This window comes from Ranitomeya imitator, chromosome 1, assembly GCF_032444005.1.
Source record: "Ranitomeya imitator isolate aRanImi1 chromosome 1, aRanImi1.pri, whole genome shotgun sequence".
Classification (NCBI taxonomy): Eukaryota; Metazoa; Chordata; class Amphibia; order Anura; family Dendrobatidae; genus Ranitomeya; species Ranitomeya imitator.
Window position 1 is genome coordinate 351,214,839 of NC_091282.1, and position 72,089 is coordinate 351,286,927.

Genomic DNA, 72,089 nt, shown 5'->3' on the forward strand with positions numbered 1-72,089 from the left:
GCATGCCCTTACAAACTTCTACCGCAACCATACAGCAGCAGCATGATAAAAACAGAGACAGTTTGGCCACTATGACCAGGCCGCAAGAAATAAGCCCGTCAAGGCTCCCCAGACTGCTGTGCGGATCCCAAAAAGGGAGTAAAAAATTGACTTTTTATTCCTCCCCCCTCACCTCCCAATGTGTCTGTTATGTCAGGTTTGTCTCACCCTTCCAGTGTGTCTCAGCCCTCTCATGCGTCAAGCCCCATCCCCAATCTGCCAGACCCCAGTAATTTAATTGCCCCTTCTCCTTCCACCCCTGCGTCGTCCACAGTGAGTCAAGCTTCACAGCTACATTCCCCCCGTTTCTAGCACTCTACCCCAAGCAGGCGCAGTTAATTTTTTTTTTATTTGTTAAAAAAATAATAATGTTTTTTGCCCCAAAAAAGGTTTGGTTAATTGTGTATTTCGCCGCCGGCAACACACACCGTGCGCCAAATAAAACACTGCACCGCACACTTTATTTTTTGCCCACATATAGCACCAGTAGATAGCAAGTGCAACACTGCAGTTTTGTGTATCTTTAGTATAGAGATATGAGGTGGGCCAAAAAAATGTATACTTGTATTTTCTCCATAATCTCTTCCTTCAGCTTAGTCTGTGACTAGTGTTGCAGACTGAAGAGAAAATGGTGGCCATACAATGCAGAACTATACTCAACAGGTCAGGTGTCCAAAAACTCATTAGTTAGGACACCTGACCTGGTGAGTAGAGAACTGCCTTGTATAACCTCCATTTTCTCTTCTGTGTACGTAATCTATTTCACACAAAGTGAAAGGACGATGGCGGTCATACAAGGCATATCTATACTCACCTGGACATGTGTCAGAAATAGAGAATTCATGAATTCATGTGCATCATGAATTCATTATTTCTGACACCTGACTTGATGAGTATAGATCTGTTTTGTATTAAATAGCCATCGTCTCTTCAGTCTGCGTCCAATAGATACTGTAGAACAGAATCAGGAGGCAATGATGTCAACAACCTTACCATTAACAACCTAAGGCTGCCATCACACTAGCAATATTTGGTCAGTATTTTACATCAGTATTTGTAAGCCAAAACCAGGAGTGGAACAATTAGAGGAAAAGTATAATAGAAAAATATGCACCAAATTTATCACCCACTCCTGGTTGTGGCTTACAAATACTGACCAAATACTGCTAGTGTGACGGCAGCCTTGGTTTGTAGAGGAAATACATAGAAGACACGGTAAAGATACCCAAAAAAGTTTATTAACAACAAATATTAACATTTAAACAAATAACTGGTACAGACCAAATCCCAACAGGACATTTACACAGTATTGTCCTGCCATGACACACGTCCAATATCAGATTAAAAAAAGGCAGCAAATTGGTCCCACATGTGGCCAACTTCAGCAGTTGACCGCAGCGGGTGATGCTGGTCATCTAGCAATGGGTTTCCAACTGGTTCATCCAGTTCAATGTTGGGTCGCTCCTTAGCCATTATGTAATTGTGGAGAACCACACAAGCTTTGACCACCTCATTGACTGTCTCCATTTTTAGATTAATGGCTGTTGCAAGGATGCGCCATTTTGAGACTAGAATCCCAAAGGTACACTCTACTGTTCTTTGGGCCCTGGTCAGTCTGTAATTAAAGATCCTTTTAGTGTGGTTCAAGTCCCGACTGGCATATGGCTTCCAAAGACATACTGATAGGGAATTTAGATTGTGAGCCCCAACGGGGACAGCGATGATAATGTGTGCAAACTGTAAAGCGCTGCAGAGTATGTTAGCACTATATAAAAATAAAGATTATTAGATTATTATTATTATGGCTTCAGTAGGTTTTCACACATCTGAAAGGTCTCATCACCATCCATAACAAATGGCATCGGTGGACCTTGAGTGTTGGGGAGAGGTCGTGGCTGTGGAAAATTAAAATTATTGCCATACACACGGCGGCCCATATCCGAGTTCTTGAAAGTCTAGGAATCGTTGCCACGGCCAAAAGCTCCAATGTCCACGGCGATGAAGCGACAGTTCGCATCAGCTATTGCCATGAGCACTACAGAAAAATATTTTTTATAATTGCACTCTGATCCTGTTCTGGCTGGTTTGATAATGCGGATGTGCTTTCCATCCATCGCTCCCAAACAGTTGGGGAAATCACACACACTCCAGAATTTTTCAGCAATTTCAATCCGCAGAGGGTAGGGGTATAAACTCATCCCGGAGTACATTCCACAAAGCCCGGCAGGTGTCCGCAACTATTCCGGACAGGGTAGAAATTCCAAGCCGGTATTGGAAGTGGAGGGATGATAAACACTCTCCGGTTGCCAGAAATCTGGAAGAAAATAAATTTTAAAAAATTAATCAGTTCTATTTATGGTGTTGTTCTGCTAAAGACATTAAGGAAAATACAAAGAATACATGTCAGAACAACCAAAATTAGGACTGGCATTTGTTTAGAATTGTTACGTACCTTAAGCCCTTTCTGACCTCGGACAGAATAGTACGTCCGAGGTCAGAAGCCCCGCTTTGATGCGGGCTCCGGCGGTGAGCCCGCATCAAAGCCGGGACATGTCAACTGTTTTGAACAGCTGACATGTGCCCGCAATAGTGGCGGGTAAAATCGCGATTCAACCACCGCTATTAACTAGTTAAATGCCGCTGTCAAACGCAGACAGCGGCATTTAACTACTGCTTCTGGCCGCGCGGCCGGAAATGCGTGCATCGCCGAGCCCGTCACATGATCGGGGGTCAGCGATGCTTCTGCATTGTAAGCATAGAGGTCCTCGAGACCTCTATGGTTACTGATCCCCGCTAGCTGTGAGCACCACCCTGTGGTCAGCGCTCATAGCACACCTGCATTTCTGCTGCATAGCGTCGATCTGATGACCGCTGCTATGTAGCAGAGCCGATCGAGTTGTGCCAGCTTGTGAAGCATGACAAAAGTTTTTAAAAAATGTGAGAAAAATATATAAGTTTAAATCACCCCCCTTTCGCCCCATTCAAAATAAAACAATTAAAAAAAAATCAAACCTACACATATTTGGTATCACCGCGTTCAGAATCGCCCAATCTATCAATAAAAAAAAGCATTAACCTGATTGCTAAACGGCGTAGCGAGAAAAAAATTCAAAATGCCAGAATTACGTTTTTTTGGTCGCCGCGACATTGCATTCAAATGCAATAACGGGCGATCAAAAGAATGTATCTGCACAAAAGTGGTATCAATAAAAATGTCAGCTTGGATCACAAAAAATAAGCCCTCAACCAACCCCAGATCATGAAAAATGGAGAAGCTATGGGTATCGGAAAATGGCGCAATTTTTTTTTTTTTTTTAGCAAAGTTTGGAATTTTTTTCACTACTTAGATAAAATGTAACCTAGTCGTGTTTGGTGTCTACGAACTCGTAATGACCTGGACAATCATAATATCAGGTCAACAAAAAACAAGTGTGGGATTGCACTTTTTTTTTCCAACTTCACCGCACTTGGAATTTTTTTCCCGTTTTCTAGTACACGACATGCTAAAACCAATTATGTCGTTCAAAAGTACAACCCGTCGTGCAAAAAATAAGCCCTCACATGGCCATATTGATGGAAAAATAAAAAAGTTGTGGCACTGGGAAGGAGGGGAGCGAGAAACGAACACGAAAAAATGGAAAATCCCAAGGTCATGAAGGGGTTAGGCTATGTTCACACCTTGCGGCGTCCCTCTGCGGGTTTTCCCGCAGCGGATTTGATAAATCTGCAGGGCAAAACAACTGTGGTTCTCCCTGCAGATTTATCGCGGTTTGTTCCGCGTTTTCCGCTGCGGGTTTCCGCCTATACTATTGATGCTGCATATGCAGCAATATGCAGCATCAATAGTAATGTTAAAAATAATAAAAATTGGTTATACTCACCCTCTGACGTCCCGATCCCTCGGCGCTGCACCGGGCGGTCCGGTTCCAGAGATGCTGTGCGAGAAGGACCCTTCGTGACGTCACGGTCATGTGACCGCGACGTCACCGCAGGTCCTGGTCGCACAGCAACTCTGACCGGACAGCCGCGTGCAGCGCCCAGGAGCTCCGGACATCAGAGGGTGAGTATAACCAGATTTTATTATTTTTTAACCCCAAATATGGTTCCCAGGGCCTGGAGGAGAGTCTCCTCTCCTCCACCCCGGGTACCACCCGCACATTATCCGCTTACTTCCCGCAACGTGGGCACAGCCCCATGCGGGAAGTAAGCGGTTCAATGTATTCCTATGGGTGCAGAATCGCAGCGATTCTGCACAAAGAAGTGACATGCTGCGGGTTGTAAACCGCTGCGTTCCCGCGCGGTTTTTCCCGCAGCATGTGCACAGCGGTTTGCGGTTTCCATAGGGTTTACATGTTACTGTAAACGCTATGGAAACTGCTGCGGACCCGCAGCATCAAAATCGCGGCGGTTCCGCGGTAAAAACCGCTAAGTGTGAATATAGCCTTAATGTAACCAGCAGACGTTCCTCTGGTGGAATCGCTCTATGGAGCTGGGTGTCCTGTCTCTGGAAGGCTCCTTGTCACGACCAAGCAAATCCCGGAAAGAGTCTTGCGACATCCTTGTATATTCCGGGAATTTGTCCGGGTTAGCATTAAGCTCGCCATATAGCGTGTGATAGGCTCCACGGCTCTCACGTAGTGCGATAATGGGGTGTCGCCAAAAACGCCTACGCCGTGTCCTTCTCCATCTTTCGCGATTTCTGTGTTGCTCCCAAGCAAACGCACAGGCAAGAAACAACTTGATGCTTAAATCCAGGTTGAAATAAAAGCTCTCCATGTGAAAATCCATTATGACACAAGATACTGTTAAGATTTCAGCAGTCCTAGGGTCTATATATAGATATCCAATAATACACGCCCTCTGTAGTCCCATTGGCGGTGTCTGGTTATCTAGATTTTTCTCCTGTAAAATTTTCCACCATGCGCACCAAAAACGCAAACGCATGACAAAACGCATGATAAAGCGTGAAAACGCGGCGTTTTATTAACCGCATGCGTTCCCGCATGCATCTAAAAAACGCTGCGTTTGTACGTGTTTCTATGCGTTTTTTCCTGCACTTGTGGATGCGGATTAAACGCTGTGGATTCGAACGCAAATGTGAAACTAGCCTTAAACAACAGAATATAACTCCAAGTAAATCAAACTTCTGTGAAATCAAACTGTCCACTTAGGAAGCAACACTGTTTGACAATCAATTTCACATGTTGTTGTGCAAATGGAATAGACAACAGATGGAAATTATTGGCGATTATCAAGACACACTCAATAAAGGAGTGGTTCTGCAGGTGGGGACCACAGACCACATCTCAGTACCAATGCTTTCTGGCTGAGGTTTTCATCACTTTTGAATGTTGGTTGTTCTTTCACACTCATGGTTGCATGAGACGGACTCTACAACCCACACAAGTGGCTCAGGTAGTGCAGCTCATTCAGGATGGCACATCAATGCAAGCTGTGGCAAGAAGGTTTGCTGTGTCTGTCAGCGTAGTGTCCAGAGGCGCTACCAGGAGACAGGCCAGTACACCAGGAGACGTGGAGGGGGCCATAGGAGAGTAGCAACCCAGCAGCAGGACCGCTACCTCAGCCTTTGTGAAAAGGGGAAAAGGAGGAGCACTGCCAGAGCCCTGCAAAATGACCTCCAGCAGGCCACAAATGTGCATGTATCTGCACAAATGTTTAGAAACCGACTCTGTGAGGATGGTCTGAGTGCCTGACATCCACAAATGGGGGTTGTGCTCACAGTCCAACACCATGCAGGACGCTTGGCATTTGCCACAGAACACCAGGATTGGCAAATTCGCCACAGGCGCCTTGTGCTCTTCACAGATGAAAGCAGGTTCACACTGAGCACATGTAACAGACGTGACAGAGTCTAGAGACACCGTGGAGAGCGATCTGCTGCCTGCAACATCCTTCAGCATGATCGGTTTGGCAGTGGGTCAGTAATGGTGTTGGGTGGCATTTCTTTGGAGGGCTGCACAGTCCTCCATGTGCTCGCCAGCGGTAGCCTGACTGCCATTAGGTACCGACATGAGATCCTCAGACCCTTTGTGAGACCATATGCTGTTGTGGTTGGCCCTGGGTTCCTCCTAATGCAGGACAATGCCAGACCTCATGTGGCTGGAGTGTGTCAGCAGTTCCTGCAAGATGAAGGCATTAAAGCTATGGACTGTCCTGCCCGTTCCCCAGACCTGAATCCAATTGAACACATCTGGGACATCATGTCTCTGTCACGGGGGTATTGGGTAGACTAAAGCTGATTACCCGGGCCCCTGCGATATCCCTCAGACTAGGGAAAACCCTGTCTGTCCCTCTCCCAGAATTTACACTGATGGTGTGCTTGTCTGGGCCGCCAGGCCTGACCCTAACTCCTGTTTCAGCCCTATGCTGAAACCTCCACCCGCCACCCAGTGATAAGACCACACACCAACCTACACAGAAAGTACAGACAGGGAAAACTAAAAACGCACCACGCCGCAGACACACAGGAAAACACTATAATGTGCACAGGGCTAAGCAAACACAAATATAGGAAGGAGAAATATGACAAAGGATAATACACCACCAGATACGATACTTCTACTCCTAGACCACCACTCCAGACCGAGATCACCAGGCTCAAGACACAAGCTATAATCGGCGACACTCAAAGTCCAGAATGACTATTTAAAGGCCACGGGCGTGACCCAGCCTCCAACCAGATTACAAGCCAGATTAACCCTGGATAACCTGGATAAAATCTAGCCGGTGCCACTGAGCATCTAGTGGACAAATGAGGAATTACCGCTGTCTGTCGGACGCCCTAGTGTGAATATGACATGACAGTACCCCGCCTTCTACGAGGGACCTCAGGGCCCTCACGACTTATAGGACCCGGCTTGTCCGGATGGCGGCGGTGAAACATACTGACCAGCCGGTCCGCATGTATATCCGAAGCTGGTACACAAGACCTCTCCTCTGGCCCATAACCACGCCAGTGTACCAGGTACTGTAATGTGCGGCGCGCTATACGAGAATCAACCACTTTGGAGACGTCAAACTCCAAATTGCCATCCACCAAGACAGGAAGTGGCATCGGCGCCGCGTCCACGGAACCCACCACCTTCTTTAACAGAGATCTGTGAAACACGTTGTGTATTTTATATACAGTAGGAAGCTCCAATCGGTAGGCTACCGGGTTAATGATGGCGGCGACCCTAAATGGACCAATAAACCTTGGACCCAATTTCAAGGATGGTACTTTGAGCTTTATGTTTTTTGTGGACAACCGCACCCAATCACCCACACTCAGGTCCGGACCTGGCACACGTCTACTGTCAGCCACTCATTTGTACCTAGCACCCACGCTCAGCAAGCGCTGTTTCACTCTCCTCCAAACAGATGACAGTTGTGCTCCTAGCTGGTCCTCCTCAGGAACGCCAGCAGAGCTACCCTGACGCAGAGTACAAAATTGAGGATGGTACCCGTAAACACAAAAGAATGGGGACTCCCCAGACGATTCCTGGTGGTGATTGTTAATGGCAAACTCAGCCAAAGGAAGGAACGTCGACCATTCCTCCTGGTTGTCAGAAACAAAGCAGCATAAGTACTGCTCCAAATTCTGGTTCATACGCTCGGTCTGACCATTTGACTCAGGATGAAACGCCGAAGAATGCGACAACTTGATCCCCAGCTGTGTGCAAAAAGCTTTCCAAAACTTCGCCACAAACTGAGTACCCCTATCAGACACTATGTCAGATGGGACCCCGTGAAGTCTGACCACCTCCTGCACAAAAACCTGAGCCAGAGTCTTTGCGTTAGGCAATGAAGGCAAGGACACAAAGTGCGACATCTTTGAGAACCGATCAACAACCACCAAGATGACCGTGTTCCCAGCAGAGGAAGGTAGGTCTGTAATAAAATCCATGGAGTTCTCCGTCCATGGCCTACTGGGTACCCCTATAGGATGTAATGAGCCAGCAGGACGGGAGTGAGGCGTCTTAGCCCTAGCACACGTGGTACATGCTGATACGTACGAGACCACATCATGTCGGATTTTGGGCCACCAAAACCGACGCGACACCAACTACAAGGTACCCCTAACCCCTGGATTGCCAGCTAGAACAGCATCATGATGCTCACCAAACACCTTTAGGTGAAGATGGAGCGGTACAAATGATTTGTTAACGGGAAGCTCTGGTGGTACTCCCTCCTGAGCCTCGGCAATCTCCGCCTCAACCTCTGTCGTGAGAGCCGAGACCACTACACCCTTTTGGAGGATGGGTACCGGATCTTCCCAAGGTTCTCCCTCAGAAAACACCTGGATAAAGCATCTGCCTTAGTGTTCTTAGACCCCGGACGGTACATGACAAAAAAGTTGAAACGCGTGAAAAACAATGCCCAGCGAGCCTGCCTGGGGGACAGACGCTTGGCTGACTCTAAATAGAGCAGATTTTTATGGTCGGTGATAACTGTAACCTGGTGGACCGCCCCCTCCAAGAAGTGTCGCCATTCCTCAAAAGCCAACTTGATAGCCAACAACTCCCTGTTGCCAATATCGCAGTTACGTTCGGCGGACGACAGCTTGGAAAAGTAGGCGCATGGCGCAACTCACCTAAGGATGAGCCTTGTGACAGCACCGCCCCTACTCCAAACTCAGACGCATCGACCTCCACGGTAAATGGTTTTGATACATCCGGTTGCACCAGAATGGGGGCCGAAGCAAAACTGTTCTTCAGAAATTCGAATGCGCGCACAGCAGCCTCCGGCCAGGCGGAGAAATTGATACCCTTTTTCGTCATGTCAGTAAGCGGTTTAGCAATGGTAGAAAAATCTTTGATAAATTTTCTACAATAATTAGAAAATCCAAGGAACCCCTGGAGTGCTTTTAGGTTATCAGGCCGTTCCCAATGCAGCACAGCTTGCACCTTAGCGGCGTCCATTTTAAACCCTGAAGCAGACACAATATAACCCAAGAAAGGCAACTCCTGAACCGAAAAAACACATTTCTCAAGTTTTGCATAGAGCTTATTTTCTCTGAGTAGCTGTAACACCTGCCTCACATGCTCTAAATGAGTATCACGGTTGCATGAATAAATGAGAATGTCATCTAGGTACACAATAACGAATTTCCCCAGTACATGTGAGAACACATCATTTATGAAATGTTGGAATACAGCAGGCACGTTTGTCAACCCAAATGGCATCACCAAATTTTCAAAATGACCCTCAGGAATATTAAAATCCGTCTTCCACTCATCACCTTGACGGACTCTTATGAGGTTGTACGCCCCCCTGAGGTCAAGCTTGGAAACCACTTAGCACCAGCCACCTGGTTGAACAACTCAGGTATCAGTGGCATAGGGTATGGATCACGAACCGTAATCTGGTTTAACTCCCTAAAATCCAGACACGGGCGTAGTCCGCCATCTTTCTTCTTAACGAAGAAGAACCCCGCTGCCACCGGCGAGGACGAAGGCCTGATGTGCCCTTTGCTCAGACTCTCAGCAATGTAGTCCTTTAGGGCTTGCCTCTCAGGACCAGAGATGTTAAACATCCTAGCTTTCGACAACTTGGCCCCTGGTTTAAACCTAATAGTACATTCATAGGTTCGATGTGGTGGCAATTCAGAGCAACCCTTCTCAGAGAACACATCTGCGAAATCCAGCAGTGACTCAGGAATGCTGGAAGTCACAGCAGACACACATGTGCCCATGCAATTCTGGAAAAATCCGCTGCCCCACTGAATAATATCCTGAGTTTTCCAGTCAATCACCGGGTTGTGCGTAGACAACCATGGAAAACCCAGAACCATTTGTGCAGGAAGATTACTGAGCACCCTACATGTAACTTGCTCAGAATGTAGGACCCCAATGTGGAGTTTAACCTCAGCCACAAATTCAGTAATCTCCCTGTTAAATATTAATTATTCTTATTTTTATTCTGTACCGAGCACATGGTTTCTTGTTGACACTATCAAAAGCTATTTCTGTGTATATAGCTCAGAGTATAAGTTAACACCATATACAGAGGACATGTGATCTGTGTTGAACCATATAAATAATGTCTCTAAGGAGGGTGGGGGGCTTTTGTCACGTGGGACGGTCACCTCCTGCTTGCACATTCATTCTCCATGGACAACAGATGAAGAAGCAACAGCTGATAACGGAAGCCATGATGACCTTCGAACTTCACACAGACAGATGACTTTTACCATTCAGGACCTTGGGAAAGATGAGTAACAAGACAAGCGCTGATATTTACACATGGACACTCTGTTCGTAACTGTTTAATCTACTTTTATGTTTTTGCTGCAATGGTGGATAATTCAATAAACCACTATACTTTCTTCAGAATATCATGACATTTTTCTTTTAAGAATAACGCACCTGGTTAAGTCTTGATTAGATATTTTTGCGAAATAACCATTTTTAACACTCCCCTTGTGGGAGTGGAGTAGCATTGATGGTGACCACCCGGATAGGATGAGGCAGTTTATCGACCGTGAACCCGGCCGTGCACGCAAACTCCACATCAATGAGATTAGTGGCCGACCCACTATCCACAAAAACTGTGATTGTCGGCTCTCTGCCAGCGACAATAACTCTGGCAGGGAGCATACATTGAGAGACCCCCATGGAGCATATGCATAAGCGCAGATTGGCCTCCACAGCCTCTGAGCTTGGAAGTTTTCCGCCATTGCGCTTTTCTTAGAAAACAGAGGACAAGCATTTACATAATGCCCTTTTTTACCACAGCAAAAACAGGCTCCCTGCTTCCTGAGTGAGGAGGCAAGATGATGTGACACCCCTGCGATTTGCATAGGCTCTGTGGGCTCCCCTGCAGCAACCACACGTGCACCTACACCTTCCCCCATAGACGGCGTCTCTTGCGCCCCTGACGCAAACGGCGATCAATGCAGACAACAATACTCATGGCAGACTCTAGAGAAGCAGGAGTCTCATACATGAGGAGGGCTTGTTTAACCCTTCTCGAAACCCCATGTACAAATTGACTCCGCAGCGCAGGGTCATTCCATTGTGTGTCCACTGTCCAGCGGCGAAATTCAGAACAGTAATCCTCCGCCATTCGCTCCCCCTGGCAGAGAGCGCGTATTTTAGACTCTGCTAGAGCCAGTCTGTCAAGATCATCATAAATGAATGAATACAAAAAATCTCCACTGAGTTAAATGCAGTTGAATCAGATGGTAATGAAAACGCCCATGCTTGGGGGTCTCCGTTCAGTAATGACAATACTAGGCCCACACGCTGAGCCTCATTACCTGAGGAAACCGGGCACATACGAAAATATAATTTGCAAGCTTCACGAAAAACAACAAATTTACTGCGTTCCCCAGCAAACCTCTCAGGTAAAGGGATCTTTGGCTCTGCGACTCTACCTGCAGTTTCAGCTTGCACATTAGACACTACAAGACCTTGTTGCTGAACGGCCCCCTTCAACTCATTGACCTGTAAGGACAGCGCCTCCAACTGGCGGGTTATGGAAGTCATGGGATCTATGGCATCCAAAATTTATTTAGGCCGATTATAATATCACGGGGTATTGGGTAGACTAAAGCTGATTACCCGGGCCCCTGCGATATCCCTCAGACTAGGGAAAACCCTGTCTGTCCCTCTCCCAGAATTTACACTGATGGTGTGCTTGTCTGGGCCGCCAGGCCTGACCCTAACTCCTGTTTCAGCCCTATGCTGAAACCTCCACCCGCCACCCAGTGATAAGACCACATCACACACCAACCTACACAGAAAGTACAGACAGGGAAAACTAAAAACGCACCACACCGCAAACACACAGGAAAACACTATAATGTGCACAGGGCAAAGTAAACTCAAATATAGGAAGGAGAAATATGACAAAGGATAATACACCACCAGATACGATACTTCTACTCCTAGACCACCACTCCAGACCGAGATCACCAGGCTCAAGACACAAGCTATCACTCTCAATTACCTCTGGGACCCCATATCTGCATACTACTTCAGTCATCAGTCTCTTAACAGTCACTCTAGCAGTCATGTTTATTACTGGATAGGCTTCGGGCCATCCTGAGAACATGTCAGTCACTACCAGTACATACTCATACTTCCCTACTTTTGGCATTTGAATGTGATCAATCTGAATCCTCCGAAAGGGATAGAGTGGTTTAGCCAAATGTTTCTGAGTAACTTTCTGGGGCGGTGCTGGATTGCATGTTGCACACACAAGGCAGGAATTGCAGTATTTTTGGGTGACAGTAGAGATCCCAAGTGCCATGTAAGTCTTCCAAATCAGGTCAATCATCTGATTCCGGCCTCTGGGCAATACCGTGTGCCCATTCTGTCTCCGAGGAGTACAGATGACTGGGTAGACAGAGCTTTTTGTTCACCCTCCAGACTCCATCTTCATCCTTTTTTTAGCTCCTCCTTCTTGCCATGGCTTCTTTTCATCATCCAATGTCTTGTCTTGAAGTAGATGGATAATCCTCATAAGAGAGCCTTTAGTCCCTTCTTCAGTGTTTTGTGACACGTACACTGCTGCTTTCTCTTTCCCAAATGGATCCGCAGCATAGGTTTTTGCTGTTTTGTCAGCAAAGAAGTTCCTCCTTGCTTCTGGAGAATCCAATCTTCCGTGAGCTTTGATCTTGATCACTGCAACCTCCGAAAGTAGATCAAGAGCGGCCACAAGTTCTTGTATGGTAACAGCATGTTTTACAGGAGTTCCACTGGACGTTAGGTATCCTCTGGCTGCCCAGATACTGCCGAAGTCATGAGCCACTCCAAAAGCATATCTTGAATCTGTGTAGAGGTTGACCACCTTCTCCGTTGCTTCCTGACAAGCCAGCGTCAAAGCTTTAAGTTCCGCTTCTTGTGCAGACATGTGCGGTGGTAGTGATCCAGCTGAGATGACCTGGTCATGTGTAACCACGGCATATCCCGTATGGAACCTTCCCGTTTCATCTGCAAATCTGGAACCATCAGTGAAGAACGTCAGGTCAGCATGTGGGAATGGGTCTTCAGACACGTTTTTCTTGGAGGCTACTTCTTCCTGCATTTGTTCAAGACAGTCATGATCCTCCTTTGAGTGTGTAGAGGCATCTTCTCCAAGAGCATCAGCATCATCATCCACATCCCCCCTGGAAAGAGGAAGCAGCATGGACAGTTTGAAGATGCTGCAGCGGACAAGAGTGACATTATCCGGAACCAACAGCGAATATTGTAGTCTCATATGACGCTGCACCAACAGATGTTTAGGGTTGCAGGAATAGCAATTATGTCGTGTGGAGCCATTAAGAGAACTGGATGTCCTCAGATGATATCAGAATTTGGGATTCCAAAAGCTGGTGCAGACTGTATGGCCTGTTTAAGAGCGTAGAAAGCTTCCACGGATTTGGTACATAGTGGAAACGCTGACGTCTTGAGGTCTTCGTACAATGGCTGCATCAGCTTTGAGGCATCTGGAATCCTTTGGCGACAATAAGTGATAGGTCAGCCAGCTCATCCGAGGCCCATGTCTTGGGTTCTTGGCAGAACTCAACACCAGAGTCCCATGTCTTGTCACTGGCAAGTGAGTCATCATTGAACACGATATCCATAACAGGCCAATATGCATCGACTGCTTTAAGATTTGCCAGGGAAATTAGATCTTGCCACGTAGCTGGGTAAGTACTTTGGATTTGAAGCATGCTTCTGTAGAAAGGCATCGGCTGTTTTTCTGGATCTGGAGCTTGGTACAACAGAGTAGCAGCTTGCTGGGGTGTAAACTTGACGTAGAGGGTGGGCTCCTCAGACATGAGCATTGGCACTGTTGGTGGTGACACCTGAGGCGGGAGTAGAGATGGCACCGGAATTGTCAAGGTCTCAATTTGCTCACTAATATTCGCATACTCTAAAATGCGAGTTATTGCTGCATGAAGTTGTTGAGCACTAACGTCTGGATGAATAGGGTCAAAAGTAGGGGTCACCGCGTGTATGATCATTCTACACGGAAGATTGCCAGCTTTAGTCACCACTATGTCCCCAACAGCTATCTGACCACGTGACTCAACAATGATTTGACTGTCAGCTTGAATAGTCGCCCCTCCTGCTTCCACTATAGCTCTAGCTACATCTCCATTATGCTCTAACCGAGAATTGGCAGCATTAACAATAGCGTCTGTCTCCATTGTTGTTATGTCACCCTTTCCCACCACTAACTAATGTTGGCAACCTGTTTTCGAAAAAGAACTTCCTGAGGGACCCTTGTCCCTCAGGAAGTTCTTTTTCGAAAACAGGTTGCCAACATTCCCTCCCCTTTGTGCTTCCTGTGCTATTGACATCCCCCTCCCAGATTGAGCCCCCCCTTGATACAGTTGCCACCGTCCCATACAGGTGTGCAATTGGCTGCAAGAGAGCCTGTGAGGTACCGGGTATAGGGTTAGGTAGACTGTGTGAGAGTGCTATTGTAGTGGAAGCGTTGGGAGGAGAGGCCATTGCTTGGAGCATCTTGTGTGGGTGTGCGGCTAAATTGGCAGTGGAAGTGACAGTAGAAAGGGTCGGTGCCGAGGACGATCCAGGCGGGAGGATTGCTAGATAGGGGAAAGGTTCGGTGCCCCATTGGAAACCACTGAGACAGGATACATGGGTAAAGCTTGTTCACTTCCCAAAGGAAAATAGTATTGGCCGTTAGTGGTCATTACTGGGTAACAAGGATTTGGTGATGTGGTGTGTAGCCTTAGTCTAAGATGTTCACCACCAGGAGCAGCACATTTGCCATCCAGAAAATGGCTACCGTCAGAATTACATGTTATCCACAAAATGGCCACCATTAGAATTAACACATTTGCCATCCACAGAATGGCCGCCGCCAGCATGAACACATTTGCCATCCATAAAATGGCTGCTACCAGCATTAACAAATTTACCATTCACAAAATGGCTACTACCAGCATTAACAAATTTACCATCCACAAAATGGATGCTACCAGCATTAACAAATTTGCCATTCACAAGATGGCCGCCGTCAGCACTAACAAATTTGCCATTTACAAGATGGCCACCATCAGCACTAACAAATTTGCCATTCACAAGATGGCCGCCATCAGCACTAACAAATTTGCCATTCACAAGATGGCCGCCGTCAGCACTAACAAATTTGCCATCTGCAAAATGGCCGCCGTCAGCACTAACAAATTTGCCATTCACAAGATGGCCGCCATCAGGGTTAGCACATGGCTCTGGGCCACCATTATAAGGTGGTGGCCGCTCACAGGATATATTTTTGTAATACACATAACTCAAAACTCTGCCCTTTTTATTCCTTTCCTCTTCTACCCAATTTTCTCTATACAGACTTTCAGAGACTCTCTCCCATGCCCTAGCAGTAGACAAAAATCCATTATCTTCTAGGATACCCTTTCTTTCTTTCAAGACAATCTTCCACTCCAGGGGCTGTAACCTTCCCCCTTCTGGCATTCCACACAACTTCATAAGCTTTTTACATTGTTTAACATGACTCTTCCCTTCACGAGTCGCTACTAATGTACACGGGTCTAACTTGCCATCTGAATTTGGCTTAGTGCCAATACGGCAGAACTGCATTAATTTCTCCATCTTTCTATAGATATCTATATCTCTATCAAGATAACAAACACCAAACAAACAATAAGATGGGGGAGATGACTCAACCCTGAGATTCTAAAGAGAACTGAGTCTGCAGTACTCAGTTCCTATTCCTTCTTGTCACGTGGTCCCTGTCTGACTTCCGTGTTCCGTACTTTACAAACCAATTATTCCCTACTTAGTCAAATTGCTCCCTAACTTACCAGTCCCCGTGCAGAGTCAACTCACTCGATGCCACGGGGCAAAAAAAAACTGCTCCCTAACTTACCAGTCCCCGTGCAGAGTCAACTCACTCGATGCCACGGGGCAAAAAAACTATAAATTTATTTATTTGGCTCGAACTGAGTCATCTCACTCCAAGTTTTAATGAGCCGCTACACAATTTATTAGGCGCCGAACTGAGTCATCTCACTCCAAGTTTTACCGGGCCCCCCTAGGCCGAGTCAATCACTCAAGGTCCTAGTCTCTCTTATACAGAACTGAAAATCTTATCACAGGCGACAACCATGTACTGTACCACAGACAAAAATAATTTTTTTTTTTTCTTACACTTGCTTGCTTTTCTTTTCTAAAAACTTGCTTTTCCTGTTCTAACACTTGCTTTTCCTTCTCTAAAAAAACTTGCTTTTCCTGTTCTAACTACCAGTCATCTCCCCTCCTCACAACACATAAGAGGCAGTAGGCAACTAAAACATGTGACGGTTCTTGCAATTAAATGACCAGCAGCGGAGAGACCCTTCTGCCGTCTTACAGATACCACGAAGACCGGACACGGTCAGGCAATCTGCACAGGATACCCCGAAGGACACAGGTAAAGACTACAGATTATAAAAATCAGCAGACTTACCGTGTTCTGATAAGGAGGTGATCAGTCTCCACGTTCGGGGTATTCAGCGCGTTCTGCCGTTCCAGTCGCCGGTCCTCAGGGTTCAGGGCTCTTCCTCTGCTGGCCCCACGTTGGGCGCCAAATTGTTGGGTTGAACATTTAATAATAAAATGTTCACTTCACTTAAGTTGCCTACTCCTGGCCTAATGGATATTGATCAGGTGCGCACCAAAGAAATAAACATATAACAACACACAGTCATATGTAAACTCTTCATGATCAATCTATGGCCCAGCTGCAAGGGAAAAAGAGACTTTATTCAGTCAGAACACATGGTTACATATCCCCTGTAAGGGGGGCTCGGTTAGCTCTAAAATGGGAGTGATCGGATGCATTCCATTGGTTAGTGGGTTGGGCAATGAGCAAGTCTATGGGAGGATCCATGAGGTCATCAGGGTGGGTTGGTCCATGAGGTCATCAAGGTGGGCGTCACTGTGGGTGGATCCATGAGGTCATCAGGGTGGGTTGGTCCATGAGGTCATCAAGGTGGGCGTCACTGTGGGTGGATCATTGAAGTCACCAGGGTGGGCGTCATCTTGGATACCAGCCAGGCAGCCACATGGCTCTCTGATACAGGAAATGGCAGCCATCTTTAGTGTCTTACTTTCATCTAAAAAAACTTATGTAAGATCAAACAATACGCGTTATGGGTCGCTTCTCTCAATCTCTTATGGCTTGGGGTTAATTAAGTATTTGATCTTATGGCTCTCCTCAACAGATCCACTTACTAGGCTAACTTTGGGTATTAACAAGTTCTAGGATGCAGTAAGCATTACAGTCAGAAATTATGCAACCAGAAGTGATCACAGGGTGAAACTGGAAGTACCCAGTAGTATGCATGGAGGTAAAATTAGAGCAAACAGTGGGCTGCTCTGGTGATTATACTGTGGAGGAAAGGGAACAGGCAGCTAACCCGTGAATGCCAAGATCTCTATTTAAAAGGCAGATCTGGTAGTTAGAGTAAGACTTCTCCTCATAGACGTGTCATCTTTCTTCATGGAAAGTCCAGGCGAAGCGAATGGTGAACCTGGTTACATGAGCCAAACCTTTTTCTTATCCATAATGTTTTACTGATTATAACGTTAGGTGAACAAAACCAGGAAAGCCTAAGCTAAGACCAAGTTTAAGGCGTATGCAGTTTGTAAATCAAAACTGAGTGCCTCCTACACCACATCTATGTCAAAGAGATATCATGAAACCGAAGTTGCAGAAGCTTAACAATCTTCCTATCTGATCTATTCTAGATTTCTTCAGATTTTTGGAAGGGTCTTGAGGTTAGAATTGTAAAAGTGCAGATTTCTGCACTTAGCACCACTTTTCAACATAAAATTTGCAGGTTATCTATGGGTAATTAGATTTCTTAGGGCAGTCGCTAGATCCATTCCAGTCCCTAAAACTAATTTTTGAAGGCTGTCAATAAAACCCCTTTCAAGCCGATTGATGTTATTCCTGGTAAAGCCAAGATATTAAAATGATGTTTTTTTATTGCAATTACATGGGCTGGGCACATTGGGGAACTCCAAAAAATTTCCATTAGTTCTGTCACAATGTGACTGTCCTGGTGTGACACGACCCGGCAGGTGCTCGGTCACAGAACGGCGAAACACACAAGGGTACACCGGGGACACTTTAACAACGGTTGGCCCTGTCGGTAGGGAACGGGGAATGGGCACCTCCTGCACTCACCTGAGGCTGTGCCCTGATCTTGCTACCGTCCCTATACGGGTTCTTTCAACCCGTCGCCGACCAGGATACCTAGTCCCTCACTTGCCCTGCTCTAATCTCTATGTAGGGAACTGGCAGGTGAGAGCACTGGTCCCACCGCTGCACTAATACAACACTGGGAAAGTTACAAACAACAAAGGGACAAAGAAACAATAACACCACACTTAGCTTTCTCTGCTGCAATGCACCGCACAGCAGAGTAAGGCACCAGGAATAAGTATTCAGCTGTAGAACCACAGCACTCAGCAAGCTCCTATTCCAGCAAGGTTGGTATCCAAAGGACCTGTATAACCAACAGTCAGCTGATGCACCAGGTGACCTTTTAAAGGAAGGTGGGAGTGGTCACCACCCACATCAGCAGAACAAGCTGCAATGCAATTACACCAGCGGCCATCGGGGAAAAACTGCATTAACCCCCGATGACCTGAAAGGAAAAAAGGTTTTAATCTGAAGGAAACCAGATCTGCCACAGATCCAAACATGGATCGTGACAAGTTCTCCTTAAACTACTATTATTCTTGGGCCTGATTATCATAAAATCAAACCCAATTTTCCTTCCCAAGTTTACATCCAAGTTCCATATATCCTAGGACATTGTTCTCACATTCATTTGTATTAGTTCTAGATCAGAGAAAAAAAGAGAGTTCAACCGCTTAGATGTAAGGAGATGTGTTATTAAATATCTCCAACTTACGTCTTCTTTTCAAATAAGTAAATCTCTTTAAATACAATTCGGGAGGCCGAATAAGGGAACAGTGGCTAGAAAAGGAACATAGCTTGGTGGATTAAACAGTCCAAATTCTGTGCCTACCTGTCTTCCTCTACTCCAGTTCTGGGGGGGATTTTACATCACACTCTATTGGCACTATGATCACATCCATGTCAGAAAAGGTAGGGACATCTGTAGAGTCTATATGAAAATCAGCCACTTTGTCTTCCCCATTAACTTTTTTCAGACATGACAGACTAGATCTTTTGTCTTCCACTGATCTTTCTTTTGGGTGTAAAGTTCTGCAAGCGGTGGTCCCACCCTAGGGATAATCATTCTGTGATCTCTTATGGTTCTGTCATGGGTGATGGGGAAAAATGATAATTACACTAACTGGTAATTTTATTTTCCGAAGCCCATGACAGCACCCCTTCCAACCCCTCCCTTCTGTTTAATTTTTGCTATGGAGGGTCAAAACACTTGTTTGTATATATATATATATATATATATATATATATATATATATATATATATATATATATATATATATATATAAAAACATATGTATACAATAGCTCATAAAAGTGAATACATCCCTCACATTTTTGCAAATATTTTATTATATCTTTCCATGGGACAACAATGAAGATATGACACTTTGTTGCAATGTAAAGTAAACTGTACAGGTTGCATACAGTGAGTGGGTAAGAAAAGTATTCAGACCCCTTTATATTTTTCACTCTTTGTTTCATTGGTAAATTCAAAAAAGTTCATTTTTTTCTCATTAATGTACACTCTGCACCCCATCTTGACTAAAAAAAACAGAAATGTTGTAATTTTTGCAAATTTAGTAAAAAAGAAAAACTGAAATGTCACATGGTCATAAGTATTCAGACCCTTTGCTCAGACACTCATATTTAAGTCACATGCTGTCTATATTCTTGTGATCCTCCTTGAGATGGTTCTACTCCTTCATTGGAGTCCAGCTGTGTTTAATTAAACTGATAGGACTTGATTTGGAAAGTCACACACCTGTCAGTATAAGACCTCACAGCTCACAGTTGATGTCAGACCAAATGAGAATCTTGAGGTCAAGGGAACTGGACAAGGAGCTCAGAGACAGAATTGTGGCAAGGCACAGATCTGGCCAAGGGTACAACAGAATTTCTGCAGTGCTCAAGGTTTCTAAGAGCACATTGGCCTCCATAATCCTTAAATGAAAGAAGATTGGGACCACCAGTAGTCTTCCTAAACCTGGCCATCCAGCCAAACTGAGCAATCATTGGAGAAGAGCCTTGGTGAGAGAGGTAAAGAAGAACCCCAAGATCACAGTTGCTGAGCTCCAGAGATGCAGTAGGGCAATGGGAGATAGTTCCACAAAGTCAACTATCACTGCAGCCCTCCTCGGGCCTTTATGGCAGAGTGGCCCGACGGAAGCTTCTAATCAGTGCAAGACATATGAAAGCTTGCATAGAGTTTGCTAAAAAACACATTAAAGACTCCCAGACTATGAGAAATAAGATTCTCTGGTCTGATGAGATGAAGATAGATCTTTTTGGTGATAATTCTAAGCGGTATGTGTGGAGAAAACCAGGCACTGCTCATCACTTGCCCAATACAATCCTAACAGTGAAACATGGTGGTGGCAGCAACATGTTATGGCGATGTTTTTCAGCTGCAGGGAAAGGGCGACTGTCTGCAATTGAAGGAAAGATGAATGCGGACAAGTACAGAGATATCCTGGATGAAAACCTCTTCCAGAGTGCTCTGGACCTGAGACTTGGCCAAAGGTTCATCTTCCAAAAAGACAACAAGCCTAAGCACACAGCTAAAATAACAAAGGAGGGGCTTCAGAACAACTCTGTGACCATTCTTGACTGGCCCAGCCAGAGCCCTAACCTAAACCCAATTGAGCTTCTCTGGAGAGACCTGAAAATGGCTGTCCACCAACGTTCACCATCCAGCCTGACAGAACTGGAGAGGATTTACAAGGAAGAATGGCAGAGGATCCCCAAATCCAGGTGTGAAAACTTGTTGCATCATTCCCAAGAAGACTCATGGCTGTACTAGTTCAAAAGGTGCTTCTCCTCAATACTGAGCAAAGGGACTGAATACTTATGACCATGTGATATTTCAGTTTTTCTTTTTTAATAAATTTGCAAAAATTACTACTACTTTATGTTTTTTTTTCAGTCAAGATGGGGTGCAGAGTGTACATTAATGAGAAAAGAAAATAAAGTTTTTGAATTTACTAAATGGCTGCAATGAAACAAAGAGTGAAAAATTTAAAGGGGTATGAATACTTTCCGTACCCACTGTAACAGCGTAAATTTGGTGTGCCATCTAACTGACTCAACACACAGCCATTAATGTCTAAACTGCTCAGTTCAGTTTCGATACCATAATTTGACCCCAGACCCGAACCCCATGTAAGTCAATAGGGACCTGAACATTGGTGTTGTAAAATGGCCATAGTAAGGGCCAGAGTGCTGTAAAAGGAAGCAAAAAGGGTGTAAGAGCAGAACAATTGCCCTGGAAACAAATGTGGATAGGAAAATGACTTAAATTAACATAGAATAAAACAAAAAAATAGAATCTTGAACCAGACGGCAGAAATTCAAAAGGAGGAATGGAGCAGTGCCTTGAGGGTATATTCTACTGTGCTTGTTAATAAATGAATGAAAAAAAAACAACGTGGGGTCCACCCTATTTTTTATAGCAGCCAAGGTAAAGCAGACAGCTGTGAACTTGTCTTATTATGCTGGGAAGGGGCCAATATCCATGGACATTCCCAGCTTATTAAGATCAGCTCACAGCTGTCTGATTTGCCTATACTAGTTATTAAAAATTGAGGGTCTCTAAAAAACTGACATGGAGTCCCCCCTATTTTTAATGACCAGTTTAGGCAAAGCAGACCACTGTGGACTGATATTAATAAGCTGGGAAGGGCCATGGATATTGGCCCCTTCCCAGCTTAATAAGACCAGCCCTCAGCCACCCCAGTAATGGTGCATCCATTAGATGTGCCAATTCTGGCACTTAGCCCAATTGTCCTGGTGTCGTGGCAATCGGGGTAATGGTTTTGGGGTTGATGTCAGATATGTAATGTTTGCTGATATCAAGGCCTATCAGATATCCCCATTACTAATCCCATAGTAAAAATAAATAAACACACACAGAAAACGCCTTTATTTGTAAAAATCACTCCTCTACATGTTCCCTCTCTTACTCATGTATTACCAAAAGAAAATAATCCACTGGGGTCTGTCATAATTTATATGGAGGTCCCACGACAATCCCCGTCTTCTTCGTTCAACCTACGGATCCCCATTCAGAGAATAAAGCTCCATACTCTTGAGCAGCAGACACTGCCGGATCTCGCACTACTTGCGTGAGACCCGACCTCTGTGAACTGAGGTGATGTCAGAAAGGTTACCTCAGTTCACAGTGACCAGTTCTCATGGGGGCAGCGTGAGTGTCAGACTGATGAGCGGTGATGTCACCACTCATCAGTCACTTGAATACTGTCTGTGAAGATCTGAGGTTGTGGGTTGTAATAATCACCAGGCAGGCTTGTCTAAATATTGTTCAGCAAACTTTAAAAGCGATTGAACATGCTTTTATTCAGCAATGCAGTCTTGCATGGTGAGCCTGTGTAGGGATGTGGACTGTCTTATCCTCTTCCTAACCCTGAAATCATCTAATTGACAAACAACTGACTGGCACATCCAGACTAGTGTGAATAGGTGCATACCAGGAGGAGCTACCTCCATATACAATATACTAATAAAGGTTGCACTCTATCATGCTAAAGCATGTCAATGTGAAATATATGAAATATGAATAGCAATACGGCTTTTGAATATTAGGAAAATGAGATGCTTAGCATAGAATTTGGCCATCAACCGTTGTCAAGGTAGTCTCAAAGACTGATGGTCCCTATGTGTGTGAATACCTCTCTAAGGCTGGGTTCACACTAGCGTATTACATCCAATGCGAGAGCATCAGATGCGATAAGCTAATGACCTTCGGCTCCTGCTCTGCTGCGAGCGGGAGCCGAGTGTCATGCGTCTGTGTTCTGAGCCTCTCGCACAGAGCGGATCGGAGCACAGCTGCAGAGGAGGCGGAGAAATGAATTTCTCCATCTCCTCCATTGCTGGGGTCCGCTTATAACGCACATCACTCGGATGATATCCGAGTGGTGTGCGCTGTCTCACTCGCACCCATAGGCTGGTATGCACCTATTCACAATAGTCTGGATGTGCCAGTCAGCTTTTTTTCATTTGTATGTTAGCTTACTGATCGAGCACTCCGCCCTTCAATATGTGGTTTTAATTACAGCAGGTTCCTACTTACTCATAAATGCAGGCATTGCTGACAGAAGTGTCCACATTTACCCAGGAATTCAGACATCAGCCTTAGGGCTCCTTTTCACTTGCGTGAAATACAGCCGACTCTCGCAGGTTAAAACCCGGCTCTGCCGCTGGCACTCCAGAGCGGAGCGTGTGGCCGCATAGCAATACATGGAGCCGAATACGCTCCCAAGTGCCGGCGGCAGAGCCGGGTGTTACCATGCGAGACTCGGGTGTATTTCACACAAATGAGAAGGAGCCCTTAGGCCTCTTTCACACGTCCGTCTTTCTTTTTCTGTCACAATGTGTCGTTTTGTGAAAAAAAAACGGATCCAGCAAATGTTTCTGCTGGATCCGTTTATTTCTCATAGATTTGTATTAGTGACGGATTGTGACGGATGGCCTTCCGTTTCATCCGTCGTGCGCTGGATCCGTCGTAAAATTGCTGTCCGTCAGGTGGAGACAACATACATAGAAACGTTTTTTGTGTACTTCGGAAAATTGCTCAGTGACGGATCCTACGCTGTCCGTCTTTGGAAGCCTATGGATGCAGGATCCATCGCTGACTGTCAAAAGCAGGAATCCAGCGATGGATGCTGTCTTTTGAAACTGAGTTTGCGCGGAAGAATTTCCCGTCAGGGAAATTCTTTCTCGCTCTCTGTCTTTTTACTATTGATGCTGCCTATCCAGCATCAATAGTAAAAAGATATAATGTTTTAAAAAAATAAAAAAATCATGATATTCTTACCTTCCTGCGTCCCGTTCCCAGTGATGCCTTGCGAAATGACCCAGTGATGTAGCGGTCTCGCGAGACCGCTACATCATCACAGGTCATTGTCTCACAAGGCATTACTGGGAAGCATCGTGAGCATCGGGAAGGCTGCGGGGGACGCCAGAAGGTTAGAATATTATGATTTTTTTTAATTAATATTATTTTTAACATGGGTTGTGTCATGTATGCGTTTTTGCAGCGGAAAAACGCGGCGAAGACACATACACAACATGTGCACATAGCCTTGACGGATCCATCAAAAAAACGGACCCAGTGCATCCGTTTTTTACAATCTGCACAGAATCCGTCTTTTCAACATTTTGACAGATTGTGACTGATTGTAAAAAACGGAAGTGTGAAAGAGGCCTTAGAGAGGTATTCACACACGTAGGGACTTTGAGTCTTTGAGACCACCTTGATGACGGTTGATGGGCAGATATAATTTGGCCAAATTCTATGCTAAGCATCTCATTTTTTTCCTAATATTCAAAAGCCGTATTGCTATTCAGATTTCCTATATTTCACATTGACATGCTTTAGCCTGAAATCACCTAGGCAGGTTAATGACGCAACTATTTTTTATTCCTTACGTCCATGGTCTCACAACATCTCCGGGTAGATGGTCAAATTACATTGCCCCCAGATCCCAACCCGGAGTCGGTAGTTCCACTGCCCCCCATACCAGCAATACTCACTGCCTCCCAACTTTTGGTTGGTCCACAGCTATTGTATCTCCCGCCAATATAGTCTGTAGTCACAGTCCATTCTACTCCAGATGACAGATACCACTACCGTAGAATATGTGTAACAACTCTGCTGGCATCACGGCATGGCCTCTCATTTCTCACACTTACCCACTGCTCCAGGCCATGATGTGGTTTCTGTTTCTTGCCAGCTCCATGTTCTGTGTCTCTGCTCTGTGCATGCTTCATGGCTATGTGTATAGGGGGCCGGCGCCTGAACTCTCTGGTTCTTATAGGAATCGGGTGCATCTGTCTAATCAGGTCCTGACCAATTACCAAGAGGCCTCCTGTATTTAGTGCAGCTCCACCCTGTGCTCTGGGCCTGTGCAATGTGTTAGCTCAGTTAGTGTTTAGCTTCTGAGTTTGCCAGGTCTTACTCTGAGTTACTCCCTCTCTGGAGGCTTTTCTCTGTGCTATTGCCTTGATCTTGTTGTCCGCCCTCCAGGAGGCGTAATATCCTGGTCCCTGTGTCTTTGTCCCTGTGTCTTGTTCCATTGCCTTGTCTGTACTTTGTCTTATCTTGGTCTCCTTGTCTGTGTCTTCCTTCCCTGCTGTGTCTTTCCTTGTGTTCTCTGTTTGCTTACGCTCCGCACTCTTGCGGCTCTGCCTGCTCTGTTCCTTTGTGGCTTGATCTCTACTCCACACTCCTGCGGTTCTGCTCCATTCTGCTCTGCTCCCGTTGCTGCACTAATCTCTTGTTGCAGCTTCTCTCCGCAATCCTTGCGGTTCCACTCTGCTTAGCGTCTGCAGAGATCTCTCTTGCTGCAGCTCCTCTCCGCGTTCCTTGCGGTTCTGCTCTGCTTAGCTTTTCTTTCTGCGCTATCTCTTGCTGCTCTTCCGCTCATATCTGCAGCCTTGTGGTTTTCTTCCTGTGTGAACAGGTCCCAACCTGTTCCTACTTTCTCCTCTCTTTCTGGCTTGTTTACTTTCCTACTTCCCCTGTGTGAACAGGTCTCTTCCTGTTCCTTCTTTCTCCTTTCTTTCTGGCTTGTTTACGTTCCTACATCTCCTGTGTGAACAGGTCCCAACCTGTTTCTTCATACCTCATTCCTTTCTGTTTGTTTCCTTTCCTGCACCTCCTGTGTGAACAGGTCCCTATCTGTTCCTTCATATTTCATATCCGTTCCTGCACCTCCAGTGTGAACAGGTCCCTACCTGTTCCTCCAAACTGTATATCTGTACCTGCACCTCCAGTGTGAACAGGCCCCTACCTGTTCCTCCAAACTGCATATCTGTACCTGCACCTCCAGTGTGAACAGGCCCCTACCTGTTCCTTCATATACCACATCAACCAGTCCTGTGTTTCCTGCTGTCCTAGCCAGTCCTGTTTCCTGCCGTCCCAGTGTTCTCTGCCGTGTCTCTGCCAGCCCTGTGTTCTCTGCCGTGCCAGCCTACTCGTCTGAGTTCTAGCCGTGCTCTTCTGCCAGTCCTGCCTGATGCCCGCACCAATCCTGGTGTTCCTGTGTTCCAAGTGGGATCAGCAGCCACAGCCAGACACCACCCTGGAGTAGCACCTGGCAGCTGCCTGCTGCACAAGCCTGACCTCCCCATCAGAGGCTCCAGTGAAAACCCAGGCAGCTGTCATAGTCACGCCCCTTCCAGGGTAGTCTGGTTTGTGGCACAGTGGGGCCACAAACCCCCCGAGCTCTCGCCCACCAGTCAGGGCGTGAGCGTGACAGTTTGCACAGGCCATGGCCTCCGCTGTATCCCAAGTCCTACCGCATGCAGAGCATGATGAACTTTCTCTCTACCCGTATGAGCAAGCTGAAGAATTTGTTCCGCCCTGTGTCGTTCCAATTGAGGATACATTTCAAAAACCTGACCTGCACATCCAAACATAGACTCAGTGTGAACAGGTGCTGAACCTAGAGTCGCCAACTCGTATATAGTTAAGTAAATAAGGCAGCACACTGCAGCGCTAAAACATGCAAACTTGAAAAACGAAATTTGAACTGCATTACTGCACTAGAAATATGAAAAATAAGAGCTTTTAGCGCATAAAAATGGCCAATTTTATGTGTACCTGGTAGCCTCTTTACGGCATCTCTCTTATACCAGGTCCTACGCTTGCCTTACCTCGCTGAGAATAAACGTCTCCATCTGAATGGGTGCATGTGAAACCTCTTCTTAGACTAAAATTCTCTCTCTCTGTGGAGGGGTATTGGACCTGCTGTAATTAAAACACCTGAAGCTAGGAGGCGGAGTGCACGATCAGAAGGCTAAAGAATACATTTCAAAAACCTGACCTGCACATCCAAACATAGACTCAGTGTGAACAGGTGCTGAACCCAGAGTCGCCAACTCGTATATAGTTAAGTAAATAAGGCAGCACACTGCAGCGCTAAAACATGCAAACTTGAAAAACGAAATTTGAACTGCATTACTGCACTAGAAATATGAAAAATGAGAGCTGTTAGCGCATAAAAATGGCCATATTTCTAGTGCAGTAATGCAGTTCAAATTTCGTTTTTCAAGTTTGCATGTTTTAGCGCTGCAGTGTGCTTGATATTAAGACAGAGACTTACTCATCCTCTAATCTAGAAGAGGAGGTCCAGTTTTTTCAGGGTTCCAGGCTGAAGATGTTTCCTGTATGTATGCCTCCAGTTTCCATCTGGCTATTGGGTGAAGATCCCAAGACAGAAGTGTTCTCATCTCTGCTTCCCATCGGTCTAAAGGAGGAGGTCCAATTTTCTTGTGATGATGGGCTTAAATTGGATCCAGTGAAGGTGTCTTCAGTGTTCAAAGAATCAGATTTTGTTGTGGTCAAATCACAAGCTTCCAAGTTCCGGCTTTCAGTTAACCAGGTGAAAGAAGTCCTGTCTCCTGTGTCTTCTGAGTGGGAGGCTGATCTTACTGGACTCAAAGAGACTGGGCAACCTGAGATCTCTAATGTCTCATATACCTCATTCTACCAGAGAAATGTTGTGATGGCTCTGACTTTGTGTGCTCCTATCCTTCTTCTACAAGTTATTCTGGCGGGCTTGAAGAAGAGGGGCCGTAAAGGGGGGGGGGGGTACTGTAACAACTCTGCTGGCAGCACAGCATGGCCTCTCATTTCTCACACAATCTTACCCACTGCTCCAGGCCATGATGTGGTTTCTGTTTCATGCCAGCTCCATGTTCTGTGTCTCTGCTCTATGCATGCTTCATGGCTATGTGTATAGGGGGCCGGCACCTGAACTCTCTGGTTCTTATAGGAATCAGGTGCATCTGTCTAATCAGTTCCTGACCAATTACCAAGAGGCCTCCTGTATATAGTGCAGCTCCACCCTGTGGTCTGGGCCTGTGCAATGTGTTTGCTCAGTTAGCGTTTAGCTTCTGAGTTTGCCAGGTCTAGCTCTGTGTTACTCCCTCTCTGGAGGCTTTTCTCTGTGCTATTGCCTTGATCTTGTTGTCCGCCCTCCAGGAGGCAGAATGTCCTGGTCCCTGTGTCTTGTTCCATTGCCTTGTCTGTACTTTGTCTTATCTTGGTCTCCTTGTCTGTGTCTTCCTTCCCTGCTGTGTCTTTCCTTGTGTTCTCTGTTTGCTTACGCTCCGCACTCTTGCGGCTCTGCCTGCTCTGTTCCTTTGTGGCTTGATCTCTACTCCACACTCCTGCGGTTCTGCTCCATTCTGCTCCGCTCCCGTTGCTGCACTAATCTCTTGTTGCAGCTTCTCTCCGCAATCCTTGCGGTTCCACTCTGCTTAGCTTCTGCAGAGATCTCTCTTGCTGCAGCTCCTCTCCGTGTTCCTTGCGGTTCTGCTCTGCTTAGCTTTTCTTTCTGCACTATCTCTTGCTGCTCTTCCGCTCATATCTGCAGCCTTGTGGTTTTCTTCCTGTGTGAACAGGTCCCAACCTGTTCCTTCTTTCTCCTTTCTTTCTGGCTTGTTTACGTTCCTACATCTCCTGTGTGAACAGGTCCCAACCTGTTTCTTCATACCTCATTCCTTTCTGTTTGTTTCCTTTCCTGCACCTCCTGTGTGAACAGGTCCCTATCTGTTCCTTCATATTTCATATCCGTTCCTGTACCTCCAGTGTGAACAGGCCCCTACCTGTTCCTCCAAACTGCATATCTGTACCTGCACCTCCAGTGTGAACAGGCCCCTACCTGTTCCTTCATATACCACATCAACCAGTCCTGTGTTTCCTGCCGTCCTAGCCAGTCCTGTGTTTCCTGCTGTCCTAGCCAGTCCTGTTTCCTGCCGCCCTAGCCAGTCCTGTTTCCTGCCGCCCTGTGTTCTCTGCCGTGTCTCTGCCAGCCCAGTGTTCTCTGCCGTGTCTCTGCCAGCCCTGTGTTCTCTGCCATGCCAGCCTACTCATCTGAGTTCCAGCCGTGCTCTTCTGCCAGTCCTGCCTGATGCCCGCACCAATCCTGGTGTTCCTGTGTCCCAAGTGGGATCAGCAGCCACAGCCAGACACCACCCTGGAGTAGCACCTGGCAGCTGCCTGCTGCACAAGCCTAACCTCCCCATCAGAGGCTCCAGTGAAAACCCAGGCAGCTGTCAGTCACGCCCCTTCCAGGGTAGTCTGGTTTGTGGCACAGTGGGGCCACAAACCCCCCGAGCTCACGCCTACCAGTCAGGGCGTGAGCGTGACAATATGTATCAAGCTGTAGCCAACGTCAACATTCCTTAGGATAGTTCTTCAAGATAACACATCTGCAGAACATGTATCCAACTCCAGGCAGCAACCGAACCCTAATCTCTAAAGGTCATCCATCATGGACACAAGGACCTGTAACGAATGGAAGCGGAGGCACAGGTGGCGAAGTTCACATTTGTCTTTTATTGAAATTTTTGTGGAACCTCGGGACCACGGTTCGGGGGGATCCGAAGGTGGCATCACTACGTGAGCCCCAGGCTCCCGTGGTAAGTCCCCTCAAACAGGGTCAGAATGGAATGCCTGGGGGACACGGGTGCTACCTCCAGTTAGACCCCGGACACGTGGCAGCTGTCCCAGCGGGACAGACGGACAAGCAGAGTTAACAGATGTCGTGGAGCTGACACAGGTGGTACTGCCATTGTCCAGAGGTACGGATGGCAGAGTGGCGGGACGTGATGGAACTGGTGTAGACAAAACGGTCGTCATCCAGGATAGCCGGGTAACAGGTAGCTGATAGTCTGCGGAGACAAACAGAGTAAGCGGAGCACTGGCAGAACACTTCAGAAGCTAAAGCACAAACTAGCCAAAACCGGAAGCTAGCAACAGAGAATACTTGTTGCTCCGCCACCCTTCCTATGGAGGAGGGGCTAGAAATAGTAATTACTAACATGCCATTGGTCACAAGTACTTTTTGAAAAATGTGCGCTGTCTCTTAAAGAGACCGGGAGCATGCACGCGCCCGACCTAAGCGCTCTACCCGAGGACCCACTGGCCACGTGCCAGGAAGCAGGACGGCGTGGGGCTGGCACAGAGCGGGATTCCCGACAGGGACCCCCACAAAGGTACGGGACCAGAACCGGGTGTAACAGGACCTCAGCAACAGATCCTCACCCCTTGACATCACCGGACTAACTCACTAAACATGTGGTTTATTGTTCTGCCTCTCCTGGAATCAGCTCCCTGGATGGGCAGAAGTGTTCATACTCTCCCACTTAAACATTTGATGAAGAATATTCCAGAAGCCCAGTGCCCAGTCTGTCTGGCTGGTTGTGTATTAGAGATGCCCCTGCAGAGAGGAACAAAGACACACATGCCCCCACCAGATGAAGGACAAAAATGCTTATGTAGCCTTATGTATACATGAGATCCTGCCCGCACATCTTCCTTTGCTCACGGTCACTGAATGGAAACATTGATTTGGGAGCCTGAACACTTTCCAGGAGAGATTTGTGCACCTTAAACCAACTAGCAAGCAAATTTACCTTCTTCACTTATCGGGACTGTCCATTGGCACTTCTTTCAGCACAGAAAGAGGTTTCACCTTCGTGAGAACAAAACTTTGTATCATACAGTTTCCTCAAGGCATATTCCATGTCTTCCTTGTGAGTAAACTCCACAATCTCCATTCCATCCTTGTGTACATCAGCATAGCAGACTTCTCCTCCTTCTTTCATATGATATTTCACGTTCTGCCAACTCCTCAATGGTGCTAACCCCTGAGACAAGGCCTCTGTATTCAGTTTGCTGGGATGGTGGTCTGTTCCTCCTGCGGGATCCTCCATATCCTCCTTCTGATCCTGGTTTGACCTCCGAAACTCCACACGTAACCGATGAGAACCGAACTTGTATCCGCATTCCTTGGATCCTGAAAGCTGATGAAGGCGAACGTTGCGTTGCCACTTCCCATGGAATACTTCAGCTTTTTGGTACGGATCTGCTCATACTGATGGAACAACTCCTAGCTCCTTCTGTACATCGGACTGTAAATTGCCCATATAAATGTGCCCATTCCCAGAGTGCTGACCCAAAGCTAGTGGGATGGTCACTTGGCGGTCTGGTAAATGGTGTTCTGGGGGGGTACAATATCTGGGCTGACCAGGGTGATGGAAGACCCAGTGTCCCAAAGTCCCTGGGCTTCCTCCCTAATGTAATTTACCTCCCCCAGGCCATGTTCCTTCATGGAAACACATATTTTGTGCATTACTCACCACTGACAGGGGGTTAGTCTGCATGTTGAGATTGTTCTGTTCCCTTTTGGCTGACACAGTGGGAATTGGTCCTTGGCTTCAGGTTACGACATTGGCCCAGTGTCACACCAACCCTTCTCCTAGGTTATTTCCCATCAACACATCTACTGATAGGTGCCGCACTACTCCTACATCCACTATTCCATGACTGTGACCCCATTCTTAATGTAGTCGGGCACTCCGAATGTTTAGAGAGTCCCCTTCGGTTATGTTGACTAGCATATGGCCGCCGGGAACAATACATTGATTCAGTACTAAATGTTCTTTGATCAATATGACGGAAGCTCCGAAGTCACAGAGCCCTTCTGCCTCCGCGCCCGATAACCAGACCACCTGCAGATCCTGGTTCATGGTTCCTGAGGTGTCCTGTTATGATCAGGCGGCCTTGGAACAACATGAAAAAACCTTCGCTGGAGTAGTGGTAACTATACAGACCGCTAACCCTGAACTTATCACAGACACTAGATGTAGCCGTGGGGTGTACCTATCCAGACCTAGACACCTCGACACAGCCGGAGGACTAATTATCCCTAAAGATGGAAAATAGGAAAACTGACTTGCCTCAGAGTAGACCCCCAAATTATAGGCAGCCCCCCACAAATAATGACGGTGAGTAGGAGAGGAAAAGACACACGCAGGCGGAAAACAGATTTAGCAAAGGAGGCCACTTCTACCTAGATAGGGAAGTATAGTACAGGATACTGAGCGGTCAGCACAAAATCTACAAAATATCCACAGCAGAAAAATACAAAAACTCCACCACCTAACTAAAGGTGTGGAGATTATATCTGCAACTCCAGCGAATCCAATCAGACTGAGAAAACAACAGGACAGTCAAAGCTGGAAGAAAATAGAAACTATGAACAGCACGAAAAAATAGACACACAGCCTGTGAGCCTAAGAAAAAGAATAAGACACTTATCTTTAGCTGAAATGGCAGCAGGCATTAGAGGCCAGGCAGAGAACCATTACTGGCAATAGAACATTGACAACTGGCAGGGACTAATGAGTCCTGCAAAGCTAAATACCCCAGTCAGGTTTGCAATTAGCAGATACACCTGTCCAATCCTGCAGTCCAGGCCCAACTGCATTACCATCTACAACCACCGGAGGGAGCCCAAAAACAGAATTCACAACAGTACCCCCCCCCTTGAGGTGGGGTCACCGAACCCTCACCAGAGCCCCCAGGCCGATCAGGATGAGCCCAATGAAAGGTACGAACCAAATCAGCGGCATGGACATCAGAGGCAGAAACCCAAGAATTATCCTCCTGGCCATAACCCTTCCATTTGATAAGGTACTGAAGCTTCCGCCTCGAAAAACGAGAATCCAAAATCTTCTCAACAACATATTCCAACTCCCCATGGACCAACACAGGGGCCGGAGGATCAACAGAGGGAACAACGGGCTCCACATATTTCCGCAACAAAGATCTATGGAAGACATTATGAATAGCAAAAGAGGCCGGAAGCGCCAGGCGAAAGGACACCGGATTAATAACTCAGAAATCCTATAAGGACCAATAAACCGAGGCTTAAACTTAGGGGAAGAAACCTTCATAGGAACATGACGGGAAGATAACCAAACCAGATCCCCAACCCGAAGCCGGGAACCAACACACCGACGACGGTTAGCAAAACGTTGAGCCTCCTCCTGAGACAGCACCAAATGGTCCACCACATGAGCCCAAATCTGCTGCAACCTGTCGACCACAGAATCCACACCAGGAAGGTCAGAAGGCTCAACCTGCCCAGAAGAAAAACGAGGATGAAAACCAAAATTACAAAAAAAAGGCGAAATCAAAGTAGCCGAACTAGCCCGATTATTAAGGGCAAACTCGGCCAATGGCAAAAAAGCCACCCAATCATCACAAAAGGCCCGCCAAAACCTAGAAACAAACTGGGAACCTCTGTCGGACACAATATTCTCCAGAATACCATGCAAACGGACCACATGCTGAAAAAACAACGGAACCAAATCAGAAGAAGGCGGCAATTTAGGCAAAGGCACCAAATGAACCATCTTAGAGAATCGGTCACAAACAACCCAGATAACCGACATCCTTTGGGAAACAGGAAGATCGGAAATAAAATCCATAGAAATATGTGTCCAGGGCCTCTCGGGGACCGGCAAAGGCAAAAGCAACCCACTAGCATGGGAGCAACAAGGCTTGGCCCGCGCACAAGTCCCACAGGACTGCACAAAAGACCGCACATCACACGACAAAGAAGGCCACCAAAAGGACCTACCAACCAAGTCTCTGGTACCAAAAATACCAGGATGACCAGCCAACACAGAACAATGAACCTCAGAAATCACTCTACTAGTCCATCTGTCAGGAACAAACAGTTTCCCCACAGGACAACGGTCAGGTTTGTCAGCCTGAAATTTCTGAAGAACCCGTTGTAAATCAGGAGAAATGGCAGAAAGGACCACCCCTTCCTTCAAAATACCGACTGGTTCCAAGACCTCAGAAGAATCAGGCAAAAAACTCCTAGAGAGGGCATCAGCCTTAACATTCTTAGTACCAGGAAGGTACGAGACCACAAAATCAAAATGAGAAAAAAACAAGGACCATCGAGCCTGTCTAGGATTCAACAGTTTGGCAGACTCGAGGTAAATCAAATTCTTATGGTCGGTCAAGACCACAATACGGTGCTTAGCTCCCTCAAGCCAATGTCGCCACTCCTCAAACGCCCACTTCATAGCCAACAACTCCCGATTGCCGACGTCATAATTGCATTCCGCAGGCAAAAATTTACGGGAAAAGAAGGCACACGGTTTCATCAAGGAACCAACAGGATCCCTCTGAGACAAAACGGCCCCTGTCCCAATCTCAGAAGCGTCAACCTCAACCTGAAACAGAAGAGAAACATCCGGCTGGCGCAACACTGGAGCAGAAGAAAAATGACGTTTAAGTTCTTGAAAGGCAGAGACAGCCGCAGAGGGCCAAATCGCCACATCAGCGCCCTTCTTAGTCAAATCAGTCAAGGGTTTAACCACGCTGGAAAAATTAGCAATGAAACGGCAATAAAAATTAGCGAAACCCAAAAATTTCTGAAGGCTCTTCACGGATGTGGGCTGAATCCAATCATGAATGGCCTGAACCTTAACCGGATCCATCTCTATAGATGAGGGAGAAAAAATAAAGCCCAAAAAGTAAACCTTCTGCACCCCAAAAAGACACTTAGACCCTTTCACAAACAAGGCATTGTCACGGAGGATCTGAAATACCATCCTGACCTGCTGCACATGAGACTCCCAATCATCGGAAAAAATCAAAATATCGTCCAAATATATGATCAAGAATTTATCAAGATAACTCCGGAAGATATCATGCATCAAGGACTGAAAAACAGATGGAGCATTAGAGAGTCCGAATGGCATCACAAGGTATTCAAAATGGCCTTCGGGCGTGTTAAACGCCTATGCAGTGTGATAGGACTTTGACCAGAGCTGAACGGCAAGAACACAGACGTCGGAATGGGCTGTGTTTTTACTGTGGTGAATCCACTCATGCTATCTCCGATTGTCCTAAGCGCACTAAGCGGTTCGCTAGGTCTGCCATCATTGGTACGGTACAGTCTAAATTTCTTTTGTCCGTTACTCTGATTTGCTCTCTGTCGTCCTATTCTGTAATGGCATTTGTGGATTCAGGCGCTGCCCTGAATTTGATGGACTTGGAGTTTGCCAGGCGCTGTGGTTTTTTCTTGGAGCCTTTGCAGTATCCTATTCCATTGAGAGGAATTGATGCTACGCCTTTGGCCAAGAATAAGCCTCAGTACTGGACTCAATTGACCATGTGCATGGCTCCTGCACATCAGGAGGATATTCGCTTTTTGGTGTTGCATAATCTGCATGATGTGGTCGTTTTGGGGTTGCCATGGCTACAGGTCCATAATCCAGTGTTGGATTGGAAATCTATGTCTGTGTCCAGCTGGGGTTGTCAGGGGGTACATGGTGATGTTCCATTGCTGTCAATTTTGCCTTCCACTCCTTCTGAAGTCCCTGAGTTTTTATCAGATTACCGGGATGTATTTGAAGAGCCCAAATCTGGTGCCCTACCTCCTCATAGGGATTGTGACTGTGCTATTAATTTGATTCCTGGTAGTAAGTTTCCTAAGGGCCGTCTGTTTAATTTATCTGTGCCAGAGCACGCCGCTATGCGGAGTTATATAAAGGAATCCTTGGAGAAGGGTCATATTCGTCCGTCGTCGTCACCATTGGGAGCAGGGTTCTTTTTTGTGGCCAAGAAGGATGGTTCTTTGAGACCTTGTATCGATTACCGCCTTCTTAATAAGATCACAGTCAAATTTCAGTATCCTTTGCCGCTGCTGTCTGATTTATTTGCTCGGATTAAGGGGGCTAGTTGGTTCACCAAGATAGATCTTCATGGTGCGTATAATCTTGTGCGAATTAAACAGGGTGATGAATGGAAAACGGCATTTAATACGCCCGAGGGCCATTTTGAGTACCTGGTTATGCCATTCGGGCTTTCTAATGCTCCATCTGTGTTTCAGTCCTTTATGCATGACATCTTCCGAGAGTACCTGGATAGATTCATGATTGTATATTTGGATGACATTTTGGTCTTTTCGGATGATTGGGAGTCTCATGTGAAGCAGGTCAGAATGGTGTTCCAGGTCCTTCGTGCAAATTCCTTGTTTGTGAAAGGGTCAAAGTGTCTCTTTGGAGTTCAGAAGGTTTCATTTTTGGGTTTCATTTTTTCCCCTTCTACTATCGAGATGGACCCTGTTAAAGTTCAGGCCATTTACGATTGGACTCAGCCGACATCTGTGAAGAGCTTGCAGAAATTCCTGGGCTTTGCTAATTTTTATCGTCGCTTCATCGCTAATTTTTCCAGTATTGCTAAACCGTTGACTGTTATGACCTGGTGGTTAGGAGCACCCGGAATGACCTGATAGTTAAACCTCATACAGGACGAGCTCTGGGATGTGGGAGCTCTGCTGACCGCAAGCCCTAATCCTATCACACACACTAGAAATAGCCGTGGAGCGCTCCTGACCAGACCTAGGCGCCTCATCACAGCCTAAGAACTATCTAGCCCTAGAGATAGAAAATAAAGCCTACCTTGCCTCAGAGAAATTCCCCAAAGGTAAAGGAAGCCCCCCACATATATTGACTGTGAGTAAAAATGAAAGTCACAAACGCAGAAATGAAACAGGTTTCAGCAAAGGGAGGCCAGACTAACTAAATAGACAGAGGATAGGAAAGGTAATTTTGCAATCAGCACAAAAACCTACAAAAGACCACGCAGAGTGTGCAAAAAGGACCTCCGCACCGACTCACGGTGCGGAGGGGCCACTCTGCATCCCAGAGCTTCCAGCTAGCAAGACAAAATCATGATAACCAGCTGGACAAGAAAACAGTGAACAAATAATGACTATCAGGAACTTAGCTTCTGTAGGAGAAGGCAGGTCACCAGAGAGATCCAGGAGCGAACTGAACCAATGCAAAAACATTGACAGCTGGCATGGAGTAACGATCTGAGAGGAGCTAAATAGAGCAGCTAACCAAAGGATAAACCACGTCACCTGTGTAAGGAACCTCAGAAGCAGCAGCTTCACTCATAGCCACCAGAGGGAGCCCATAGACAGAACTCGCCGAAGTACCATTCACGACCACAGGAGGGAGTTCGACAACAGAATTCACAACAGCACAGACCATTTTCTGATTTTCTGACCATACAATTCAGCCGCCTCTTGCCCCTGAGATAGGACCAACAAGGTCTTCTCAGCTTGATCCACAGAATTAGGCTCATCATACAATAACCCCAATGCTTGAAAGAAAGAATCAACATTAAGCAAAGCAGGATTGCCAGATTCCAGGGAAAATGCCCAATCCTGTGGGTCACCACGCAGCAGGGATATGATGATTTTAACCTGCTGAATGGGATCACCAGAGGACCAGGGTCTCAATGCAAAAAAACAGTTTACAGTTATTTTTGAAACTCAAAAATTTGGATCTGTCACCAAAAAATAAATCAGGAGTGGGAATCTTAGGTTCTAAAGCAGGAGTCTGAACAATATAATCTGAAATACCCTGTACCCTAGCAGCAAGCTGATCCACACGAGAAGCTAATTCCTGAACATTCATGTTAGTACTAGGTTCCTCAGCCATCCAGAGATTAAGAGGGAGAAGACAAAACAGGCTGAGGAAAAATAAATGGCTCAAAACCTTTCCTCCCTTCTTCTGAGATGCAATTAACTCATTGTTGGCCAGTTGTACTGTTATGATCAGGCAGCCTTGGAACAACATGAAAAAACCTTCGCTGGAGTAGTGGTAACTATACAGACCGCTAACCCTGAACTTATCACAGACACTAGACGTAGCCGTGGCTTGTACCTATCCAGACCTAGACACCTCGACACAGCCGGAGGACTAATTATCCCTAAAGATGGAAAATAGGAAAACTGACTTGCCTCAGAGTAGACCCCCAAAGTATAGGCAGCCCCCCACAAATAATGACGGTGAGTAGGAGAGGAAAAGACACACGCAGGCGGAAAACAGATTTAGCAAAGGAGGCCACTTCTACCTAGATAGGGAAGTATAGTACAGGATACTGAGCGGTCAGCACAAAATCTACAAAATATCCACAGCAGAAAAATACAAAAACTCCACCACCTAACTAAAGGTGTGGAGAGTATATCTGCAACTCCAGCAAATCCAACCAGACTGAGAAAACAACAGGACAGTCGAAGCTGGAACAAAATAGAAACTATGAACAGCACGAAAAAATAGACACACAGCCTGTGAGCCTAAGAAAAAGAATAAGACACTTATCTTTAGCTGAAATGGCAGCAGGCATTAGAGGCCAGGCAGAGAACCATTACTGGCAATAGAACATTGACAACTGGCAGGGACTAATGAGTCCTGCAAAGCTAAATACCCCAGTCAGCTTTGCAATTAGCAGATACACCTGTCCAATCCTGCAGTCCAGGCCCAACTGCATTACCATCACCAACCACCGGAGGGAGTCCAAAAGCAGAATTCACAACAGTGTTCCATTTAGTCTGAGACACTTGTATCACATATGCCTCTTCCAGTCGGGGTAGTGGGATCTTCTCTTCCCCAGCATTCCAGAACTATTGCAGCACAGTGTTCACCAATTGGGGAAGCAGATGTTGTGGGCTAGAACATTCCCAGCATTTCGTGGCAAGGTGTCCCATGTGACCACAGTTATGGCAATTTAACCCCCCTCGTCCAGAAGTGGCCCAACCTTGGGGGCTTAGGGTGGTTTCAAATTTGCATTGAGGAGGGCTTCGGATGGCAGCTTACAGCTTACTTCCTCCTTTCTTCCTCAGTGAAGCTCCACCCGCACTCCACCTACTGCCACATGCGTCCTGTGTTTCCCTGCGTACCTGTCTTTAACATTGGGTATGCAGGGACATGCGTTGTATGCAGATGTGTCCACATGCGGCGATTTGAGGTGTGCGGCGACCGCACGGAAACACAAAATTTTGCGTTTTTGTGCGGTTGACGAGCACCTCAAATCGCCGCATGCGGACACATCCGCATACAATGCATGTCCCTGTGTACCCAATGTTAAAGATAGATACGCAGGCAAATGCAGTACGCATCGCAGCATGGGCGGAGCTTCACAGAGGAAGAAAAGAAGTAAGCTGCCATCCGCAGCCCTCCTCAATGCAAGTGTAAAACCACCCTTAGGAAACCTCCCCCTCTTTAACAAGTCTGAAATCCCAGCCGTTCCTCCTCTCGCTGGTCCATGGGTCACACTAGCCTTCCTGTAAGCCCCTGTTGCCGACTCGCTGGGGCTATCCTTCCAAGTAGCCCAGGTCAATTGGCAGACCAATAATCAGCCAATCTTGCAGCCTTATCCAGACTGGTTTTCTATCTGCCAACCTTTCTTTTAAGTCACCTCGGAGCTTGGATGTAGCTGCCCTTCTCTATGTCTGAACTGGCCTCCTCTTCACGGACCCATTTAGCCAAGCGTTATATTAGGGTCACCCAGTTGTCCTCCAACAATCACTCTAGCTTTCTCTCAGAGCAAAGGTCTCTCAGCTCCTCCTTCTTGAGCCTTTTTTAGATGGAGTCTGCCATCTCTTTTGTCAAGTCACCTGTCGCGCCGATAACGGTGATAAGGGCAGGACAGCGTACTGGGACCCGCACCTGTCCCTGCCACTATAATGGGGCCCTTGCTTTCCCTTATCTCAGGGGAAACTATGATGGTTAGGAGGCCTGAGCCGCCAGTGTATCCCTGTCTCCTGTGCAGGCCCTATCAGTGGCCCCCTCTCCCCCCTAGGGAGGTGGACTGCACCAGTGTATAATACAACAATAAACAGGGTATACAGACAAGGTAACTAAAAGTCTCAAACTCACCAAATGCTCGCACAACCACAGAGGAAACACAGAGATGGGAAGAGAAGGAAAAAACTTGGAAGGAAAACAGGTTTAACATGCAACCAAAACAGCAGACACCAATCTCTATAAATAAACCTCCAAGCTCCAACACTACGCTCCTTCAACCTCCAAGCCAGGCAGCAGAACTGATCACTGACAATAGCTGTAGCAAAGGCTGGGTCTATATAGAGGAGTAGATTACAAAATCCACTTCAGCTGAGAGACCCAGCTCACAGCAACTCAGCAAGAAGGTTAACTCCTGCACTGCTGGCACAAAGCAGCCAGGTCAAAATACAGGAGAAGAGCTTCTGTTCACTGTGTGTGAACGAGGCCCAGAGCGCTGCGGTTCTCTGGAACCTCTCTGTCGCGGTAGCCCCGTGACAGCAGGAAGGTAACCTAAAATGCAATTGATGAGGCTCCAAAAAAATAGGCTAAAAACTAATCTGGCTGGGGCTGCAGGGCACAAGGCTGCAGAAAGGCTCCTCTATCTACTCCTATATAGTTTTTTGCAAGCAATCTAGCTGGATACAGATGGAACCACACTAATAGGAGAAATCAGGACCTCGCAGACAGCCGTGAACAGTGCTGCAAGGCAAAAGAAAGCTACAGCGGTTGATAAAGTAGCCTGGGTAAAGCACAATAAAGCAAATTGCTAGCTCAAACTGTCCCTCAGAACAGCAGCGTCTTGTCCCTAACTGAATTCACAGCAGAGTGAACCCAAAATGGTGGCGGCGGCTTTCATAGTGCATCATGACATCATTTCAGCAGCCAATCACAGCCATGCCATTAGTTATCATGCCTAACATGCATAACAGGTTGTGCCCACACTTCTTAGGATCCTCATTGGCTGAATAAAATCAAACTGGCTCAGTGCATTATGGGAACTTCCGATTCCGGTATTCGATATACTAAAAGTATCGGAACTCAGTATCGGAACTCCGATACCGCGAATATCGGTCGATACCACATATATCAGTGTCGGAATTCTCAACACTAGTATTGAGTCATCTGAAGAACCCATGCAATTGGGTGCGGCATCTCATCCATGAAAGCAGTCTGCTCTTCGGCGCAAAGGAGGAGTGTTTTACTGTGGTAAAAAGGTGTATTTCGTGGGCATGTGTCCTTCCTTATCTCACAGTAAACAGCCGCTGGAAAACTAGAAATCCTGGGTTGTGGGAAGGTTAGCATCCCCGGGTTTACTTATCACCTCAGTGGATAGGACACAATTTTTTCTGCCAGCTGAGATTCACCTAGGTGAAATTCAGGTGGTTGTGTCTGGACAGTAGGGCAGGGTTTAATCCAGGGCCTCAATCCACATACACTGTCCAGACTCATACCCATAATCGCCATCGATTGAGACAGGGGTATTTTACTCAAGCCATCTGAGGGTAACATCTTCAGGTAGGGGCCATGCACTCTGAAGTTATTGAGTGTTACTTGCTAGAGGGTCTCCCCTCTCCTGTGGTTCTTGGGCTTCCTTGGCTCACTCTACACAATCCTGCGGTAGATTAGCAGACTCAGGAAGTGGTAAAGTGGTTAAGTGGAGTGAGTATTATCAATATATAGATATATATTTTTGCCTAAAATAGAAAGGATATGTGTCATTTTTAAGTTTAGGCCTTTTAGAGATCATTTCATCTTCAACTTGTTTATGTGATGCTAGTCACTACTCACAGACAGACCGTGAGGCAGAGAAGTCAAACATTCCAGGATCTGTACCAAGAGAGCATGTAGGAAGCCAAGGGAAAAGACAAAGGCATAAGTCAGGTAATGGTCAGTTGTCAGAATACCAGGAGGTAGCTGATTAAACCAAAAAGACAAGACAAAGGGATAGTTAGAACACGGTCAAAGGGTCAGGCAGCGAAGCGAAAGATCAGAACTTGAAACAACAGAATCAGGCAAAACACTCACCAGGAAGCACAAACTAGTCTGGCAGGGATCAGAAGCAAACAGCTCAGTTAAATAACTTAGGCGATCTCCATAACAGAGTACACCTGGAGAAAGTTCCGCACCTCACAGTCCCAGATTGGACATCTGAACTGTCAAAGCACCGACAACTCAGCACGCCCATAACAAGATTGAACATCCGAGCTGTCAATGAAAGCACTGATGGCTCAGCATGACTCAGTTAACATAGGAGAGCAAAACAGACACTCACTGAGTCAAATAAACACAACAGTACCCCCTCTTCTACGGGGGCCACAGGACCCCCATATTTCCAAGGAAACCTGCGATGGAAGGCCCTGACCAGATAATCGGTGTTTACAGCTCGAGCAGGGACACAGCATCGCTCCTCCAGTCCATAACCTCTCTAATGAATGAGGTACTGGAAGGAATTATGGACGTTCCTAGATTCAACAATCCTTTGCACTTCAAACTCCAAACTTTCATTGACAGAATACGGCAGAGGCGGAGATGGAGACAAAACCGGAGGGACCAAATCTTGTAACAGTGCTTTATGAAAGACATTTGGAATGTGAAAAATGGAGGGAGTTTTATTCTGAAAGCCACCAGGTGAACTACCTCTAAAATCACAAATAGACCTTAGACTGAGAAGCCAACTTCGCTGATGGCACTTTCAATTTACTATCTCTGGAGGCTACCCACACCTTGTCACCAACCTTGAATATGGGACCATATTATAATGTAATCCAAATGTTGGGAATATGCTCAGCTCAGTGGAAGGAATTGTGTTTGAGAAAAATCAGAGTAAATCAAATGAATTAATTGATTATATAGAGTGCAAGTGCATTTGGCCAATCTTCCACTATAAGAGCAAGGGCAAGTTCCAGACACCCGATAGTTGAATAGAGGACAAACAAACACTTCAGAAGATAAATATACACATTATATTTATCAGATTAGGTAGTGCTTCTCCAGAAAAAGTATGCAGAATAGGTACATGCAGGATTTCTATGTGCTCATACAACCTAACAGCTACATTGTTAGAGAACAGCTGTGTAATGGATGTTACACAGCCAGTCCATGTCAGAGCTTCCCTGGGCGTTGCGTTCAAGCAGGTGGTATTCACTTGGCACTCTATTCACAAAATAATTTGTTGATATACAATAATTGCTTCTTTATGTTCATGTACTGTATATAATGTTCACACTTATGGGAATTAATTATTTTATTTGACTGTGTAGGGTGTGAGGCAGTAACCCCTGTTACAGCTAGGGGGTGCTGTTTGTGCTCCCCAGAATGCGCACAAAGACGTAGTGAGGCCATGAGGGGGTATTGCAGTCGCAGGTGTAGCTGTGATTGCAGTGGTGAAGCAGTGACGGATGTCACAGGTAGGGGTCGCTGTGTGTTCTCTAAAGGTTGTGCATAGAGACATGTCAAGTCCATAGGTGTGCATGGCAGTCACAGGAGTAGCGGTGACTGCAATGCAGTTTAATAATAAAAATAAGTGTTAGCTTGGACATGTTATTGTCCAAGACAGATGTAGAAAAAGCTGGCTCTGTAATGTGTGTTTTGAAACAGACTGCAGTATGTTGTGGTGCAGTCCGTTTCATGTCCGATCCATGTGGCAGGAACAGGTTTCTATGTTAAAAGCCCTGCAGGAAAGGGTTAGGGAGTTCTGAGTAGGTCTGAGGGAGTGCTTAGTGAGTCTCAGGTGTGTCAGGGCCAGAGTGAGGCCTGGCAGCCACAGCATACACAGTGGAGCCGCTGTCCACGATGACTGGTCACGGATGTGGACAGGTCTTGTGCCTGGAGGTGAACCGGAGGTAGACTGTCCTGTGCCAGAAGGAAGGACTGGTGTGTGTTACAGCTGCAGACAGGAGGATGTCAAGGTCTGTGTATGGCTGTGAGTAGAGACTGTGATACAGTGGTGCAGGACACCCGCGGAAACTAGTCAGAGGGGGACTAGCTTGTGTAGTGACTGCAATCTAAAGGATGCTGTGTACTATGAGGTGCTATGAACTGGTGTGAATTGAACACTGAAGTATTATACACTGAAGTTATATGCATTTGTGTGGATTGGAACCTTTTCTGTGTAAAGATAACATTTATGAGACTTTTGTGTTTGAACTCTGTGGGTCACTGCCTCTTCACTGCGTACGGTGCTACCACAGCACTACAAGGGATAGATGAATGGTAGTATGCGTATGTATGCGTGGTCTCCGTACTTCTTAACACTTTTATTTGCACAGATATTGCACCACACATATTGCACTGTGTTCACCTTTTTATCATTATTTTTCATATTTTCATTTATTTTTTTATATATATTTATGCACATATCCAACTTTTTTAATCACAGCCCCTTTATATATACTGTAATTACTGTTCTGGTTCCAGAATACTTATGTTCCCTATTGAAATCCCCTTCATAACTTGGTGTCTTATGCCCCTTCATTGTGTATGGACTATTACTATCCCATGATGAGGTTTTCCTTTTTTGAACTCCTGACTGATTGATTGGTCAAATTCTCTCCAACAGCTGTGCTCTTCCCGTGTGGGTCCAGCGTCATGATTGCCTGGACAACGTGTCCTTCTCGGCATCTCACTGACTCCGTCCCCTTCTGATGCATTCTGGTGTGTACTTCACTACCTCGTGGTGTCGGGTTGGCATGTCGATGTGCTGCTTGGACGCCGCGCCCGGTGAGATGTGGAGCAGACTCACTATTGGTGCGCTGCTACGCAGCTCTTCTCTAATAACAACGCAACAAATAGGCTGCATGGGCACATTAAAATCCTGTATGTACCTACTCTGTATACCCTTTATGAGGAAGCACTAAGCCAAATGTCAGAGGGCCTAATCTGATAAATATAATGTGTATATTTATCTTCTGAAGTGTTTGTTTGTCCTTTATTTAACTACCGGGTGTCTGGAACTTGCCCTTGCTCTTATAGTGGAAGATTGGCCAAATGCACTTGCACTTTACATAATCAATTACTCTATTTGATTTACTCTGATTTTTTATCAAATACAATACCTTCCACTGAGCTGAGCATTGTCCCAACATGTGGATTAAATTATAACATAATCAAATACTTAATTATTCTGTGTTCAATTGGATAACCATTTCAAGCTATTTTTTCTATTTTTTTACTTTATGGTACCACTAGGTGGAGACATCATACCACTAATAATCAGAATCATTCACTCGTGATTCTTTCATATATGAGTATAAGTTTCTCCATATGGGCCTATAGCATCTTGTGAATAGCCCTTTGTTATCTATGTATATCAATTGTTTAGATGTCTAAAATTTCTTAAGAGGGACACATAATCTATTTATACTTACCAGTTGTTTATCTCTGCAGTATATCTTTTTAATATTTATATAATGTATTGTTATGTCAGACTTCTCAATAAAGATTTATTCATTTAATTTTTTTATAATTCTACGATAAATGGCTTGAATCAAAACTGGAGCAAACATGAAGCACTCTTTAAGTTTATTAAAGGCCCCAATGGCATCCAACAACCAAACCTTGAGATCCGCCCCCTTACTTGTGAGATTGGTAAGAGGTTTAAGTTGTAGTACTGCGGGGGTAAGGTCAGGAGATGACGTGAATATTTGTGTGTCATCAGCATAAACGTGGTACTGAAAATCAAATCTGCTAATAGTCCGGCCAATCGGGGCCATAGCTACAGTACAGACCAAAAGGTGGCTACTTTGAAGAACCTAGAATATAAGACATAATTTCAGTTGTTTCACACTTTTTTGTTAAGTATATAATTCCACATGTGTTAATTCATAGTTTTGATGCCTTCAGTGTGAATTTACAATTTTCATAGTCATGAAAATACAGAAAAATCTTTAAATGAGAAGGTGTGTCCAAACTTTTGGACTGTACTGTACTTTGTGGCATTTGCGCAGTAATGGCTTTCTTCTTTTGACTCAACCATGCAGCCCATTTTTCTTCAAGTGCGTCCTTATTGTGCATCTTAAAACAGCCACACCGCTAGTTTTCAGAGAGTCCAGTATTTCAGCTGATGTTATTTGTGGGTTTTTCTTTCCATCCTGAACAATTTTCCTTGCAGTTGTAGATGACATTTTTGTTGGTCTACCTGACCGTGGTTTTGCTTTTACAGAGCATCTGATTTTTCATTTGTTAATCACAGTTTGAACACTGCTGACTGGCATTATCAATTCCTTGGATATCTTTTTGTATCCCTTTCCTGTTTTATACAGTTCAACAACCTGTTCCCGTACATCCATTGACAATTCTTTTGCTTTCCTCATGACTCACAATCCAGAAACGTCAGAAACTGAATGAAAGATGCAAGAGTCTGTCTGGATCCCAGAGACTCACTCAGCTTTTATGCACACACACTGATTACGAGCAAACAGGTCACAGGTGAGTACAGTGCCTTGCGAAAGTATTCGACCCCCTGGATCTTTTCAACCTTTTCCCACATATCATGCTTTAAACATAAAGATACCAAATGTACATTTTTGGTGAAGAATCAACAACAAGTGGAACACAGTTGTGAAGTTGAATGAAATTTATTGGTTATTTTACATTTTTGAGGAAATTCAAAAACTGAAAAGTGGGACGTGCAATATTATTTGGCCTTTTTACTTTCAGTGCAGCAAACTCACTCCAGAAGTTCATTGTGGATCTCTAAATGATCCAATGTTGTCCTAAATGCCTAATGATCATAAATATAATCCACCTATGTGTAATCAAGTCTCCGTATAAATGCACTGGCTCTGTGATAGTCTCAGGGTTCTGTTTGAAGCACAGAGAGCATCATGAAGACCAAGGAACACAACAGGCAGGTCCGTGATACTGTTGTGGATAAGTTTAAAGCCGGATTTGGATACAAAATGATTTCCAAAACTTTAAACATCCCAAGGAGCACTGTGCAAGTGATCATATTGAAATGGAAGGAGTATCATACCACTGCAAATCTACCAAGACGATATGTTTACCAAGATGATATATTTACGATATTTTTGGCATAAAGGCAACACAGCTCATCACCCTGAACATACCATCGCCACTAATAAACATGGTGGTGGCAGCATCATGGTTTGGGACTGCTTTTCTTCACCAGGGACAGGGAAGATGGTTAAAATTGATGGGAAGATGGATGGAGCCAAATACAGGACCATTCTTGAAGAAAACCTTTTGGAGTCTGCAAAGATTTGAGACTGGGACGGAGATTTGTCTTCCAACAAGACAATGATCCCAAACATAAATCATAATGGCCAAGTCAAAGTCCAGACCTCAATCCAATCAAGAATCTGTGGAAAGAGCTGAAAACTGCTGTTCACAAACGATCTCCATCAAACCTCACTGAGCTCGAGCTGTTTACCAAGGAAGAATGGGCAAGAATTTCAGTCTCTTGATGTAAAAAACTGATAGAGACATACCCCCAGTGACTTGCAGCTGTAATCGCAGCAAAAGGTAGCACAACAAAGTATTAAGTTTAAGGGGACGAATAATATTGCACGCCCCACTTTTCAGTTTTTGAATTTCCACAAAAATTTTAAATAACCAATAAACTTCATTCAACTTCACAATTGTGTTCCACATGTTGTTGATTCTTCACCAAAAAATTACATTTGGTATCTTTATGTTTGAAGCATGATATGTGGGAAAAGGTTGAAAAGTTCTAGGGGGTCGAATACTTTCGCAAGGCTCTGTATGCTGCCTTTAGTAGCCATTCAAACCCATTTGTGTCAACTTCTGTGCATGTTATCAGGTCAAAATCACCAGGGTATGTGAGCTTTTCATCAGGGTCATTTGGATGTTTTGGGTTGTCATTATGATTTAAAAAGAGAAAGCACAGTAGTTTGACAATAAATGGCTTCACCCAACCACTAACAATGAGTGGAGAAAAAGGTTTGGTGCTATCATTCATATTCTCTGAAAAAAGGCCAAGAAAGCAAAACTTTTGCCGGGGTATTTAAACTTTTGAGCACATCTGTAAATGGGAATCGTGGACATATTCAATCCCAAAACCCGGAGTGAAAGGAGAGATTCGCCCCACTACCAAACCTGGGTACTGTCTGGTATTAGTTCCAGCAGTGACGATGAAGTAGAATCAAACCCATTGATGATATGTGCTAGTTCCACTGTGCATTTTTGGTGGGATCTTCCTGAAGTAGAGTGTAGTATTTTCATTTCTCTGGATGTAGACACTGTATGACATCTAAAAGTCTTAATCCTAAAAGGTCATTTTAAGGACGACAGAGAGAGAAAAATTTGGGAATTCAAACTGATAAAGATGTTCAATTCTTTGACAATAGGACTCAATTTGACACCTGGATTTATGACTCAAATCATGGTGTAGTGCGGCGATTTAACAGGCAGTGACCCAAGAAAGTCCAACTTAAAGTCTATATTGTCCAAAAACTCACACAGTTAAAGTCAGCTTTACCCTGTAGATTGCAGCTGGATAATCCAATACAGTCCGTATGGCACCCCGCTGCCATGGGTGACCGCACAACCTATCACTTTGGGTGCATCAGAAGCTGGATTGTCCTTGGCTCTGTGTTTAACCTCACACAGGCTTGTCCTGCACAGAGCTCCTGCACTGCAGCTTTGAAACAAACCACTGATACACCCAAACCACCACTGAGAGTTTAAATGGAAATCATGGAGATAGCCTCTCCCAAAACCCGGAGTGGAAGGAGAGATTTGCCCCACAACCAAACCTGCAAAATCTCTCCAAAAATAAAAGCCCATGTCGGGTTTCTCTACAAACTGACTTGGCCAAATAGTTTAACCAAATCCAAACTTTCTTTTATTCTGCATTGTAAACTCGGGCGTTTCTGGAATCACAATGCACTCCAGTAGGTTTAATATGTTGCTTTGCGTATCCTCGAGAATACATACCGGCCCTCCTATAATATTCCCCTCACTGCCTCACAATGGATACAATTCACACCTCCACAAGATGGCCTCCCGATAACTAAGAAGAACATTTGTACCGCCTCTCCATTTGTAACAAAATGTCTAATTTGATTTCCTTGGCTTATCTTGGCATCACCCTTCCCACTTCATGAAACAAACGTCCTGCTGTAATATCCCTTAAATATTGTGCCTTTGTCTTATTAATTTATTTGTAATCGTGCCTGAAAAAGGAGCCTCTGTGCTCTGAAAGCTTGCAAACAGTATTTTTTTTTTCTGGTTAGCCGATAAAGGTATCACTTTGAGAATACTTTTGTTGTTGTTGAGCACAAAAGTATTTACATACTTTTTCTTGTAAAGCTCAAAACTTTAATATGTTTGGTTATGGTATGAGCTAAAGAATCCTGAGCTTTTCAGAGAGTGTGTAGACTTTTGACTGTTCAACAGTAGTGTATATTTTGGGAACTTATCACCCCATGTATTTGATGAGTGGTGACACTGTGCTGTGTGTCCGGTAGGTGTTGTGGTGTGATTTATGCTGTCTTTGCAGCCTGCTTATAACCTCGCAGTCACATCCCATTGCATATGCTAAGAAGTGTATATGTTACAACTTGGTGGCATCAGTGGAATAGAGTTAATTTCTATTAGACCTGTAATGGTGGCATCCATTGTAGAAATGAATATTACATCCACTTTCTGTATAAAGCACTATCACAATAGTTTCATGTTTCAATTTCTGCATGCACTAGCCTTCAGACTATTTCTTTGGAAGAAGCTCATATGCGAAACGGCGCTGTCGGGGTGGGAGCATGCAGCGCTCAGGAACCATGCACATGCCACTTTGTAAGTAACTTTCCTGAAGTATGACTATGCTTCATTTTTTCCACCTACTCAATGCTTAGTTTGCACTATGCTCTACTCATCTGACTAAAATATTTAACCTCTCTTTCCTCGGGCATCTTTCCCTCCTGATTTAAACATGCCATCATTACCCCTTTACTTAAAAAGCCATCCCTGGACCAGAACTGCACGGCTAACTACAGACCTGTCTCTAACCTTTTCTTCATCTCTAAACTCCTGGAACGCTTGGTCCACTCCTGTCTAATCCACTATCTCTCGGATAACTCTCTTCTTGACCCCTTACAATCTGGTTTCCGCTCTTTACACTCCACTGAAACTGCCCTCACTAAAGTCTCTAATGATCTAATAACAGCTAAATCCAAAGGTCATTGCTTTCTGCTGATTCTCCTGGATCTATCTGCCGCATTTGATACTGTGGAGCACCAGCTCCTTCTCACCATGCTCCACTCCATAGACCTCAAGGACACAGCCCTCTCCTGGTTCTCCTCCTACCTCTCTGACCGCTCCTTCACTGTATCTTTTGCTGGCTCCACTTCCTCTCCTTGTCCCCTTACTATCGGGGTTCCGCAGGGCTCAGTCCTGGGCCCCCTCCTTTTCTCTCGATACATTGCCTCTATTGGACAAACAATCAGCAGACTTGGGTTCCAGTACCATCTCTATGCTGACGACACCCAATTATACACTTCTTCCCCCGACATCACCCTTACCCTAATTCAAAATTCCAAAGATTGTCTGTATGCTGTCTCTAACATCATGTCCTCCCTCTATCTAAAACTAAATCTCTCCAAAACTGAACTACTTGTGTTTCTCCCTTCTACTAACCTCACTCTACCCAACATCGAAATTACCCTGGAAGGTTCAACCATAACTCCCAAACAGCATGCCCGCTGTCTTGGGGTCATATTCGACACCGAACTTTCCTTTACTCCCTATATCCGATCACTCACTTGCTCCTGTCACCTGCATCTTAAAAACATCTCCAGAAGCTGACCTTTTCTCACCTTTGAAACGGCTAAGACTCTTACTGTTGCTCTTATTCATTCTCGTCTGGACTACTTCAACTCTCTTCTGATCGGTCTCCCTCTTTCCAAACTTTTTTCTCTCCAATCCATCTTGAATGCGGCAGCCAGGGTCATATTTCTGTCCAGCCGCTTCACCGATGCCCCCATCTTGTGCCAGTCATTACACTGGCTACCCATTTGCTACAGGGTCCGGTATAAACTCATCTCTCTCACCCACAAAGCTCTCCACAGTTCTGCACCGCCTTATATCTCCTCTCTCATCTCCATCTATCGCCCTACACGTGCCCTCCGTTCTACAAATAAACATAGGATGAATGACCTCGGGGAGATCAAAACATCCAACACCGCGGAGACACCATCACGTGTTTCTCAACGCAGTGATCCAGAACACTGCCCCCATCCCTTATGGGAAATATGCAAATGCATGAAGAAAAGCCGTGGAGACACCATCACGTGTTTCTCAACGCAAGCAATAAATAGCCAGGTCTTTCACCGGGAAGGAACAACCACGGGAAGGGCAGCATCCAAAAAGGAAAACCACCTATGCCAAAACATGGTATCCATCCACAGACAGCTGTTTCGGGGTATTTGCCCCTCATCAGTGTGGAGTAGGAAACTGGCTATTAGGAGCAGTGCCTGGTAAAAGGACTATGAACATAAGGATGAATGACCTCGGGGAGATCAAAACATCCAACACTGCGGAGACACCATCACGTGCTTTAAAAACCCATTGTAATGGGGTCTACTGTGCTGTAGTACCTCTTACAGCACCCCCCGTGTTTCAGGAGGTCCACTCTGCTTTTTCTGGATTCTGAATGAAGGACGCTGACTAGCATTTCTTGACTACATGGGAGCATATAAAAGCTGACTGCTACTCCAGGTATTTCCAGTCTAAAAGTACACACTTTATTTACAACACACAGAATATATAACACAGATACACAGGGCGGGCCAATAGAAAAAGCAGGCCAGATATACATTACAATAGCCGCAGGGGGCCGGAGCCTGCTGGTATTTACTGTGGGAATTACAAAGGTGGGGGGAGGTCAGAAAGAGAATATCTTGTCCAGGGGCGCAGCCTGGGGACTGATGCATTTCACATGGAAACTATTATACAGAATATATATATAGCATAACATATTCTTGGTGCTTGGGGTTCTGTAACAGGGCTCCCCTTTTCAGCGACGCGAACGGCATACACAGTCTGATCCTTAACGGATCGGTTTGGGGATGACCAAAGTTTATGGGGTTGGTACAAGTTCCGTTTGTCGACTTAGTCCATCGGCATTACCGTTTTGTTTGCCGGGTCTGTAGTGGATGGTGAAGTCCAGAGGTTGTAGGGCTAAACTCCACCGCAGTAATCTGGCGTTGTCTCCGGAGACCCGATTAAGCCAGACTAGGGGATTATGGTCCGTTAGGAGGGAAAACTGTCATCCATACAAATATGGTTGTAACTTTTTGAGTGCCCATACTATTGCCAGGCACTCCTTCTCGATGGCCGCATAGCTTACTTCACGGGGCAGTAGTTTCCGACTCAGGTAAGCTACCGGGTGTTTTTGGCCGTCCAGCCCGACTTGGCTTAGTACTGCCCCCAATCCAAACATAGAAGCGTCTGTGTCAACCAGGAAACGTTTAGTTGGATCGGGTGCGGCCAGTACAGGGGTATTGGTGAGAGCGTTCTTTAGCTGGCGGAAGGCTTCCTCACACTCTGGGGTCCAGGTTACCCGGCGGAGTTGGTTCTTACGGGTCAGATCAGTGAGGGGCTTGGCCACGCTGCTGTAATTGGGAACGAATTTCCTGTAATACCCCGCTGTCCCTAGAAACGCCATGACCTGGGTTTTAGTGCGTGGGGTGGGCCATTTGGCTATGGCCTCAATCTTGGCTGGTTCTGGTCTCTGTTTCCCACTTCCCACCCAATGCCCTAAATACTGAACCTCTACTTTGCCCACGTGACACTTGTTTGGCATAACTCGAAACTGGAATAAGCCAAACGGGGTGACAAATGCTGACTTGGGAATAGCATCAGGACTAAGGGGAATCTGCCAGTAGCTTTTGCATAGATCGATGGTGGTCAAATACTTTGCCACCGCCAGCCGGTCTAACAACTCATCCACACGTGGCATGGGATATGCATCCGTCACTGTTTTCTCATTGAGCTTACGATAGTCTACACAAAACCGTGTAGTCCCATCCTTCTTGGGCACTAACACTACGGGGGATGCCCAGGGACTATCTGACTCTTCAATGACCCCTAAACGCAACATCTCTTGTATCTCTTGTCGCATCCCTTCTCGTACAGACTCAGGGACGCGGAAGGGGGGTTGTCGCAGGGGGTCTGATCCTGGGTCTCAACCTTGTGTTGTGCCAGGTGAGTGTACCCGGGTTTCCCCGAATACATCCTCTGTCGCTGCCTCAACAACTCCTCCGCCTGCTGTCTCTCCCGGGGACCTAAGTCTTCACCCCAGTATACCTGGTCCCATGTTTTAGACTGAGTCCTCTCCCCTAAGACATCAGGCAAGGGAAGTCCAGCTAAATCCTCTGCTTCAGGTGCACAGATGGCCACTACCTCTTCAGGGCGCTCCCGATAGGGCTTCAGCATATTCACATGGAACATGCGGATAACCCTGGGGTCGTCACAATCGGCGACATTATAGGTGGTGTCGGCTATTTTCCCCACTACCTGGTAGGACCCCTGCAAAGCAGCTTGGAACTTGTTCTGCCTAATGGGCTCTAACACCAGGACCTTCTGCCCTATTTCCAAGGTACGCTCTCTGGCCCTCCGATCGTACCATACGCGCTGGCGCCGCTGGGCCACCTGCATTTTCCCACGTACAGCCTGGGTCAGCTCCTGTAGGTGGTCCTGGAATTCCAGCACATAGGGTACAATAGGAACCCCTTCTATGATGCCCTCCCTTTCCCAGTGTTCTAGCACTAAGTCTAGGGGTCCCCTTACCCGTCTCTTGTATACCAGTTCAAATGGGGAGAACCCCGTGGATTCTTGGGGCACCTCTCGATAGGCAAACAGGAGGTGAGGCAAGAATTTCTCCCAGTCCCTGTAGGTCCTGGTAAAAGTCCCAATGAGTTGTTTTAACGTCCCGTTAAAGCGTTCACACAACCCATTGGTTTGCGGGTGGTACGGGGCGCTTCTAATGGACTTTACGCCGCACAGCTTCCACAGTTGGTTGGTCACCTCTGCTGTAAACAGGGTACCCTGTTCTGAGATAATCTCCCGGGGAAATCCAACCCGTGAGAAAACCTGGAGCAGGGCAGCCGCCACCGTCTCTGCCAGTATGTTAGGTAACGTAACCGCCTCTGGATACCGTGTGGCATAATCTACCACTGTCAATATATACCTTTTCCCTGACAGACTGGGTTTGGCTAACGGCCCTATCAGATCGACCGCTACTCGGCTAAATGGTTCCTCCACAATGGGGAGGGGGCGTAATTTGGCCTTGCATCAATCTCCCCTCTTGCCAATGCGCTGGCAACTGTCACAGGTCTGGCAGTATTGACGAACATCATAGGTTACCTCCGGCCAAAAAAAGTTTTGTGTCAGATGATGCCTGGTGCGACTGACGCTGAAGTGCCCGGCCAAGGGTATGTCATGAGAGATTCGCAGTAACTCCTGCCTATACTTCTTGGGAACTACCAGCTGTCGTTTTATAGTGGGGCTCGTCCTTGTGTGGTGCTGCTCTGTGATCCAGTAGAGGAGTCCCTGCTTCCATATAAACTGTTCCCCTTCCAATACCCCTCTCCCCTCCTGTGCCTTCCCCCAATATCCCTCCAATGAAGGATCCTCAAGTAACTCCCTCTTAAATTCATCTGGGGTGGCCCAAGAAATGTGTCTGGCTATGGGAATACGTGTAGGGCTGGGATGTCTTACCTGGGCCTCCTCTGAGTGTGATTCCGCCTCCGCAGCTCAAGCTTGTCTCTGGGTGGTCACAGGATATGTCTCAGCCAGAGGGGCAACCGAGAAAGCAGACAACATGGGCCCCAAGTCATTTCCCAGCAAAACGTCTGCAGGCAAATCCTCCATCAAGCCGACCTCAACAAGGCCATCCCCAACTCCCCAGTTCAGGTGAATCCTGGCAGTGGGCAGTCGATGTATGGCTCCCCCTGCTACACGGACTGCCACTGTCCGGTCCGTCTTCTCTTGGTCCCGGACGAGATGAGGCCTCAAAAGGGTCAAAGTTGCTCCGGAATCTCTTAGTCCCTGCATGCGTTTCCCATTAACCCACACGACCTGTCGATGCTGTTGTCAATTATCTGCCCGGGCTGCCTGCACGGGGTCTACTTCATGCAGCACTTCCTCCATGTCTTCCACCCCTTGGTTAGTTGTAGCCCCCAATGCCGGGTCAGCTTCGCCTTGGTAGCAGTGTACAGCGGCCCGGTGGAAGGTAGCTGTTCCCGCCTTTGGCCACTGGGTATGCTGAGTCCGGTTGGGACATTGTCTTTGCAGGTGGCCCAGCTGACGGCAGGTGTGGCATCGCGCCCCAGGGGAACTGTGGTAGGCCGGGTTTCTAGCTGGTCCCCCTACAATCTTTGGTGGTTTGGGGCCCTCCAGGTCCATGGGCGGACCCCTAGTGACCATCTTTGATCCGGACAACTGAGGCCTCCTGGCGTCATGATGTTCATCGGCCAGACGAGCGGCTTCCTCAAGAGTCATTGGCCGCCTGTCCCGAAGCCATTCCTGTGTCTCGGGGTTTAGTCCATTAAAGAATCGTTCTAACAAGAAGAGCTGGAGGACGTCCTCCTTAGTGGTTGCTTGGCTCCCTTGTACCCACTGTAGCAGTGACCGCCGTAATTTACAGGCCCATTCAGCATGGGTATCGGTTACTCGTTTTATAAGTCCGCGGAACTTTTGGCGGTATGCCTCTGGTGTCAGTGCATACCGGGCCAAGATCACTTCTTTGATCCGCTCATAGTCCATACAGTCCTCATCAGGTACCGTGCGATAGGCGTCTGCTGCCTGGCCTGTCAGCTTGCTGGCCAGAATTTGAACCCATTCCTCCGGCTTCACTTGATGAAGGGCACTCTGCCGCTCAAAGTCCTGCAGAAAGTATTCAATGTCTTCCTCTGCCTCCCCAAACTGTCGGAAGGCATTATACTGGATCTTTTTGTGGCTTACTGTTGAAGGTACCTGGGCGGAGGCCAGAGCTCCCCTTGCTCGCTGACTCTCCTCTCTCCGCTCTGCCATCTCCATCTTGGCCAGCTCCACTTTGGTCCGCTCTGCCATCTCCATATTGGTTAGCTCTATCCTGGTCCGCTCGGCCATCTCTTCCTTCAGATCAGTACGCACATCAGCCATCACCTCTCGTATGATCTCTACTGCAGGATTTGGGCCATAGAACGCCAGTCTGTTCTTTACCTCCCTCTGGAATTCAGTCTACTCCACGTTCACATTGGGGGGCGCTGCACTGTCGTGTTCCATGATGGCTGCTATCAAATCCGCTTTTGTTTTGTTGCTGGCGATTAACCCTCGGGCTTCCACCAGATCTTTTAGTGTAGTCCTCTTTAACCTCTGGTAGTTGTCTTCCATTCACTCCTTTCCTCCTGTAGAAGGGGTATCACATCCCGCTGTCTGCCATCAGTGTAATGGGGTCTACTGTGCTGTAGTACCTCTTACAGCACCCCCCGTGTTTCAGGAGGTCCACTCTGCTTTTTCTGGATTCTGAATGAAGGACGCTGACTAGCATTTCTTGACTACATGGGAGCATATAAAAGCTGACTGCTACTCCAGGTATTTCCAGTCTAAAAGAACACACTTTATTTACAACACACAGAATATATAACACAGATAGACAGGGCGGGCCAATAGAAAAAGCAGGCCAGACATACATTACAATAGCCGCAGGGGGCCGGAGCCTGCTGGTATTTACTGTGGGAATTACAAAGGTGGGGGGAGGTCAGAAAGAGAATATCTTGTCCAGGGGCGCAGCCTGTGGACTGATGCATTTCACATGGAAACTATTATACAGAATATATATAGCATAACATATTCTTGGTGCTTGGGGTTCTGTAACACCCATCTCTTCAAACAAGCCTACCACATCAACTACTCAGTAAACTGACTTTGTCCTGTTCCCTCCTTCCAAATATTATCTGCATGTGAATCTGCACCCTACTATTCATCTGTCTCCACACCCTCCATGCACACGCTAACTGCACTTGATACTTGACTATTGCACTTAAACACACGGGCTGATGACCGGATCATGCAGCTTCATATGAAAATCCCTATTTATTATAATTGCCAGACCTGAAATAACAAGCATTTTTCACCTATTGTGTCCCCCCATTTCCTTGTAGATTGTAAGCTTGCGAGCAGGGACCTCACCCCTAATGTCACTGTTTAAATTGTCTTAACTTGTACTAAATTTATTGTCTGTACATGTCCCCGCTTAATTGTAAAGTGCTGCGGAATATGTTGGCGCTATATAAATAAAAATTATTATTATTATTATTACTCAGTGACTTGGACTAGTCTCCTCTAATCATTTAATTTTGCATATTTGCTGTGATGTCTACAATGGCAACTTAGTGGTTCACATCAGTATATATGCACTTTGCACTTTATATTCACACTGTGGATCTTTTTATAGATTGTACCCTTGTAATTTAGACAGTACACATTTATCGCATATACATTTTTTATACTCTAAATGGAGTCTGCCCCCAAATTTTTTTTCTTTGAGTTAGCAGCATAGTCATATCTGTACATTTAATTATGGTCAAGCTCAGCATTTACCTTCCGTGCTAGCATGCTTTCTCATGTTCCATGTCTTGAATAAAAAAATTTTTTTTTCTTTCTTTACTATTTTCTAATAATAAAAAAAGATTTGATTTTTAACCCCTTTCGGACATCTGACGTACTATCCCGTCGAGGTGGGGTGGGCCCGTATGCCCACCGACGGGATAGTACGTCATACGCGATTGCAGCTGACATCCGGCACTATGTGCCAGGAGCAGTCACGGACCGCTCCAGGCACATTAACCCCCGGCACACCGCGATGAAACATGATCGCGTTGTGCCAGCGGTACAGGGAAGCATCGCGCAGGGAGGGGGCTCCCAGCGGGCTTCCCTGAGACCCCCGCAGCAACGCGATGTGATCGCATTGCTCCGTGGGTCTCCTACCTCCTTCCTCGCTGCAGGCCTCGGATCCAAGATGGCCGCGGCATCCGGGTCCTGTAGGGAGGGAGGTGGCTTACCAAGTGCCTGACCAGAGCAGGCGCTTGATAAGCCTGCACTGCTCTAAGTCAGATCGCTGATCTGACAGAGTAACATAGTAACATAACATAGTTAGTGAGGCCGAAAAAAGACATTTGTCCATCCAGTTCAGCCTATATTCCATCATAATAAATCCCCAGCTCTACGTCCTTCTACAGAACATAATAATTGTATGATATAGTAACATAGTTAGTGAGGCCGAAAATTAAAGTAGCCACCTGTTGGAAGTGTGTTCTTTGCACTTAAACCCAGGCCACGGAGATGCTGGGGATTGAACCAGGGACCTCACACATGCAAAGCGTGCGCTCTACCACTGAGCTACATCCCCGCTAGTGCTGTGCAATCTGTCAGATCAATGATCTGTGATGTCCCCCCCTGGGACAAAGTGAAAAAGTTTAAAAAAAAAATTTCCAAATGTGTAAAAAAAAATTAAAAAAAATTCCTAAATAATGAAAAAAAAAATATTTATTATTCCCGTAAATGCATTTCTTTATCTAAATAAAAAAAACAAAACAATAAAAGTACACATATTTAGTATTGCCGCTTCCGTAACGACCCGACCAATAAAACTGGCCCACTAGTTAACCCCTTCAGTAAACACCGTAAGAAAAAAAAAACGAGGCAAAAAACAACGCTTTATTATCATACCGCCGAACAATAAGTGCAATAACACGCGATCAAAAAGACAGATATAAATAACCAGGGTATCACTGAAAACGTCATCTTGTCCCGCAAAAAACGAGCCGCCACACAGCATCATCAGCAAAAAATAAAAAAGTTATAGTCCTGAGAATAAAGCGGTGCAAAAATAATTATTTTTTCTATAAAATAGTTTTTATCGTATAAAAGCGCCAAAACATAAAAAAAAGATATAAATGAGGTATCGCTGTAATCGTACTGACCTGAAGAATAAAACTGCTTTATCAATTTTAGCAAACGCAGAACGGTAAAAACACCTCCCCCAAAAGAAATTCATGAATAGCTGGTTTTTGGTCATTCTGCCTCACAAAAATTGTAATAAAAAGCGATCAAAAAATGTCACGTGCCCGAAAATGTTACCAATAAAAACGTCAACTCGTCCCGCAAAAAACAAGACCTCACATGACTCTGTGGACCAAAATATGGAAAAATTATAGCTCTCAAAATGTGGTAAAGCAAAGAATATTTTTTTGCAATAAAAAGAGTCTTTCAGTGTGTGACAGCTGCCAATCATAAACGCTAAAAAACCCGCTATAAAAGTAAATCAAATTTCCCTTCATCACCCCCTTAGTTGGGGAAAAATTTAAAAAATGTATTTATTTCCATTTTCCCATTAGGGCTAGGGTTAGGGTTAGGGCTAGGGTTATGGTTATGGTTAGGGCTAGGGTTAGGGTTAGGGCTAGGGTTAGGGCTAGGGTTAGGGTTGGCGCTAGGGTTAAGGCTACAGTTAGGGTTGGGGCTAAAGTTACGGTTAGGGTTTAGATTACATTTACGGTTGGGAATAGAGTTGGGATTAGGGTTAGGGGTGTGTTTGGATTAGGGTTTCAGTTAGAATTGGGGGGTTTCCACTGTTTAGGCACATCAGGGGCTCTCCAAACGCGACATGGCATCCGATCTCAATTCCAGTCAATTCTGCGTTGAAAAAGTAAAACAGTGCTCCTTCCCTTCCGAGACCTCCAATGCGCCCAAACGGTGGTTCCCCCCACATATGGGGTATCAGCGTACTCAGGACAAATTGGACAACAACTTTTGGGGTCGAATTTCTCCTCTTACCCTCGGGAAAAAAGGGAAATTAGACTTACTGGTAATTCCATTTCCAGGTAGTCCCTCAGGACAGCACCATGGAGGACGTCCTTCCTTGACCTATAGCGGGACAGGATCATAGAGAGGTTAAAAGGACCCTCCCACCTCCACCCTCCAGTGTTGTTTCAAAGTACCACCGAGGATGGAAATAAATGGTCTAAACGTGCCCTTACGAACATGTCTGTAATAACCATTAAACTGCTTCATCTTAATTTCGAGCCATGGTGACCCAGAGGATAAACGATCTTCCGGTAGATTAATCCCGAACAATCCTAAAAAACAGAAACATAAGGGAGGGAACTACGGGTGCTGTCCTGAGGGACTACCTGTAAATGGAATTACCAGTAAGTCTAATTTCCCTTTTTCCATTATGTCCCTCAGGACAGCACCATGGAGAATACCAAAGCAACTCTCCCAGGGTGGGTACAGAAGCCAGGAATCAAAGTCCCAGGCAAAAACCAGACTAAATATATAGAGGATCTGAAAGATCAGAAAAAACATAGATATCTAAAGAGATCCGCAAAGAAAATCACCGTAGTGAGTGTCTGATATACATCTGTAATGGCCAATTTCCGTATGAAAGTGGTAAATGAAATAAGCATCAGAAGTAGAGAGTGAAATACACCCATTGTACTCCAATAACAATAATAAACCACAGCAAGTTATTTATTGTGATAGATACTTATAGACATCGCAGCCCCAGAATAGGGTTAGAGAACCTTATTGCCCAGCAAAATATGGTGAAAGTCCCAGTCACCACACCATGAGGACTGTACCGACCAACAATAAGCTCCATGTGCCTATAACAGGACTGTTCCTTCATCGGTCCTTCTGGGCTCAGGTTAAACCTTGGTTACAGACCAGCTTACCGTACTACACGGAGACCTGCAGGACAGAGGCCCTGGACTGCGGGAAGATCAAACCAATAACAGTTAGTACATGGATAATGGCAGAGCATTGGGATGTACGCACATTACTCATCCAGGAGATCACGTCTATTCAAAATCCTTAGATGTCTAACCCAAAGAAGGGTTATATATTATTAAAACTAAGGAATACACCATCCGGCAGGTAATATCTCCTGCCATTACTAACGTCTGGCTTCTCATTAGAAGCTCTGAAAGAGAAACGTGGATCATCACTCCTGTTTTACTGATGTTAGACACAGGGAGTCTGGACTCTGAATCGATGAAGGTGGTGGTGAAGGTGGTGCAAGTAAAAATCTTCCGACACTTGAAATTATTCGGAACTGCATTTATACGAGTCATTAGTCCAGACATTATATGTAAGTCAACTTATTTGTCCATATCTGCATATACGCACATACATATCCCAAGAGGCAATCTTCTCAGGGATCTTTATACACTCAGACTGCCATTGTGGGAGTAACCATATTCCATGGCTAGAGAAAAGTAGGTTTCTTCCTCATAACAGAGGGAGATTATCTACTGTGAGGCAGTGAGACAATGGGGTCTTAACAGTAAGAGCCCTGGATACAGATTCATTTATCTTAGGAGCCGCGACTGCTGTAAGAGCCGCGAGTATGGTATTTCTGCCACACGACACAGTGCTGCTGCTTCACCACAAGGTACAGAAGGCAGCGCTTTACAGTTTGACAGTTTCAAACACAACAGTCATAAGTAACAACCATATAATAATTAAAGTAAAATAAGACGACCCTGCTCGTGAAAGCTTACAATCTACAATGAGGTAGGGAAGATACAGATACAGGTGTGTATCAACAATATTTTATTTACAATGATGGCACAACCATCTCAGGGGGTGCGGGATAGATGGAGATAGTAAATGGGCTACACGCACAAACATAAAATGACTGATTAGGGAACGTGATAGACCGCTCTGAACAAATGTGTATTAAGGGAGCACCCAAAACTATGCAAATTGTAGATGGTCCTAATATCTTAGGGCAAAGCATTCCGAGGCGGAAGGAATCCTTCCTTTCAACTCGTGGGATTTTCCGCTCCCAGGACAGTAGTATGTCCTTCTATAGGATTATAGAATGTACCAAAATGACGTATGTCATCTTTTAAAGCTAATTATCAAATAGACTTGCTTTTAGCACTCAAGGTAGAACCTACATGAGAGACCTGTTCCAAACAGAAGAAATGCAGATTTTACTAAGCCAATTCAAGCATATCTGTTTGCTTGACTAAGCCCTGTTGTAAAGAATGAAGTAACAGAATCTGGATCTGGGTCCAAAATACAAGGACTTCATATCCAGAGTTGAGGCCCAAGACAAAAATGTGAAGTGGTAGGCCGAAGATACAATGTGCGGCCACACAACAAGGCACCAGACAGAAGGTCTGATCCAGTGGCTCACAGCCAGAGGCGAAAAAGGCACCAAGCCCGACACACTGATACCCCCTGCCCTGCAAAGGGCACCGAAACCTTATAATGCAAAATGATGCATATAGGAACTATGAAGCATTATAATGCAATATGATGTACCAAGTTACTATGAAGCGCTATGATGCATATAGCAACTATGAAGAAATATGGTGCACAAAGGCAATTTGAAGCACTATGATGCATATAGGAACAATGAAACAATATGATGTAAATAATGAAGCAGTATTATGCAACATGATGCATGAAGTAACTATGAAGCGCTATGGTGCATATAGGAACAATGAAGCAATATGATGAATATAGGGAATATGAAGCAATATGCTGTATTATAATGCGCAAAGTCACTATGAAGTACTATGATGCATATAGGAACCATGAAGCAATATGCTGTAATATAATGCACAAAGGCAATATGAAGCGCTGATGCGTATAGGAACCATGAAGCAATATGCTGTAATATAATGCACAAAGGCAATATGAAGCGCTATGATGCACATAGGAAACCTGAAGCAATATGATGCACAAAGGCAATACGAGCACTATGATGCATATAGGAACAGTGATGCAATATGACGCACCGAGTCACTATGAAGCGCTATGATGCGCATAGGAACCATGAAGCAATATGATGCAATATGATGCAGAAGGACAATATGAAGCACTATGATGCATATAGGAACAATGAAGCATCATTATGCATATAAGAACCATGAAGCAATATGATGCAATAGGATACATGAAGTAACTACGAAGCGCTATGATGCAAATAGGAACAATGAAGCACCTTGATGCATATAGGAACCATGAAGCAATATGATGCAATATGATGCATGAAGTTACTATGAAGCGCAGTGATGCATATAGGAGCAATGAAGCACCATGATGCAATATGATACACGAAGTAACTATGAAACAGTATGATGCCACAGAGGCACTCAATATGATGCATAGATGTGCTATGATGCAGTATCATGCACAAAGGCACTCAATATGATGCATAGAGGCACTATTATGCAGTATTATGCACGGAGGCACTCAATATGATGCATAGAGGCACTATTATGCAGTATTATGCACGGAGGCACTCAATATGATGCATAGAGGCACTATTATGCAGTATTATGCACAGAGGCACTCAGTATGATGCATAGAGGCAGTATTATGCACGGAGGCACTCAATGTGATGCATAGAGGCACTATTATGCAGTATTATGCACAGAGGCACTCAGTATGATGCATAGAGGCACTATTATGCAGTATTATGCACGGAGGCACTCAACATAATGCATAGAGACAGTACTATGCAAAATTATGCACAGAGGCACTCAATATGATGCATAGAGGCAGTATGACTAGGCCATGCCTGAAGGTGCCAAACAAGAGACCAGACTTAGACTTTTAAGCAAAAGAGCAATCTATCAGAGTTCCAGATAAATCTCCACTCTGAACAGTACATCTCATTTGTCAGACTGACTCCACCCGAAGGAGCTAATTAATGAGCCGCAGCTGGAGGGCAGTCTTCATGGAGACAATGTGCTGAATTAACACCTTGTGTCCTCCTATGGATGGAGTAGTTAGGTTGCCAAGAAAAGTGAAACACTTGCTTATTGAACCAGAAAATGGAAAGCATGCTTCCAAAGTCACACTGAAGCCCGATCATAAGGCTCTGTGCAGACAAGACCTGCAACTAACTAAAGTCCACTCATGAGATGTAGCCTGGACATATGGCCCCACCATAGCCTAGAGGTCCAAGGCCTAGCTGCAAATGGGTTCCAGGTATAGCTTTGGTACAAAGGCCTGAGACTAGAGTCAGCCCAGAGGCCCCGGCCATCGATGCAACATTAAACCAAGCACTCACCTGTGCTGGTTCCATACCTGCTAGAAGACAGGGGGAGCTGGTAACGCCGAGAGCCTACCGTGGAAGGAAGCGGCGTCCATTCAGAAATGCTGCATTACTGCCTGTGCCCCCTTCCGTGTTCCATTGTGGAACGCACGCTGATCCTATGTGTCGACGCTCCTCTCTGACGTCACTGGGAGCGCAACGGCCTTCTCCACCACACGGCTTTCGTAAGTAGCGGTGTTTTGCCGGTCAGCGTCCGAGCCGAGAGCCCCCCACTGGGAGGAAGCGGCTCTACCCAGGAGCCCGTCCGCTCGACTGGTCTCTGGGGCTGAGGGACTCCCCACCGGGGAGTTTCCACCCTGGGCTACTTGACAGGGGGAAGGATTGGACCTGCCGCACGATCCCCCTAAGCCCATTACACAGGCTGATGGCTGAGGAACCTCTCAAAGAGGAGTCGGCCATGGTCCGTCTGACCGGGAAAAGGGAAGGCTGAGATCCCCGAACTCTGAGTCCATCTGGTACAGCACTGATAGCTGAGGGACCTCTACCAAGTGAGGTATCGGCCACGGACCATTTGACAGGGGGAAGAGAATCCACAGGATATCTTCGTTCTAGGAGCAACCTCTCATACAACCGTCCCTGTAGGGACAGGAAAAACACTGGAGGGTGGAGGTGGGAGGGTCCTTTTAACCTCTCTATGATCCTGTCCCGCTATAGGTCAAGGAAGGACATCCTCCATGGTGCTGTCCTGAGGGACGTAATGGAAATACAAAACTGGGGGCTAAAAAATAATTTTTGGGGGAAAGTTTTTATTTTTTATTTGCGTTATAAACTGTAGTGAAACACTTGGGGGTTCAAAGCTCTCACAACACATCTAAATGAGTTCCTTAGGGGGTCTACTTTCCAAAATGGTGTCACTTGTGGGGGGTTTCTACTCTTTAGGTACATTGGGGGCTCTGCAAACGCAATGTGACGCCTGCAGACCATTCCATCTAAGTCTGCATTCCAAATGGCGCTCCTTCCCTTCCGAGCCCTCCCATGCGCCAAAACGGTGGTTCCCCCCCACATATGGGGTATCAGCGCACTCAGGACAAATTGGTCAACAACTTTTGGGGTCCAATTTCTCCTGTTACCCTCGGAAAAATACAAAACTGGGGATTAAAATATAATTTTTGTGGGAAAATTTTTTTGTTTTTTTTGTTTTATTTTTACGGCTCTGCATTATAAACTTCTGTGAAGCCCTTGGTGGGTCAAAGTGCTCACCACTCCTCTAGATAAGTTCCTTAGGGGGTCTACTTTCCAAAATGGTGTCACTTGTGGGGGGTTTCAATATTTAGGCACATCAGTGGCTCTCCAAACGCAACATGGCGTCCCATCTCAATTCCTGTCAATTTTGCATTGAAAAGTCAAATGGCGCTCCTTTGCTTCCGAGCTCTCCCATGCGCCCAAACAGTGGTTTACCCCCACATATGGGGTATCAGCGTACTCAGGACAAATTGTACAACAACTTTTGGGGTCCAATTTCTTGTCTTATCCTTGGGAAAATAAAACATTGGGGGCGAAAATATAATTTTTGTGAAAAAATATGATTTTTTATTTTTACGGTTCTGCATTATAAACTTCGGTGAAGCACTTGGTGGGTCAAAGTGCTCACCACACCTCTAGATAAATTCCTTAGGGGGTCTACTTTCGAAAATGGTGTCACTTGTGGGGGGTTTCAATGTTTAGGCACATCAGGGGCTCTCCAAACGCAACATGGCATCCCATCTCGATTCCAGTCACTTTTGCATTGAAAAGTCAAATGGCGCTCCTTCGCTTCCGAGCTCTGTCATGCGCCCAAACAGTGGTTTACCCCCACATATGGGGTATCGGTGTACTCAGGACAAATTGTACAACAACTTTTGGGGTCCATTTTCTCCTGTTACCCTTGGTAAAATAAAACAAATTGGAGCTTAAGTAAATTTTTTGTGAAAAAAAGTCAAATGTTCATTTTTATTTAAACATTCCAAAAATTCCTGTGAACCACCAGAAGGGTTAATAAACTTCTTGAATATGGTTTTGAGCACCTTGAGGGGTGCAGTTTTTAGAATGGTGTCACACTTGGGTATTTTCTATCATATAGACCCCTCAAAATGACTTCAAATGAGATGTGGTCCCTAAAAAAAATGGTGTTGTAAAAATGAGAAATTGCTGGTCAACTTTTAACCCTTATAACTTCCTAACAAAAAAAAATTTGGTTCCAAAATTGTGCTGATGTAAAGTAGACATGTGGGAAATGTTACTTATTAAGTATTTTGTGTGACATATCTCTGTGATTTAATTGCATAAAAATTCAAATTTGGAAAATTGCAAAATTTTCAAAATTTTTGCCAAATTTCCGTTTTTTTCACAAATAAACGCAGGTAATATCAAAGAAATTTTACCACTATCATGAAGTACAATATGTCACGAGAAAACAGTGTCAGAATCACTGGGATCCGTTGAAGTGTTCCAGAGTTATAACCTCATAAAGGGACAGTGGTCAGAATTGTAAAAATTGGCCCGGTCATTAACGTGCAAACCACCCTTGGGGGTAAAGGGGTTAATCTTAAAAACTTGCAATGTATCACCTTTCCTCATTTCATTACTTGAGGGTGTGTATAGTTATTTCTGAACATTGTTTTAGTCTGAAAGTTTCTATTTCTAGCCTTGGTACAGAGAAGGCATGCATTGTGCAGCTCACATAGACAAGGTTTGAGACACACATTCCACCATGGCAGTATGTACATGATGTTAATTAGATGCTTAAAATGTGAGCCTTTAGACATTAGTTAGAAATTAATATTTAAAGAAGTTGTCCACTACAATAACTTTTTTTTTAATAAATCTTGCTATTACGGTATGTGCTACTGAAAACATCCACTGTGTTTATTTTAGCAATATTACATTTTATGATGCTGTAGCAGCACATCTTCATTGCTGGATCCAGCTCTCATGGGGTTAATTGACAACTTCCTTTTTCCTGACTTATTGTGCTCTAATACTACAAGTTCCATGATGCATTGCACTGGCCTGTAAGGCTACTTTCACACTTGCCTCGGTACGGGGCCAGTGTGATTGATGTAGCACAAAGGGGGCAGCGGATGCAGTTTTTCAACACATCCGCTGCCCCATTGTAATGTCTGGGGAGGAGGGGGTGGAGTGCCGGCCGCGCATGCGCGGTCAGAAATGGCGGGCTCGACGCACAAAAAAATGTTATATGTAACTTTTTTTGTCCCGACGGTCCGCCAAAACAAGACGCATCCGTCGCACGACGGATGCGACATGTGGCAAGGCAATACGTCGCAATGCGTCGCTAATCCAAGTCTATGGAGAAAAAACGCTTACTGCGGGCACATTTGCAGGATGCGTTTTTTTCTCCAAAACGACGCATTGCGACTTACGCCAAACAACGCTAGTGTGAAAGTAGCCAAAGCCCGAACCTACCACACCCACTCCAAAACACACCCAAACCCCTCCCTCCTCTCCCTCCTCTCTCTTCAAAAAGATTTGTGATGTCATTTCTGTCCTACCTCCTCTTTTACATTTGTCCAACCCACACTCCATTACACATAGATAGATAGATAGATAGATAGATAGATAGATAGATAGATACAGAGATATACCTATATATCTGTATCTATTTCCATCAGGGGCGGATTATAATAGGGTCAATCTGGGCGGCAGCCCAGGGCCCAGTGGTGTGGGGGGCCCTGGGCTACCGCTCAGATTGCCCGCCGCCATCAGGGCATTACTACGGCAATCTGGTGGGCCCGGGCGGGCCAGAATGCTGGACACTGTCTGTGTGCAATATGCTGGACACACTGGGGCAGATTGCTGGTGGACACACTGTCTGGGGGCAATGCTGGACACACTGGGGCAGATTGCTGGACACACTGTCTGGGGGCAATGCTGGACACACTGGGGCAGATTGCTGGACACACTGTCTGGGGGCAATGCTGGACACACTGGGGCAGATTGCTGGACACACTGTCTGGGGGCAATGCTGGACACACTGGGGCAGATTGCTGGACACTGCTCTGATCTGCTGTGCTCCTATTCCCTGTGATCCTAACCGCTGTGCTCCGATCCGAGTGGGTGTGCGCTGTGCTCCTATCTGCTGTGCTTTGATGTGCTGTGTTCCTATCACTGTGTTTCTATTACTGTGCTCCTATCCGCTGTGTTCCTATCCCCTGTGATCTTAACCGATGTGCTCCGATCGGCTGTGCTCTTCTCCGCTGTGCTCCGATCCGAGTCGGTGTGCGCTGTGCTCCTATCTGCTGTGTTCTAATGTGCTGTGTTCCTATCGCTGTGTTTCTATCACTGTGCTCCTATCTGCTGAGCTCCTCTCTGTTGTGCTCCGATCCGCTGTGCTTCTATCTGCTGTGCTCCGATCCGCTGGCAGAAGAGAAAATCGCAGCATGGTCACAGAGGAAACAGAGAAATTAGTTTCTCCATCTCCTCTGCTGCCGGCGCTGGCGGAAATCGCACTGCACTCGGATGATATCCGAGTGCAGTGCAATGTTTCACACGCAGCCATAGACCTATATGTGTGCGTGCGATCCGAATTCAGCATGCAGCAATTTTTTTATCGTGTCTGATTGCGATCCAATCGGAGCATGAAAAAAAGGGAAATGAGAATTGAACTATAGGATTAAATTGGTCCGAATGTAATCTGATTGTTAATTGTATTGCATTCATCCTATTTAATCGCAAGTAGGAATGAGCCCTTACAGTGTAAGTCTATGGAGCAGCAGAGCTAGGCCCCATGGGCTTCTATTGTAAGAGAGACTCCCCACTCGTGCATAGAGTGTAGAGAGGGCCGGCTAGTCGCAATAGTGGTGACGTCACTGAGAAGAGTAGCAGAATGGGCTGGACACTCACTGGAGAAAGCAGCAGTAGGTGAGTGTATTAATACACTTACACTACATTACATGAAGATTTATATATAAATATGGAGCTCCCGCTAGAGCCGTGGGGTACTCGGGCCGGGTCGACGGTTCTTAAAGGGATGTGTCATGGCAGCAGTGACCCTGTGGCTCTGGGCATCCAATAAAAGTGTCAATGAAATGAAAGGGGAATAAAGTTTATAGGGGATTTGTTTGTGACACCACCTGTGGTACTCGGCTAGGGATGGCCGACGCTGCTTAAGGCTGCTTTCACATTTACGTCGGTACTGGGCCGTCACAAAGTGTCGGCGCGACGTACCGACATACGTTTCTGAGTTTATGCATAAACGTGAGCAGCGGACACAGTATTTCAACATGTCCGCTGCCCATTCTAAAGTTCCGGTGAGGAGAGAGAGATCTCCGCCCGGGCATGCGCAGTTAAAAATGCAGGATCCAACGTACGAAACAACCTTCCCTTGAACGTTTTTTCCAAACGACCGGCCGCCAAAACCCGACGCATCCAGTGGACAATGCATGCAACGTATGGCCATACATCGCAATGCGTCACTAATGCAAGTCTATGGTGCAAAAACTTTGCAGGATGCGTTTTTTCTCCAAAACTACGCACTGTGACAGTTTCAAAACAATGGAAATGTGAAAGTAACCTAAAGAGTCCGCTGGGGCTGATGGTGATGCAGCAGAGTTGTTACAGCTCTCCACAGGTAGAGCTTAGCCCCAGGGCAGTGATGGTGTTAAATGTGATGATGAATGTTGTGATGCAGGTCAGGTGACGCAGTAATAATTCAGAGGACACAGCAGAGTGCAGTTCCCACACTTTTACTCACCGATTGAAGTGCAGGCCGGGGCACTAGTTACAGATGACAATGGAGGTCCAGGGAGCCTGGAAGCAACTTAGGATTCACTAAGCCAGATGGGTTTTGAGGCCTCCTTGCTGCGCTGTCCTCTAAGGTCCTTGTTGCCTAAAGCTATGCTCAGTCCTCTGTTCCTTAGTGTTCTGAAGTACTTGCCCGCATGGCAGGCAACTTGAGCTAATTGCAGGTGTCGCTCCTTTTTGGCAGCTTTGGGCTCTGATATGCTGCTGTGCCTCTGGGTGTTAGATGGGGTCAGGAGACCTGCAGTCTTCTGTCCTCCGGATTTAGCTGCCGGGACTTTAGTACCCATGCAACCATGGACTCTGGTGTCCGGTTTCTGGCACTCAGTACTGGGGTGAGCTTGGTTGCAGCTCCACTCCCCAAGTTCTCTTTTACTGCTCTCCTCTCTCCTCTGTTCCAGACACTGACTGACTCACCCCTCCTCCAGGCCAGAACTTATGGAGAAGCTCCCCTGAATCCGGATTTAGAGCTCCCCCTTCTGATCTGGAGTCAAGAAAGGTGTTGGATGTGAGTGTTATCTATTCAGGGAAACCCTCCTTGCTTCCTGGCATGTCATCACCCCCCTGTGAGGGAGGCAATGCCACTGTGGCAACCGGACTTCTGGGGTGCTATACTGTGTATATATATATACTTTAATTTCAAAAGCATCACATGTGGTGTCTGACGTAAAGGAGCTGATTTTTGCTTTTTTGGATTCAATATTCACCTTACATTCTTGTTATCTTGTACGTTGCTCAGACCGGGGAGGGATGAAAATCAGACAACGGGTCAATTATTACTTTTATTACATTTAATGGTGGACACTGAGTGATGGTGAAAAGCCGCAGAGGACTGAGAGCAGAGGAAAAACAAGACTGGGACCAACATAGAAGCTTACGTCGGAAGGGGAGAAAAGGGTAAGGGTATGTGCACACGTAGAATTGACCTCTGCGGATTTTTCCGCAGCGGATTTTAGAAATCCGCAGGTGAAAGGCACTGCGTTTTACCTGTGGATTTACTGCTGTTTTTATGTGGATTTTGTGCGGATTCCACTGGCTAAGGCTATGTGCACACGTTGCGGATTTTGCTGCGGATCCGCAGAGGATCTGCAGCTGCGGGTCCACAGCAGATTTCCATGCATTTACAGTACAATGTAAACCTATGGAAACCGCAATCCGCAGTGCACATGCTGCGGAAAAAAACACGCGGAAACTCTGCGGGTTACTTTCCGCAGCATGTCAATTCTTTGTACGGATTCAGCTGCGATTTACACCTGCTCCACGATAGGAATCCGCAGGTGTAAAACTGCAGTGGAATCCGCACAAAATCTGCATAAAAACCGCGGTAAATCCGCAGTAAATCCGCAGGTATAACGCAGTGTCTTTCACCTGCGGATTTCTAAAATCCGCTGCGCAAAGATCTGCAGAGGTCATTTCTACGTGTCCATATACCCTTAAGCCCCTTACACAGATGCAATGATGAGGAGCTAAGTACATTTTATTACTCAATGATCCTGCTCCACTCATTCCCCATGTGGTATCCAAGTGCTGAGCTCGGCTTTTTTCTGGCAGCCCCATAGAGAATGAATGGAGCCTCAGATGGTTCCTGACTTTCAGCTCCTTTCTAACAGGATACAGGTTCCTCAATCTGAGGATGGTGCAGGTTCCAGCGGTCGGAACCCACCAAGCAGTAAGTTACGGCATCACCTCGCCTGTGGATCGGTGATAACTTGTTTTCATTGGACATCCCCTGTAAGGCATGGAGCCTGCTAGCAGTGAAGGAGGGAGGAAGCTCTGGGTATAAGGTAAATGTTACTATTGGAGGCTGTATTAGGGCATATGAGTAGCAGACACTTCATCAGGATGACTTCGCCCCCGCATGACTCTGACTGGTGTCAAAATAAACCTTAATTAGGACCCGACTGCCATAGAAAATCCACAGCACTGTGATTGCGCCTCCCTCTCCTCTCTACACCACCTAGGTGCTGTGGTTGCTACTGACTGTGGTGTAAAAGGGCTTAAGCTGCCAGGATCAGGGCTAGCTCCACTGCCGGTAGTTGGGGCAGAAGCGGGATGTATAATACACCAGTACGACTGCCGCACATCTTGTAGGTGCCCTGACAGCACCAGCCTGGTGAAAATGTGCACTATAGAGCGGGTACTGGAACCCGACTGCGTTATACATGTTACATGTTTCTCGGGAACCAATATATGTAATTGGTATAAGCAGTTTTATCCTTAAAGGTAATCTGTCAGCATGCTTTGTTATGTAATCTGAGAGCAGCATGATGTAGGAGAAGATAATCTGATTCCAGTGATGTGTCAATTAATGGGCTGTGTTTTGCTGCTTCAATACAATCAATGTTTTCTCAGCAGAAGATTATCACTACAGGACTAGGTGTCTCGTGTCTCCTAGTCCAACCACTGTCCCCAGCACTGATTAGCAGCTTTCTGTCAATATACAGTGTACACAGTAAGCAATCCATCAGTGGTGTGGACGGGGTTATACACAACTCAACATCTGAGCTCTGCTAGATCTGCTGAAGAGAAAACTGTGATTCTATCCCAACTGCTGCACCCAGAAAACTAAGTGATA